Raw genomic sequence first — 52,826 nt, 5'->3', positions numbered from 1 at the left:
ATTTTCTGCCCCTATACTTCTAACATTCAAGGATGCTACCATCAAACTCATAATGAAAAAAAGAGATAACAAATCTCCATCTCTTATCCATCAGAATCATGTTTTCTTAACAAAACGACTTGTATCCTGAAATTTTTCCACAACCTGAGCTTCTAAATATATATTGACAGGCGGGCCAGGGGATCCCGTGTCCCCACTGCTTCCTGAAAAAAAGATATTCTCTGCAGATAAAACACCAAAAGGGTTAGGGTGTTCAAACCTACAGTACAGACCAAAAGTTTGGACACACCTTCTCATTTAAAGATTTTTCTGTATTTTCATGACTATGAAAATTGTACATTCCATCTACTACAGGCAGGATACCTGGCTGACTGAACAGCACTGAGAAGCTGACAGAGACCGCCATAAGCAACACTTTAAAAGAAATCCATAGACCAATCAACCAAACTTTTTTTGGTTATTTTTTATAGTCTGCAGGCATGAAATTAAAGAAGTCAGTGTTCCACCAGAGGGAGACAACATTTCAGAAAAGTCATTGTAGCAAGCCAAAAAAGTCGGCGAAGAAAAGCAAAGCCAAAAAATACGTTCCAAAAATGCGACAAACAAGCAAAATCAACAAAATGCATTGAATTCAATTCTTTCTGATTTTATAAACTGCATTAAAGAAGGAGTTTACCGTTCCTGGAAATACTGCAATACCAGGTCAATGCGTGGAGTGGACAGAGCAAGCTCTTTTTCCATCTCCCTTTTCTAAAAATCCATTTAATATATGGTCCCCAAATAGGGGACGTATCAGCTATTAAACTGAGAAGAACAGATTTTTTTCTTTTTTTAATTAAACACTCAGAACTTAAGTCTTTAAAATCTTAAATCGTATATCTCAAAAACTCAAGATTAGTTCCATCATCGTGCTTAAAATTCCTTTTCACTTTTTTTTTAAAATAAAAAAACAACAGTTAAACATATAACTAATACATAAACCACAAGTATGCCTCATTATTTTAAACAATATTATTCCAAGTCATTACAAACATTGAATTGGTTACTCCACTAATCCATACTCCATAGCAAAAATCAATAGGTAGTCTAAACTTCTAGGATTCATATTCTGTACATTTTCCACGGCATATACCATATCCTTTAACCATAACGGAATCTTATATGTCTCCATAAATCTATCCTTCTCCTTCAACAAATGTCTCCTAACCTTTTCCCTCAACAAAGCAATATTTTCCAATTTAACGATCTTCTCTAATTTACTCTGCATAGTAACTAAGGTAATTTCCACAGTTTTCGGCCTCTTCTCCACAACAACATTTTTTTTCACAGATGAAGACTCTGCACCTAAATCCATTGGTTCACAAGTCACCTTCTCCTTCATCTTACTTTCCACCTTCTTCTCCTCCTTCCTTTTCTCCTCCTTCTCCTCCTTCCTTTTCTCCTCCTTCTCCTCCTTCCTTTTCTCCTCCTTCTCCTCCTTCTTCTCCTCCTTCTTCTCCTCCTTCTTCTCCTCTTCCTCCACTCTCTTCTCTTCTACCTTCTTATGTCCTTTCCTCTTAGGGCACATTTTAAAAACATGCCCCAAACCACCACACAGGTTACACACCTTTTCCATGCTACAGTCCTTGTACTCATGTCCTTCCTGAAAACACTTAGAACAAAAAATCTTCGAGCACTCTTCTTTACTATGGCCATATTTTTTACAATTAAAACAAAAAACACCCATCCCAGCAAAAAACAGATCACCTGTAGCAGCTCCAATCTTGAAACGGGCTGGAGGTAGAATAAACTTGCCATCTTCATCTTTATCCAACTCACAACTCATCTTCCACTTACTAGTCCAAAACCCACATTGATTAAACACCTTACCTTTACTATCCACAGACTTGCAATATTTCTCCAGAAAACAGACAACATCTTCCTCAGTTACATACGGTGAATAAGACTTCACCATAAAAAGTTTCCGTCCAGGTTCGTAATGAGGTGTCACAGTAACTCCTGCAACACTTGGGTCTTTCCTCTTCCCATTCCACAAGTCCAAGAAATTTAACAAGGACTTTTCTCCACCAAAAGTGATGTCATAATATCCCCGATGAGGATAGTCCATCACAGTCAAAATGTCCTCTCTGCTCACCTTAAACAGGCCCAGCAAGAAGTCATTCATAAGGAACTCCAGTTCTCTCTCCTTCCTTGCATTCCCTTCAAAAGAAATCCGGACTGCATTACGAATCCTCATATATTCCGGGATACCATCCATTTCGCCAGCCAACGGTCACCCCAGTCGCAGGAAACCTTCAGTACCGGAGTACCAGGCTAGGTGATCGCTCCCCGTTGCCCAGGGACTAAGCCGACTCCCCAAAAGCAGCAGGAGGATGAAGTCACACAAATAAGTGCAACGATCCCCCCAGGCCAAGGAGCCGGGTACCCCAGGCACCTCTCAGCCAAGACCAAGGCAGCAACCACTAGATCACCACACTTGATCTTAGCCAAAAGGCCGAGAAGCGATAACCAGAATTGGTTGCGGCCTAGGGTGCCACCCTCGGATCCTGAAAAGTCCATTTGTGGAGATGGGCACCTGGACTCCCGTTAAGAAGACATGTTGTCAACCTCTAGATCCCTTACATGCCTGCACTTTTCGGCTTGCTGCTGCTGCAATCCACGCTTTTTAGATCTGCATAACTCCACCTATTTTAGCACACCACCCTCACCCCCTGCTGTTCCCACCCGCCTCAACACCGGAGGGAGGGAGGGAGGAGAACCAATTAAGGGGGGAAAAAAACGAGCAGTCGTCTATCCTTAGCAGGAGTGTTGCTGATTACTTACCTTACCTGCTGCTGCTGGCTGTCCAGCAGCAGACTGAAGGTGGCTGCTGCCGTGCGCAGGTATATAAAGGCTCAGAGCCTATTATGACACGCGCTATGCTCCATTGCCACATTCCATCTACTGCAGGCAGGATACCTGGCTGGCTGAATGTCACTGAGAATCTCACAGAGACCGCCATAAGCAACACTTTAAAAGAACGCCACAGACCAATCAACCAAACTTTTTTGGGTTATTTTTTATAGTCTGCAGGCATGAAATTAAAGAAGTCAGTGTTCCACCAGTGGGAGACAACTTTTCAGAAAAGTCATTGTAGTAAGCCAAAAAAGAAATTTTAAGTGCAGGGTAACCAGCGCAGCACATACCTGTTGGCTTAGTTGAGTTTAAACGGCTGCAGTTGATAACAAGGGCATTTGCTAAATAGATGGTGTGTGTGCAACAATATACTGAAAGGACAATTATATTGTGCAGCTTATCTCACCACCTGTAGTTAGATAGGTGAAAGCTCCAAAATGCTTGCCTAATATGGCTGTTTATCCAAAGGGAAGGAAAGGGGGAGAGCTAGATAGATAGCATTGCATTACAGTACAATGAAATGGAATGCACATTTGGTGAAGTTGAACGAAAACGAGTTTGTCATCTGGCTTCTGCAACTTTTAACATGAAAAGGGGACGTATCAGATATTAAACTGATAAGAACAGATTTTTTTTTTTTTTTTTAATACCATTCAGTAAAATTTTTCAAGCAACAATCAATAGTATAAAAACTCATACTACGTTGCCCAGTCTTACATCATAATGGTACTTTCTTTATTTCATATTTATAACTTTATACTAAAACAATTTTAATTCCTTTTGAATGGACAAAACTATAAAACATTCCATTATCATAAAATATGACAGATCACAGCACAAATTCAAGGACTTACTGGTACTTTACCAGTGACCTCCATTTTTTGACTTTCCATAAACCTTCTGAATCAGAGCCACCACCGCCACGTCTATCCCATAAATAAACTATGTATAACCTTGACAAAACCATCCTAACACAATTATTAACTGAGATTATTTTCCTTTTAAATAAACACAAATTCCTAACGTCCCACAGACTTTCTATTACACATGCCATTATCAACCACAACAATCTCTCTTTCACCAGGCTACTTGCACCCATCCCAAACATTACCACTCTCCAATTTATAAAATTCACGCCCGCTAGTTCCTTGCATAAACCACCCACTCCCTTCCAAACTCTCTGAGCATAATCACAATTCCAAACCAAATGCATAACAGTTTCACTCGCCCCACATCCATCCCTCGGACATACCTCTGTTCTAATCAGATCCCTCCTCTTCTGTATCTCTCTCACAGGCAAAATCTCATGCAAACTCATCCATACGATATCATGCTGCCTATTCGATATTCCTTTTATACTCAGGTTCCTCCATACACACAACGCTTTACTCGATCTCAAGCCCCTAATGTTACATTCAAACTCTCTAACACGCATCCTTCTCCTTACATTCCTTATCACTTTGAAATCACCCATAGGAACATCCAACAAATCATGCTTGACAACAAATTTTTCAACAAACTCATACCACACTGGACATTTAAACGAAACAGGCACTCTTGCATCCCTTCTCATCCATTTCAACCCAAACAACATCCATCCAGCCATATATTTAATCACAAAAGCCGTCTTGTTATCCCTACCTAACAGAACAACCACTGTTTTAATATAATTTAAACCAAGACAAATTTTAAATTTTGGGAAATCCATTCCCCCATGTTCACGTAACTTACACAAATATTCCCTTTTAAGTTTTTCCATCTTACCTCCCTAATAAAATGTAAAAATTAGCTTCTCAATCCACCTAAAACCCCTAAAAGGGGCTGGAAAAACCACTGACACAAAAAGTAACATAGGAAGAATCACTGACTTAATAATAAGGACTTTGCCTGACAGTGTCAAGTCCCGCAACCTCCAAAAATTTAACTTCTGTTCAATCCTCTTACCGCATTCATCCTAACTCTCATTCCCTTTCACATCTTTGTTAAACCACACCCCCAAAACCTTAATAGCATCTTCTTCACATATCACACCATCCATCCTAACACTCGAATCCCCAAAACACTTAAAGCTACACTTCCCCCAATTCACCCTAAAACCAGATGCACCACAAAAGAAATCTAAAGGCAACCTTGCTCGATTCATAGCAGCTATATTATCACTCACCACAACAACATTGTCCATATACCCCATTACCTTTACATTCTTTCCACCACTCCCTGTGATCAGAAGACCATTCATCACTTTCTCTTTCCGAATCATGCACAACAGGGGCTCAATCACACTTATAAACAGGACAGGGGACAACGGACACCCCTGCCTGACCCCTGATTTTATGCACACCTTCTCACTCAAACATCCATTCACTAACACTTCACTCACCACACCATCATACAAACACCTTATCGCATTCACAAAAACACTAGCAAAACCCATCCTATCTAACACCTCAAACATAAACGCATGCGACACTCTATCAAAAGCTTTCCCAAAATCCACACAAAAAACCATACATTTCCCCTTCCTGAACATACAATCTCCAATTACGTCCCTCAACAACAAGAGGTTATCAGTCATACACCTACCTGGCACCGCGCACACTTGATCATCACCAACCACACTTCCAATCACCCCACGCTTACGGTTAGCCAGAATTTTGCTAAAGACTTTATAGTCTGCATTGAGTAATGTAATCGGCCTCCAATTACGCAAATTCTTTTTCTCACCCTTCTTATATAGTAAAACAACTACTCCTTCTTTCATGGAATTACAAAGTGCACCATTCATCCAGATATATTGACATACCTCCACAAAATCAACACCAATCACATCCCATGCTTTCACATAAAACTCCACAGGCAACCCATCTTTTCCAGGTGTTTTATTCTTTTTCGCACCATCCACCGCCTTTTTAACCTCATCAAAAATAATATCCTCACTCAAACACTCACGTTCCCCTGATTCAAGCTGACTCTCTAACATACCTAACACATGTTCTTTCAAACCCCCATCCACCTATTTAGACTCAAATAAACTACTATAGAAACTATGTACCTCATCCAACACTTCCCTTCCAACCATAGTCATACCATTATCATTTACAACCTCATCCATCTCATCTTTTTTACTGCACAGTTTTTTAAAAAAGTACCTCGTACACTTCTCATCCATATCCAAATGCTCAACTCTCGTCCTAAAAATAATTTCCTTCCCACGCTTTTCCAAAACACGCTTCATCTCATAGTAACATAGTAACATAGTAACATAGTTTGTAAAGCCGAATAAAGACTTGCGTCCATCAAGTTCGACCTGTTAGTTCTGTAATTGCTAAAGTTGATCCAGAGGAGGGCAAAAACCCCAAATGATTTGGCCAATCTTCACCTGAGGAAAAATTCCCTCCCGACTCTGAAACCAGCAGTCAGAATAAATCCCTGTATCAACCTACTATTTTATTTTATTTTTAAGTATATGCTGAAATCTGCCTGGTATCTAGAAATGCATCCAGTCCCCGCTTGAACTGGTGTAGTGAATCCGACATTACCGTCTCCTCACTCAGTGAATTCCATATTCTCACTGCTCTTACCGTAAAGAACCCCTTCCTATGCTGGTGCTGAAACCTTTTCTCTTCCAGTCTTAGTGAGTGCCCTCTTGTTACCGTAATATCCCTCCTTTTGAACAAATCCCGGGCAAGATCTCTATACTGTCCCCTAACATATTTGTACACATTTATTATGTCCCCCCTCAACCTTCTCTTTTCCAGGCTGAATAGTTCTAGTTTTGCCAACCTCTCTGGGTATTGCAGTCCCTCCATTCCCTTTATTAATTCTGTTGCCCTCCTTTGTACCTTTTCAAGCTCATTTATATCCTTTCTTTATATTGGGGCCCATAACTGAGCACAGTATTCCAAGTGTGGTCTGACCAGTGCTTTGTACAGTGGAAGAACAATGTTCTCATCCTTTGCAGCTATACCTCTTCTGATACATCCCATTACCATGTTTGCCCTTACAGCAGCGGCCTGACTTTGGGCACTCCAATTTAGTTTGATATCAATCAAGATGCCCAAGTCCTTCTCCATCTCTGAATTCCCCAATGATTTCCCATTCAGTGAGTACTGGTGACTTCCATTTTTCCTTCCCATATGTATGACCTTACATTTCTCCTCGTTAAACCTCATTTGCCATTTAATGCTCCACCTACCCAGCTTATCCAAATCCCTCTGTAGGTCTGCACTGTCCTCTTTTGTATTAATTGTTTTACATAACTTTGTGTCATCTGCAAATATTGATATTTTACTATTTATCCCGTTGACTATGTCGTTAATAAAGATATTAAATAACATTGGGCCTAGTACAGACCCCTGTGGTACCCCACTAGTGACGCTTACCCAATCTGAGTATATTCCATTTATAACCACCCTCTGCCTTCTATCCTTTAGCCAGTTAGCTACCCACTTGCAGACATTTTCCCCCAGCCCCATCATTCTCATTTTGTATACCAACCTATTATGTGGCACGCTATCGAACGCTTTTGAGAAGTCGAGATACACGACATCCACTGGTTCCCCCTGATCTACTCGAGAGCTAACCTCCTCGTAGAAGTCAATCAGGTTTGTTTGGCAGGAGCGATTCCTCATGAATCCATGTTGGTTCGGGATTAAAAGATTATTAGCATCAAGATGCTCCGTAATTGCCTCTTTAATGAAGCTTTCAAAAATTTTGCCCACAACGGACGTCAGACTCACCAGCCGATAGTTTCCGGCGTCACTTTTCGCTCCCTTTTTGAATATTGGCACTACATTCGCCTGTCGCCAATCAAGTGGCACAGACCCAGTCTCAACAGAGTCCTTAAATATAAGATATAACGGTCTGTCTATCACATTACTTAGTTCCCTTAGTACCCGTGGGTGTATGCCATCAGGTCCTGGTGATTTGTTTATTTTAATGTTACTGAGGCGTTTCTGTACCCCAGCTTGGGTTAGATTTGTCATACTTAGTGGAGGATTAAGTTTGTCACTTCTCATTTCTCCTGTTAGTTCGATTTCCTTTGTGAAAGTTGTCGAAAAAAAATTATTTAATAGATTAGCTTTATTCTCATCTTTCTCTATGATTTTGCCTTCCTCACTTTTTATCGGTCCAATATTATCCGATTTAATGCTTTTACTATTTATATACGTAAAGAACAGTTTGGGATTTGATCTACTTTCCCTAGCAATACGTCTCTCTGTTTCCTCCTTCGCTATTTTTATTTGTTTTTTACAGGTTCTCGTTTTTTCCTTGTAACACATTAGTGCCTCCTTACTGTTTTCCTGTTTTAATCTCTTGAATGCCTCTTTTTTGCTATTTAACGCCCCTTTTACGTTCTTGTTCAACCATATTGGTTTCCTCTTATTTCTGGCCCTTTTATTCCCATACGGTATATACCTCTCGCACTGAGTATTCAGAATTCTTTTGAAGGTTTCCCATTTACTATTCATATTCCTTTGATTAAGAACTTTGTCCCAGTCAATAAGTTGAAGGCTTTCTTTCAGCTGATCAAACTTCGCCCTCCTAAAGTTTAATGTTTTTGTTGTTCCCTTATTGATAACCCTACTGAAGGGCATTTTGAAGTCGATAATATTATGGTCGCTATTACCTAGGTGCCCCCCTATCTGTACCTCAGTTATTCTATCAGGCCTACTAGTCAATATTAAGTCCAACACGGCCTTCCCTCTCGTTGGTTCCTGCACTAGTTGGGAGAGATAATTATCCTTAATATTTGTCAAGAACCTTTTTCCTTTCTGAGATCTTCAGGTTTCTGTTTCCCAGTCAATATTCGGGTAGTTGAAATCCCCCATTACAATCACTTCATCTGAGTTGATCACTAACATCATTTCCTTTCATACTCATTTTATGTAACCACTCAATCCTCATATTTAAATCTTTAAATCTGCCTCTTTCAATTGCTGCTTTTTTATATCCCCACCTCCTAAAAAATTTCTTAATTTCCACTTTCACCCAATCCCACCATACAGTCACATCCACAAAATTATTTTTCCTAGACCTCCACCATTCATACTTACCTTCGATGTCTCTCATAACCCTAACATCCTCTAACAACTTAACATTTAGCTTCCATACCCCAACACCATGCACTATTTTTTTATCACCTTCAAACATACCCCACAAACATTCCTGGTCTGTAAAAGAAAAAACATGCTGTTTAAAAAATGTACACACCAAACCTCTATTTGTATACAGCATGCGGTCAATCCTGGACACTATTCCACCCCTATCAGCTCTATATGTGGCCGGTGGTGGCTTACCCAAAAATTCCGCTGCATCTAAAAAAGAAAAATCAGATGTAATTTGATTAAGGACCTTACCCGTGACATCAATTTCCCCTTCAGAAACACAATTGAAATCACCAACTAATAATATTGGATTCCTTCCAGGCAAAAATAAACGTATTTTCTCTAATAGTGCTAACCTATCCCCTTTGTTAATTGGACAATACACATTAACAATTTTCACCCTCCACCCTCTCCCCTTAACCACTGCCATTATACAACAACCTGGCTCCACCACCATATAATTTTCAAAACTTAAATCCCTATTCCCCAACAAAATCCTCACACCATCATTTTTGTTTGTCATTGAACCTGACCAAATGCTCTTCCCATATACCCAGTCCTTTTCAGGAGGTGACTCTTCAATTCCGCACTCTTGCAGACAGTAGATATTTGCTCCAAGATTTTTTAGTTCTTCCAGTATAGCAAATCTTCTAGGCTTAGATTTCATAAGCCTTACATTTACTGACCGTACACTACAGCCCACTTTGGAGCCCATTTTTTAACCATATTCGGTAAAAAAGAACATACTCCCCACCGAAGAGTCAACCTTTCTTGTCTTGAAACTCGATTCCTGATAAGCACAGAATGCTGGCCCCCTCCTCCAAAAAAGACCTCCTATGAGAGGCACTGTATCTCTCGGGATAGCTCCTATCACTTAAGGGGCTGATGCTCCCAATACTGGCAGGTGAAATATCTGGCCCAAACTTCTTTGCAGAAGACACATCAGAGTCCTCATCAGGGGGCCTCACCACAGCCCCGGTGAATTCATCCTGGCCACCACCACCTTCTTGATTTGCCTCTGAGCTTTCCAAAGCCAACACCGGCGTTGTGGAGAGTGAACCGCTCACTTCTCCCTCACCACTCACATCAAGCAGAATTGACATATCTGCAGGCTCCATCTCAACAGCGCTTCCACCAACAGGATCGGGTGCTTCCTCCATCACTTCCATGAAGTCCCTTACTGCCTCGATCGCCTCACCAATAGTGGCGGCAGTACTAGAACGTGGGGACACGGCCTCTGCATATGTACTGGTACGGTGGAGACAGTCCTTAAAAGCGTGTCCCTCCTCCTCACACGCATTACAGACCATGGAGTTAGTACACTCCTTTCCCAGATGACCCTCCTTATTGCATTTCCCACAAAACCTCTCCACCGTGCAGTCCTCTTGGTAGTGTCCAAAGGATTTACACTTCCTGAAAAAACGCGGAGCACTGGGAAAATACATATACCCTCTATCCCTCTTGATGGCAAAACTGAGGGGAGGATAGTGGATACCCCCAGGTCCCTGGGGGTCCTCCTGGAACCGTACAAAAATCTTGTGTTTACCAGTCCACAAGCCCATCTCATTCCTCACCTTGTGTGAGTAGGACACATAGATGCAATGACGGTTCAGGAATCTAGTAATGTCCTCCACATCCACAAGGGGGTTGTGCATAAACACAACAACTGGCACTTCCCCCTTAGTATACAATACCGTGAAAGTAAGACCATCAAGAGCCGGATGATCCAAGGTTTGCTGATCCTTTAGAGTCTTGAAAAGATTCTGGCAAGCTGCCATACGATCAAAGACCAAAACGTACCAGCCATTCTTTGGGAACTCCTGTAGGCAAATGATGTCTTCATGACCAACATTCAAAATCTTGAAGATGACGACTTCCACCAAGAACCGCAGGTTAAAGAAATTCCTCTTCTCTTCCTCAATATCAATGCGAAAAGCGTTTTTGACCCGAATATCATCGGTCCCGGCATAGCGAATCTTAACGCCCATTATCACCTCTCGTTTCCTTTGGACCCCCCCAATAGCAGCATGCAGCTTAAGCCACCTAAGTGGCGATGCTGCAAGGCCGAGGGGGAGACACTATAGGATCCTTTTGACCAGATACAAGATTTTAGCCAAAAGGCCGAGAAGCGATAACCAGAATTGGTTTCGGCCTAGGGTGCCACCCTCGAATCCTGAAAAGTCCATTTGTGGGGATGGGCACCTGGACTCCCGTTAAGAAGACATGTTGTCAACCTCTAGATCCCTTACATGCCTGCACTTTTCGGCTTGCTGCTGCTGCAATCCACGCGTTTTAGATCTGCATAACTCCACCTATTTTAGCACACCACCCTCACCCCCTGCTGTTCCCACCCGCCTCAACACCGGAGGGAGGGAGAAGAACCAATTAAGGGGGAAATAAAACGAGCAGCCGTCTACCCTTAGCAGGAGTGTTGCTGATTACTTACCTTATCTGCTGCTGCTGACTGTCCAGCAGCAGACTGAAGGTGGCTGCTGCCGTGCGCAGGTATATAAAGGCTCAGAGCCTATTATGACACGTGCAGTGTTCTATTGCCACATTGCATCTACTGCAGGCAGGATACCTGGCTGACTGAACAGCACTGAGAAGCTCACAGAGACCGCCATAAGCAACACTTTAAAAGAACGCCACAGACCAATCAACCAAACTTTTTTGGGTTATTTTTTATAGTCTGCAGGCATGAAATTAAAGAAGTCAGTGTTCCACCAGAGGGAGACAACATTTCAGAAAAGTCATTGTAGCAAGCCAAAAAAGAAATTTTAAGCGCAGGGTAACCAGCGCACATACCTGTTGGCTCAGGTGAGTTTAAACGGCTGCAGTTGATAACAAGGGCATTTGCTAAATAGATGGTGTGTGTGCAACAATATACTGAAAGGACAATTATATTGTGCAGCTTATCTCACCACCTGTAGTTAGTTAGGTGAAAGCTCCAAAATGCTTGCCTAATATGGCTGTTTATCCAAAAGGAAGGAAAGGGGGAGAGCTAGATAGATAGCATTGCATTACAGTACAATGAAATTCAATGCACAGTTGGTGAAGTTGAACGAAAACGAGTTTGTCATCTGGCTTCTGCAACTTTTAACATGAAAAATCCAATGAGGCGAAGAAAAGCAAAGCCTAAAAAGTCGTTCCAAAAATGCGACAAACAAGCAAAATCAACAAAATGCATTGAATTCAATTCTTTCTGATTTTATAAACTGCATTAAAGAAGGAGTGCACCGGTCCTGGAAATACTGCAATACCAGGTCAATGCGTGGAGTGGAAAAAAGAGAGGGGTCGCTCACTGGTCTATTCGGGTGCTCTGAAGAAAAGAGTAATCTCAATTGCAAAAAGAACTTCGGCACTCCATACATGAAAATATAAGAAATATTGTATCTAGACTAATGTCACTTTGAAAAATGAAGTTTTTTTGCGCATAATTTGGCCAATTTATGTGTGCCCATCAACCACGACAAGGTCACCTTCGTATGATGGGAAACTACGCTACGCTACCACTGGATATGCCACTCTTGGGCTGTAAGCCTGTATGGGCTGGTAGAGCTAGTTAAAACCACCTGTGACTGAATGGGAGGGACACATGGTCTGAAAAAAGGCTGTCAAACTTCTAATAGTGTGAACACGTACCTGCTGCAATGCTCCAGGAGCGGGATCCCAAAAATGATTAATAGAAAAAAGAGAGGGGTCGCTCACTGGTCTATTCGGGTGCTCTGAAGAAAAGAGTAATCTCAATTGCAAAAAGAACTTCGGCACTCCATGCATGAAAATATAAGAAATATTGTATCTAGACTAATGTCACTTTGAAAAATGAAGGTTTTTTGCGCATAATTTGGCCAATTTATGTGTGCCCATCAACCACGACAAGGTCACCTTCGTATGATGGGAAACTACGCTACGCTACCACTGGATATGCCACTCTTGGGCTGTAAGCCTGTATGGACAATATGTCTATGCTTGGGCTTTTAACCTACAATGTATGGGCTGGTAGAGCTAGTTAAAACCACCTGTGACTGAATGGGAGGGACACATGGTCATAAAAAAGGCTGTCAAACTTCTAATAGGGTGAACACGTACCTGCTGCAATGCTAGTGGTTTTAACTAGCTCTACCAGCCCATACATTGTAGGTTAAAAGCCCAAGCATAGACATATTGTCCATACAGGCTTACAGTCCAAGAGTGGCATATCCAGTGGTAGCGTAGCGTAGTTTCCCATCATACGAAGGTGACCTTGTCGTGGTTGATGGGCACACATAAATTGGTCAAATTATGCTCAAAAAACCTTCATTTTTCAAAGTGACATTAGTCTAGATACAATATTTCTTATATTTTCATGTATGGAGTGCCGAAGTTCTTTTTGCAAATGCTTGGAGTGGACTGAGCAAGCTCTTTTTCCATCTCCCTGTTCTAAAAATCCATTTAATATATGGTCCCCAGATAGGGGACATACAGTATCAGATATTAAACTGATATGAAATTTTTTTTTTTTTTTTTAAACCATTCAGGTTAGTTTTATAGCATATCAGTAGGATATACCAAAACTGTTGCAAAAAACTTCTCATCATCATGGCCTTATTTATTAAGTGTGAAGTAACCTAATATATACAGAAAGAAGAACATCTTATTAATATAAACAAAAAGATCACTGAAATTTTACTATATTCGACTGGGCGGTAAATTTAACAGATTATAGTTTATTTAGAAGGGACCGGAAACAGGGGAAGGGCGGAGGAGTCTGCTTATATGTAAAGTCACGTCTAAAGCCCAGACTAAGGGAAGATATAGGAGAGGGAGAAGAGGGGGTCGAGTCCATGTGGGTAGAGATAGAGGGGGCAAAAAATAATAATAAAATATTACTGGGGGTCTGCTATAAGCCACCCAATATAACAGAGGAGAATGAGAAACTGCTATTAGGACAAATAGACAAAGTAGCAAAACATAATGAGGTGATTGTAATGGGGGACTTCAACTACCCGGATATTGACTGGGAAACAGAAACCTGTAGATCGCAGAAAGGAAAAAGGTTCTTGACAAATATCAAGGATAATTATCTCTCCCAACTAGTGCAGGAACCAACGAGAGGGAAGGCCGTGTTGGACTTAATATTGACTAATAGGCCTGATAGAATAACTGAGGTACAGATAGGGGGGCACCTAGGTAATAGCGATCATAATATTATCAATTTCAAAATGCCCTTCAGTAGGGTTATCAATAAGGGAACAACTAAAACATTAAACTTTAGGAGGGCGAAGTTTGATCAGCTGAAAGAAAACCTTCAACTTATAGACTGGGACAAAGTTCTTAATCAAGGAAATATGAATAGTAAATGGGAAACCTTCAAAAGAATTCTGAATACTCAGTGCGAGAGGTATATACCGTATGGGAATAAAAGGGCCAGAAATAAGAGGAAACCAATATGGTTGAATAAGAACGTAAAAGGGGCGTTAAATAGCAAAAAAGAGGCATTCAAGAGATTAAAACAGGAAAACAGCAAGGAGGCACTAATGTGTTACAAGGAAAAAACGAGAACCTGCAAAAAACAAATAAAAATAGCGAAGGAGGAAACAGAGAGACGTATTGCTAGGGAAAGTAGATCAAATCCCAAACTGTTCTTTACGTATATAAATAGTAAAAGGATTAAATCGGATAATATTGGACCGATAAAAAGTGATGAAGGCAAAATCATAGAGAAAGATGAGGATAAAGCTAATCTATTAAATAAATTTTTTTCGTCAACTTTCACAAAGGAAAAAGAACTAACAGGAGAAATGAGAAGTGACAAGCTTAATCCTCCACTAAGTATGACAAATCTAACCCAAGCTGGGGTACAGAAACGCCTCAGTAACATTAAAATAAACAAATCACCAGGACCTGATGGCATACACCCACGGGTACTAAGGGAACTAAGTAATGTGATAGACAGACCGTTATATCTTATATTTAAGGACTCTGTTGAGACTGGGTCTGTACCACTTGATTGGCGACAGGCGAATGTAGTGCCAATATTCAAAAAGGGAGCGAAAAGTGACGCCGGAAACTATCGGCCGGTGAGTCTGACGTCCGTTGTGGGCAAAATTTTTGAAGGCTTTATTAATGAGGCAATCATGGAGCATCTTGATGCTAATAATCTTTTAATCCCGAACCAACATGGATTCATGAGGAATCGCTCCTGCCAAACAAACCTGATTGACTTCTACGAGGAGGTTAGCTCTCGAGTAGATCAGGGGGAACCAGTGGATGTCGTGTATCTCGACTTCTCAAAAGCGTTCGATAGCGTGCCACATAATAGGTTGGTATACAAAATGAGAATGATGGGGCTGGGGGAAAATGTCTGCAAGTGGGTAGCTAACTGGCTAAAGGATAGAAGGCAGAGGGTGGTTATAAATGGAATATACTCAGATTGGGTAAGCGTCACTAGTGGGGTACCACAGGGGTCTGTACTAGGCCCAATGTTATTTAATATCTTTATTAACGACATAGTCAACAGGATAAATAGTAAAATATCAATATTTGCAGATGACACAAAGTTATGTAAAACAATTAATACAAAAGAGGACAGTGCAGACCTACAGAGGAATTTGGATAAGCTGGGTAGGTGGAGCATTAAATGGCAAATGAGGTTTAACGAGGAGAAATGTAAGGTCATACATATGGGAAGAAAAAATGGAAGTCACCAGTACTCACTGAATGGGAAATCATTGGGGAATTCAGAGATGGAGAAGGACTTGGGCATCTTGATTGATAGCAAACTAAATTGGAGTGCCCAAAGTCAGGCCGCTGCTGTAAGGGCAAACAGGGTAATGGGATGTATCAGAAGAGGTATAACTGCAAAGGATGAGAACATTGTTCTTCCACTGTACAAAGCACTGGTCAGACCACACTTGGAATACTGTGCTCAGTTATGGGCCCCAATATATAGAAAGGATATAAATGAGCTTGAAAAGGTACAAAGGAGGGCAACAAAATTAATAAGGGGAATGGAGGGACTGCAATACCCAGAGAGGTTGGCAAAACTAGGACTATTCAGCCTGGAAAAGAGAAGGTTGAGGGGGGACATAATAAATGTGTACAAATATGTTAGGGGACAGTATAGAGACCTTGCCCGGGATTTGTTCAAAAGGAGGGATATTACGGTAACAAGAGGGCATTCACTAAGACTGGAAGAGAAAAGGTTTCAGCACCAGCATAGGAAGGGGTTCTTTACGGTAAGAGCAGTGAGAATATGGAATTCACTGAGTGAGCAGACGGTAATGTCGGATTCACTACACCAGTTCAAGCGGGGACTGGATGCATTTCTAGATGCCAGGCAGATTTCTGCATATACTTAAAAATAGAATAAAATAGTAGGTTGATACAGGGATTTATTCTGACTGCTGGTTTCAGAGTCGGGAGGGAATTTTTCCTCAGGTGAAGATTGGCTAAATCATTTGGGGTTTTTGCCCTCCTCTGGATCAACTTTAGCAATTACAGAACTAACAGGTCGAACTTGATGGACGCAAGTCTTTATTCGGCTTTACTAACTATGTAACTATGTAACTATATGCCGCCACGTTTTAAATTTCCATATTCCCTTGGCATCTGTTCCACCACCGCTACTACTATCCATCTTGTAAATCCAAAATAGCCTACAAAGAACAATCCTAATACATTCATTTACTGTAATTGATTCCATATTCCCTCGGCATCTGTTCCACCACCGCTACTACTATCCATCTTGTAAATCCAAAATAGCCTAGAAAGAACAATCCTAATACATTCATTTATTGTAATTGATTTCCTTGCCCGCGACCAATCACCAATATTGCCGCCAAATTTAAGCACCGCTTTGCTGATTGGTCGCGGTTGCCGAACGCGACCAATCAGCGATTTTGGCGCAAAATTTAAACACCGCTCTGCTAATAGCGCCCCGTCTGCCGCATACCTATTCTAGAATACCCGATGCATTAGAATCAGGCCACCATCTAGTAATCATATAAAGACTTAACTTCATTCAGAAAAACCCTAGGGAAACCCATCCTCTCCAACACTTTAAACAGAAACACATGCGAAACTCTATCAAAAGCCTTTTCAAAATCAATTGCTAACACCATACACTTCTGCTTTCTAGTCTTACAATCCCCAAGCATATCCCTTAACAATAACAAATTATCACTTATACTCCGACCAGGCACGGCACACACTTGGTCATCCTCCACAACCCTACCAATCACCTCACGCATACGATTTGCTAACAATTTACTGTAGACCTTATAATCAGCGTTAAGCAATGATATGGGTCTCCAGTTCTCCAAACGCTTTTTTTCACCCTTCTTAAACACAAGAACCACTATACCCTCTTTCATACTGTCACACAAAACACCATTCATCCACATATACCTACAAACCTCAGTCAAGTCCTTACCCAAAAACTCCCAAGCTTTCACTTATAGCTCCACAGGCAACCCATCCTTCCCAGGCGTCTTATTCTTTTTAGCACTCATAACGACATTCCTCACCTCATCCAAAATAACATCCTCACACAAAACATCACATTCATCCGAACCAAGTCTCTTCTCCATACCACTCAATACATGCGACACAAGTCCAGAATCAATCCATTTCTCATCGTACAACTTACTATAGAAGCCATTCACCTCATTCAACACATTCTTCCCAACCACACTAGATCCATCTTCACCTACCACTTCACTCAAATCCAACTTCCTTCCATTCATTTTTTTAAAAAAGTACCTGGTGCACTTTTCATTTTTTTCCAAATGCTCTAGCTTGGTACGGTAAATGATCTCTTTACCTTTTTCATCCAGAAGACATTTTAACTCATTCTTAACAACCTCAAGCTGATCAGACATATCCATTCCTTTCCTAACACACCCACGCAACCAATCAATCCGTCTGCCTAAGTCATTAAATCTATTACGATATCTGGCAGCTTTTCTGTAGCCCCATTTTTTAAAGAAAGTTTTTAACTGTAATTTCACCCAATCCCACCATTCAAGCACACTACCAAAATCATGCTTACGCCACCTCCAACTTGCATACCTTATCTCCAACTCACTCATCACCTCCTCATCCTCCAACAACTTCGTATTCAATTTCCAAACCCCACCCCGAAATACCATGTCCCCATTCGCACTAAAAACTCCACGCAAACACTCATGATCAGAAAAAGGTACCTTATGTTGAACATAACTTGAACAAACCATATTTTTGGAAAATAACATCCTATCTATCCTCGATGAAATATTACCTCGGTCAGCATAATATGTTGGCGGTGGTGGAATGCCATACTCAAGTATTGCAGGGTCTAAGAAAGAAAAATCAGAAATAAGTTGAGATAACTTTTTTCCCGTAATGTCCACATTACCTTCTGTGACACAATTACAGTCACCAACAAAAACTGTAGGAATTTTTCCTGGGAGAATAAAACTCAATTTCTCAAGAAGAGCAAGCCGCTCCTCTTTTTTAGTAGAACAATATAAATTAATAATTCTAACCTTCCACCCCCTATAACTCAAAAAAACAATAATGCAGCGACCCACCTCCACAACCGTGTAACTATCAATAATAATATTCTTATTACCAACTAAAATCCCCACACCATCATTTTTGTTAAAACTGGACCCCGACCAAACATACTGGCCATAAGGCCAGTCCTTATCCCCTGGAGATTCAGTAATCCCACATTCTTGTAGACAATAGACATCTGCACTCAAACCCTTTAGATAATCCAGAACAGTTGCTCTTCAGGTAACAGATCTAATAACCTGAAAAAAAAAGAAAGAAAACATCAACTCAACCTTCATCAAGCAAAGCAAAGCTATTACCATCTGGCTGAATGCCAAATGTAACAATCTCAGGAGAAAATACATCTGACGGGTAAACTCGAGAGTCCACCGGGCTATCACACACGGCAGCAACGGATGAATACTCAGTCCTTGGCTTCTTCATGACCACATCAGGTTCCTCCTCATCAGAGAAACGGGCAGCAGACAAGTCCCCTTGGCCACCGCCCCCGATCTCCTCTGAAGCAGTATCGCACCACGATATGACAGGAGAATTGGACAAGTCCATTTCCCCCTCACCACGGACACCAAACTGGGGAGGGAAAGGTGACACCACCTCAGGAATCACCATGTCAAAGCCTCTAGAGGCAGGAGGCTGAACCTGGGCATCTTCGAATATGTCCTCAATCGGAGAGCCATCCTCTTCCTCTTGGGGAGCAATTGCCTCCCCAACATCCAGAAGGGGACCTTGTGGAACCTTAGTAGAAGTTGAAGGAACAGCAGGCCCCTCCGCAGCCACTTGAGCAAAAGACCTAGGAGTGGTTCTGGCTTGACACTGCCTAAGAACATGCCCCTCCTCACCATAAGTATCACAATTTACCTGGTTCTTGCAGTCTTTCACCATATGACCAGTCGTGTTACACCTCCTGCAGGATGGCGGATACCTGCAGGACTCCTGGACATGACCATACATGTTACATCTTCTGCAGAAAAATGGAGCATCAGGAAAGTACAAGAAACCAGTGTCTCTCCCAATAGAAAAACTCATAGGCGGATAATGTATGCCCCCTGGCCCCTCGGGGTCTGTAGCAAAACGAACAAAGTACTTGTATTTGCCAGTCCACAAGCCTTCTTCATTCAAGATCTTGTGGGAAAAATGCACATAAGTACAATGCCTCCTCAAGAATACAGTAATGTCCTCCTGGGGGATAAAGGGATTGTGCATAAACACAAGCACCGGAACATCCCCCTTTGAATAGAGGACAGTAAAAGTAAGTCCATCTAGAAGGGAGTTCTCAGTATGGCCTTTCAAGGTTCTATAAAGGTTTTGGCAAACAGCCGTAGTAGAAAGAAAGAGCACATACCTTCCATGACTTCTAAATTCCTGCAGGCAAAGAATGTCCGACTTCTTAATCTTCAAAGCGTCATAGAAGATGGCATTCACCAGGTAGGACATGGAAAAATGTCCCTTCTTCTCCTTGGAAATCTCGATACGAAATCCATTCTTGACCCGGGGGTCCCCGGTCCCAGCAAAATTCAGCTTGACTCCCATAGTCAGCCACGGAAATCGCCTTCTCGTTTCCGCCTCACTCTCCCCCTATAGCAGCATCCAGCTTAAGCCACCGAAGTGGCTATGCTGGAAAGCCGAGGGCTAGCACTCAAGGAACCTCCTGTCCAGACACTTGATCTGAGCCAAAAGGCGAGAAGCGATAATCAGAATTGGTTTCGGCCTAGGGTGCCACCCTCAGATCCTGAAAAGTCCATTTGTGGAGATGGGCACCTGGACTCCCGTTAAGAAGACATGTTGTCAACCTCTAGATCCCTTACATGCCTGCACTTTTCGGCTTGCTGCTGCTGCAATCCACGCATTTTAGATCTGCATAACTCCACCTATTTAAGCACACCACCCTCACCCCCTGCTGTTCCCACTCGCCTCAACACCAGAGGGAGGGAGGAGAACCAATTAAGGGGGGAAAAAAACGAGCAGCTGTCTACCCTTAGCAGGAGTGTTGCTGATTACTTACCTTACCTGCTGCTGCTGGCTGTCCAGCAGCAGACTGAAGGTGGCTGCTGCCGTGCGCAGATATATAAAGGCTCAGAGCCCATTATGAGACGCGCAGTGTTCCATTGCCACATTCCATCTACTGCAGGCAGGATACCTGGCTGACTGAATAGCACTGAGAAGCTCACAGAGACTGCCATAAGCAACACTTTAAAAGAACGCCACAGACCAAACAACCAAATTTTTTTGGGTTATTTTTTTATAGTCTGCAGGCATGAAATGAAAGAAGTCAGTGTTCCAGCAGAGGGAGACAACATTTCAGAAAAGTCATTGTAGCTGTTAGGAGGGCGGTTGCAGACAACTTTATTAAATGGAACGCAACCGACCCTGGGGTCCGCGATGCAGCCAAGAGGACTGCTGCCGAACACTTTCCGGGTGGAAAGTAAAGTAACCAACTTAAAGATAACCCTTCCGTGTTAACTACACACCGGACAGGGTATAGCGGTACGCTCTATCTCCGTTTACTGCACGGAGGAGAGAGCGACCGGCGACGCACCTAACAAATATCTTAGCCCTTCGTGTTAACGCACATGGAAGGGTAAAACGGTACGCACAATCTCCAAGAGCCGCAGGAAGACGTGCGTCCGTGGGAACAGCTGTAGCCCTGTCTTTGATACAGGCGCTACGCTATGGGGATTGGCGCTAAAGCGGTTCACACAATTTCCAAGAACTGCAGGGAGATGTGTGACCGGACTATGAGCAGTAGCCCTATCTTCGGTACAGGTGCTACGCTATAGGAGACGGCACTAGCGTGCGGGTGATTCCCGCCGGGTGTTCGAGCACTCAGCCGGCGTGCTACCGGACTGAGCAAACCCGCTCTATTTAACTCACAGGCGGCTCGAGGTGTAAGGGCGAACCCCCTGGTTAGAGCCAGTCAGCGAAGCGAAGCTACCTGCCTCTATGGAGCTAACCTGCCTAGCAGAAACTATGGCTCTTTGAGCCCGGAGTCAGCGTGCACACCACAAACAGCTAGCTCAAATGATCTGAGCGCGCCGCCATGTTTGTGGGCGGGCCTTTTAAAGATTAAGCCCTGCCCCACTGTCGCACCATTGGTGACGACACCCGTGACCAATCAGGCGGTGCCAGGTCACCGGGTCAGGTGGGTGCCAACCCACCAATCATGATCCGCCAAGTCACGGACATGCTCAGTGCGGAAAATCCTGGACTTAGATTCCGCAAGCCCTGTCTCCCTCTGTAACCCAGGCTTAACATTGCTAAGCACAACTACCTGGGAGAAAAACAGTGCTTGTGGACCAGCTAGGCTTTGGGGCTGATGGCGATGCTGAGCAGCATCAGCCCCAGCTGGACTGAAATGGGAGACCACAGAAGGTCCTGGGCCTATTTTGAATCCAGCACCAGACCGATGCCTAACAGTAGCAAGCCAAAAAAGAAATTTTAAGTGCAGCAGAGTAACCAGCGCACATACCTGTTAGCTCAGGTGAGTTTAAACGGCTGCTGTTGATAACAAGGGCATTTGCTAAATAGATGGTGTGTGTGCAACAATATACTGAAAGGACAATTATATTGTGCAGCTTATCTCACCCTCTGTAGTTAGTTAGGTGAAAGCTCCAAAATGCTTGCCTAATATGGCTGTTTATCCAAAAGGAAGGAAAGGGGGAGAGCTAGATAGATAGCATTGCATTACAGTACAATGAAATGCAATGCACAGTTGGTGAAGTTGAACGAAAACGAGTTTGTCATCTGGCTTCTGCAACTTTTAACATGAAAAATTCAATGAGGAGAAGAAAAGCAAAGCCAAAAAAGTCGTTCCAAAAATGCGACAAACAAGCAAAATCAACAAAATGCATTGAATTCAATTCTTTCTGATTTTATAAACTGCATTAAAGAAGGAGTGCACCGTTCCTGGAAATACTGCAATACCAGGTCAATGCGTGGAGTGGACAGAGCAAGCTCTTTTTCCATCTCCCTGTTCTAAAAATCCATTTAATATATGGTCCCCAGATAGGGGATGTATCAGATATTAAACTGATAAGAATAGATTTTTTTTTTTTTCCCACAGATGGGGAAATCCACGGTCTATAGTCACGACCAAAGGAACTTCCTTCCAAACAGCTGCATCAACTCCACGACACAAATGCTGCTCCCATCATCATCGGAAAATTTTTAATTATTTTTAAACATTACACAGGAAAGAAAATCAAGAAGTATTTACAAAATATCTCCACTTTTTAACTTTCCATATTCCCTCCGCATCCACTTCCCCTTTCCTCTTTTTGTCCCATAAGAAACACACATACATCTTCCCCAAAATTACCTTCACACTATCCTTTACAGCAATTTCCTTCCTTTTAAACACATACACATTCCTCACATCCCATAACACTTCCTTTATACACACAAGCATCAACGACAAGACTCTTTCCTTCGTCCCATCACATATTCCCAAACCAAACATAAACAACTCAAAAGACAACAAATTCACGCCACACAATTCTTTACCTAAAGGCCCCATTCTCCCAATCACATCTCTAGCATACTGACAATTCCAAAAAACATGCAACACACTTTCCCTTCCACCACAACCATTCCTTGGACACATTTCACTCCTCACTAAACCTCTATTCCTCTGAAACTCTGTCACTGGCCACACTCCGTGCAAAGACTGCCAGACAACCTCACTCTGCTTATTTGTCATACCACCCATCCACACCTTCTTGCATACTTTTTGCACATCACACCCTCTCACCAAATTTATTCCACTCTTCATTTCTCTACACTCAATCATCCTATACACAGCCTTCTTATTTCCAAACAACCTCACATCCTCATCACACAACTCATACTTCACCAAAAACTTATAAACCCACACATACCACACGGGCACCTCAAAAGCAACCGGACACCGCAAATCCCTCTCTCTCCACTTCAAACGAAAAGAATAAGCCCCAAATAAATATCCACACATACATGAAAACTTTCCATCCCCCATAATCACTTTCAGCACAAACACCACAATATTCACACCCAAAAAAACTTCTAAATTTGGAAAACCCAAACCACCTTTCTCCATACGCTTCACCAACACTTCCCTCCGTGCCCTCTCCATTTTTGAATTCCACAAAAAAACAAACAAAATCCTGTTCAATCCTCTCAAAACCATATAACTTGGTGGAAACACAACTGCAGCATATAAAAAATAGGCTACACCACGCTTTTAATAACTAAGATTTTTCCAAAAAAAAGTAAGGCTTCTCAACTTCCAAAAACATAACTTCTTTTCAACCTTCTCTTTCGTGTCATCCCAACTTTCTTTCCCATCCAGTCTTTCTGAAAACTTCACTCCCAAAACCTTAATAGGCCCATTTACTACATTGACACCTACATCTCTACTGAAAACACCACTTCCAAAAACCTTACACTCACTCTTTTCCCAATTCACTTTAAACGCAGACGAACCACAAAAGATAGACACTAACAACTTCACCCGCCTCACCGAACATTCAGAATCACATAATACACACACGTCATCCATATAACCACTCACCTTCCACTCTCTTCCTCCACCACCCGGCACTTGCACACCACGAATCACTTTATCTTTCCTCAGCATACACAACAAAGGTTCAATTGCACAAATAAAAGCCACAGGGGATAACAGACGCCCCTGCCTCACCCCTACTGGAAAACCATCCTTCCCCGGCGTCTTATTCAAAGCCATACTACACATAACCTTCCATACTTCATCACTTGTCACAGCACCCATCACTCTCTCTCTTTCCGCCTCATTCAATTCATTCTCTAACATACTCAAAACATCATTCTCCAAACATTCATCCCTCCACTTTACAGCATACAAATCCTCATAAAACTTTGCCACTTCCTCACACATATCCTCTCCATTCACCTCACTTCCATCTGCTCCATTCAACACACACATATTTTGCTTTTTCCCAAAAACCTTCTTGAAAAAAAAACATGAACATTTTTCATCATGCTTCAAATTATCAACTTTTGCTCTAAAGACAATACTCCTCCCTTTTTCCAACAAAAACTCATGAACCTCCTTTTTCACTAGTAAAATATCCTCCTCCACCTCCATCCCTCCCTCCCTCAATTTATACAAGAAACTTAAACGCGCATTTAAACTCACAAAATGTCTCCTCTTGACTGCTGCCATCCTATAACCCAAATTTTTGAAAAAAATTTTTGTCTGTTTTTTAACCCAATCCCACCACCCACAAACATTCCCAAAACCATTTTTACACTCACACCACTCCTCATACCGTCTTGCATATTCCTTTCTTACTTCCTCATGCTCCAATAACTTAACATTCAACTTCCACAAACCTTTCCCAAACACCCCATTCACATTCACATCCAACTCACACGACATGCACACATGATCTGAAAACAAAACATTCTCCTGCTTATAGTCAACAGGAATCATATTTTTTTAAATAAAACAATAATCCAATCTAGATTGTATACTTCCACTTTCGGAAAAGAAGGTATTTAACAAAGGCCTCACTTTACATACACTTTGCATATCATGCAAATCAAAATCACTAACCAAGTTTTCCCAGACACATCCACATTCACTCTCCCCACATCACAATTCATATCACCCACAATCACCACAGGCATTCTTCCCGGAACAAAAAGTTTAATTTTTTCAAATAATTTTTTCCGGTCATTTTTCTCCACCGGCGCATAAACATTAATAACACAAAATTTAAAATTTTTATACTCAAAATTTGCTAAAATACACCTCCCCACATCACCACATAATCACTCAAAACCACCTCCCTCCCTTTAACTAAAATCCCCACACCATCATTTTTATTACATGCACTCCCCGACCACACAGACACTCCATGAGACCATTCATCCCCTCTCACCCCATCCACCACCCCACACTCTTGCAAACAAAAAATTGATGCATTCTTCATAGCCAAAAAATCAAAAATTGCAGCCCTCCTGACCTTATTTTTAAAAACTCTCACATTTTGTGAAATTATAGTAAAACCCTTTTTTTTTTTTTAACCTCCTAAAACAAATACAGAAAAGTTACAAAACTGCTACAAAAACTCCACTCATAAGAAAAGCCTTTGACTTAAGTCAAAGCTCATAATAGGCATTATCACGCATATTGCAAGGCAACCTTAACCAGCACCCCCACTATCTTCTTCCACCATCTGAACCGAGCAACTCGTTTCCGAGCCGCTAGCAGCATCACCATCACCCCACCTTGCTTTCTTGGCACCCACTTTTCTCTGCGGTGCCTTGATATCTTCTTCATCATTTGCCCCACCACCCTCCCTGTGACACTTTCTACTCCCCCCACCCTCATCGGAGAAGTACTTCTCAATATTTTCAGGATCTGAAGGGTGTGAAGAACCTTCCCCAGTTTCCATACAATCTGCAGCATCTACAGCATCCTGAAAGTCCAACGTATCCGGACACATTCCTTCTCCCGCTGCTTTCATCTGCTCCTCAATTCTTTCACAAGCTCCTTTTCCATTTTAGGTGCCTCCTTCTTCTTCTTCTGGTAAGCAGGCCTCAGACTCACAGTTTCAGGGGCAGACCTTTCTCTCCGCCTCCTCTGCTCTCTCAACATTCTAGCAGTTTCTCTTTCTATCTGCTGCACACGCCTCCTTTCCTCCTCCTCCTCCTTCCTCTCCTTATCAGTTTTCCTGGGCACACCCTGCGGGCAATCTTTAAACATGTGCTCACCACTTCCGCACATGTCACAAGCCTTGCCACATGCCCCTCCTCTTTGCAGTTATGGCAACATTGCCCTTTCTTACATGCATCCTGCACATGTCCAAAGCAGAAACATTTCCTGCAATACATAATCTGCCCTACATAGTAAAGGAAGCCCCTATGTCCCGCCACAGAAAAATTTGCAGGAGGATGTCTAAAGCCTCCCACACTTCCAGGATTCTTCTTCAGTTTCACCCGAAACTTGTATTTGCAGTTGAAAATCCCTAGAGAATTAAACTGCTTTTCCCCTTTACGCACATAATCAGTACCGTGCAAGGAAGCCTTCAAGCAATGCTGGTTCAGTAAAAGGGTTATAAACTGTTACCCACACAATCTTTTCTTGAAGTCCAAACAAGGGTTCAAACCACACCCCTTCCAAGAAAGGATCATCAGTGTGACTCCTAAGCCACTCAAACACATCAAGGCAGGTATTTTCTTCTACAAAAGTCACGTCATATGTACCTGATTTAAGACACTCGTTGACACTCGCCTCGTTTTGCTCCAGCTTTACCTTCCAAAAGTTTTTCCACGATGAAGGACACATTATTCCTCTTGGAAACTGATGGATCCACTCCAATTCGGATAGTGTTCTTCACGAAATTCATTTTCAAAACCTGTCGGTATAATACCACAGAAAATCGCCAAATCCTTTCGCAAAAAAGGCCTGGATTCCTCCAGAGAGCTCGCACCTATCAGGCTTCAACCAAATGATCGCAGCCAAAAGGCCGAGAAGCGATAACCAGAATTGGTTTCGGCCTAGGGTGCCACCCTCGGATCCTGAAAAGTCCATTTGTGGAGATGGGCACCTGGACTCCCGTTAAGAAGACATGTTGTCAACCTCTAGATCCCTTACATGCCTGCACTTTTCGGCTTGCTGCTGCTGCAATCCACGCGTTTTAGATCTGCATGACTCCACCTGTTTTAGCACACCACCCTCGCCCCCTACTGTTCCCACCCGCCTCAACACTGAAGGGAGGGAGGAGAACCAATTAAGGGGGAAGAAAAATGAGCAGCCGTCTACCCTTAGCAGGAGTGTTGCTGATTACTTACCTTACCTGCTGCTGCCTGTCCAGCAGCAGACTGAAGGTGGCTGCTGCCGTGCGCAGGTATATAAAGGCTCAGGGCCTATTATGACACGCGCAGTGTTCTATTGCCACATTCGATCTACTGCAGGCAGGATACCTGGCTGACTGAACAGCACTGAAAATCTCACCGAGACCGCCATAAGCAACACTTTAAAAGAACGCCACAGACCAATCAGCCAAACTTTTTTGGGTTATTTTTTATAGTCTGCAGGCATGAAATTAAAGAAGTCAGTGTTCCACCAGAGGGAGACAACATTTCAGAAAAGTCATTGTAGCAAGCCAAAAAAGAAATTTAATTGCAGGGTAACCAGCGCAGCACATACCTGTTGGCTCAAGTGAGTTTAAACGGCTGCAGTTGATAACAAGGGCATTTGCTAAATAGATGGTGTTAGGCACCAGGCGCTTACTGGATCAGAAATGGGTTCTGAATCATCAGTGGTTTTTGTGGTCTCCCATTCTGGTTCAGCCAGGGCTGATGCTGCACAGCATCACTGTCTGTCCCAATGCCTAGCCAATGCACGAGAGGTACAAGTGGTATCTCATGTATTTGTGCCTAGCAACTTGAAGCACAGGTAGCGGAGAGAGACTAGGCCACTGCAGCCTAAGTCTAAAATGCATCGCACTGAGCATGCCCATGACATGGCGCACCGTGATTGGTGGTTCAGGAACCAGCTGACCCGGTGACCTGGCACCGCCTGAATGGTGGTTCAGGAACCAGCTGACCAAGTGACCTGGCACCGCCTGATTGGTCACAGGCGACGTCACCAATGGTGCAGCAGTGGGGCAGGGCTTAGTTTTTAAAAGGCCCGCCCACAAACATGGTGGCGCGCTCATATCATTTGAGCTAGCTGTTTGTGGTGTGCATGCTTACTCTGGGCTCCTCAAGGAGCCATAGCTTTAGCTAGGCAGGTAGAAAAAATAGGCAGGTAGCTTCGCCTCGCTGACTGGCTCTAACCAGGGGGTTCGCCTTACACCCCGAGCCGCCTGTGAGCTAAATAGAGAGGGTTTTCTCAGTCCGGTAGCATGCCGGGTGAGTGCTCGAATACCCGGCGGGAATCTCACCCGCACTTTAGCGCCGTCTCCTATAGCGTAGTGCCTGTACCGAAGACAGGGCTACTGCTCATAGTCTGGTCACACGTCTCCCTGCGGTTCTTGGAGATTGTGTGAACCGCTTTAGCGCCAATCCCCATAGCGTAGCGCTTGTATCAAAGACAGGGCTACTGCTGTTCCCACGGTCACACGTCTCCTTGCGGTTCTTGGAGATTGTGCGAACCGTCTTACCCTACCGTGTGCGTTAACACGAAGGGCTAAGATAATTGTTAGGTGCGTCGCCGGTTGCTCTCTCCTCCGTGCAGTAAACGGAGAAAGAGCGTACCGCTATACCCTGTCCAGTGTGAAATTAACATGGAAGGGTTTATCATTTGGTTGTCGTTTGCCTTTCCACCCGGAAAGTGTTCGGCAGCAGTCCTCTAGGCTGCATCGTGGACGCTGGGGTTGTCTGCGTTCCTATTTAATAAAGTGTTTGCAACCGTCCCCCTAACAGATGGTGTGTGTGCAACAATATACTGAAAGGACAATTATATTGTGCAGCTTATCTCACCACCTGTAGTTAGTTAGGTGAAAGCTCCAAAATGCTTGCCTAATATGGCTGCTTATCCAAAAGGAAGGAAAGGGGGAGAGCTAGATAGATAGCATTGCATTACAGTACAATGAAATGCAATGCACAGTTGGTGAAGTTGAACGAAAACGAGTTTGTCATCTGGCTTCTGCAACTTTTAACATGAAAAATCCAATGAGGCGAAGAAAAGCAAAGCCAAAAAAGTCGTTCCAAAAATGCGACAAACAAGCAAAATCAACAAAATGCATTGAATTCAATTCTTTCTGATTTTATAAACTGCATTAAAGAAGGAGTGCACCGTTCCCGGAAATACTGCAATACCAGGTCAATGCGTGGAGTGGACAGAGCAAGCTCTTTTTCCATCTCCCTGTTCTAAAAATCCATTTAATATATGGTCCCCAGATAGGGGACGTATCAGATATTAAACTGATAAGAACAGATTTTTTTTTATTTATTTTTTTTTATTTTTTAAAACCAAATCAGATAGGCCAGAGCATAAGCTCAATCAAATCGACTTACAAAAGCCTTTCATTGATACTTAGCCTTTCATACGTGACAGAATCAATCTCAAACACTCATTAACTGACATTTTCTTCCTTTTAAAAACTAACAAATTCCTCGCATCCCACAAACTTTCAATTACACACACCACCAACAACCATAAAATCCTATTCTTAATTCGGCTACATGCACCCATTCCAAACATAGCAAGTTTCCAATTAACATACTTCACACCCACCAATTCCTAACAAAGTCCCCCTATACCCTTCCATACATCATATTCAATGTCACAATCCCATACCATATGTCTAACATGCTCTCTCAAACCACATCCATCCCTCGGAAATACCTCAGATTTAACTAAATCCCTCTTCTTTTGCACATCTCTAACAGGCAAAATGTCATGCAACATCATCCAAGCGATATCTCTCTGTCTATTAGTCACACCATCTATACTTAATTTTCTCCACATCTCGGTTACTTCATCCCCTCTCAATCTATTGATATTACATACCACCTCACGCTCACGCACCATCCTAATGACTTTCTTCTTTTGCCTAAAATCACTCATATTAACGGACAACAAATCATACTTCCTTACAAATTTCTCAACACAACCATACCATACAGGACACTTAAAAGCAACAGGCACTCTAGCATCCCTTTTGACCCACTTTAAGCCATAAAGCATCCATCCAGCCGAATACTTCATCATATGAGCACACTTATTGCTTTTCCCTAAAACCACCACCACCATTTTCACGTAACTAATCCCTAAAAAGAAATCAACATTTTGAAAATCCAAACCACCATTTGCACATAACTTATAGACATATTCCCGTTTCAATTTCTCCATGCGACATCCCCAAAGAAAATTAAAGATGAATTTCTCAGTTTTCCTAATTTTCTTAAAAGCAGCAGGATACACATTCGCAACAAACAACAAAATAGGCAAAATAACCGCCTCAATAATTAGAACTTTCCCAGTTAGAGTTAATTCTCTCATTCGCCAAAAATTCAACTTCCGCACCACTCTCACCCCACAATCTTCCCAACTCTCATTTCCTTTCAAATCATCATTAAACTTAATCCCAAGCACCTTTATTGCACCATCCTCACACCTCACACTATCCATCCGTACATTGCTCTCACCAAAACATTTAAAGGAACTCTTAGTCCAATTGACCTTAAAAGCTGAGACACTACAAAACAAACTTAATATCAACCTTGCCCTACTCATTGCAGCCATATTCCCACTCACAATCACCACATCATCCATGTAACCTAGAATTCTCACATCCTTTCCATTACTCCCAGGAATCATCACACCTCTCATAACCTTATCCTTCCTAACCATACACATCAACACTTCAATCACACTAATAAACAAAAAAGGGGACATAGGGCACCCCTGACGCACTCCTGATTTAATTCTCACTTTCTCACTCAACCACCCATTCACGAAAAATTCACTTGAAACATTACAATACAAACTCCTAACACAGTTTACAAAATTCCTGGAATAACCCATCTTAGACAAAACCTTAAACATAAAGCTATGTGACACACGGTCAAAAGCTTTTTCAAAATCAACCGAAAACAACAAACATTTCTGCTTACGACTCATACAATCCCCAATCACATCACGCAACAACACCAAATTTTAAGTCATACTTCTCCCAGGCACCGCACACACCTGATCTTCAACCACCACACCGCCAATCACTTCCCGCATCCGGCTAGCCAACAATTTACTAAACACCTTATAGTCTGCATTCAAAAGGGTGATTGGCCTCCAATTCCCCAAATCCTTTTTATCACATTTCTTATGAACTAAAACCACCTCCCCATCTCTCATAGATTCACTGAACATATTCTCCATGAACTTATACTGGCACACCTCCAATAAGTCATTTCCCATCGTGTCCCATTCCTTAACATATAACTCCACAGGCAGTCCATCCTTCCCAGGTGTTTTATTCTTACTCGCAGACATCACCACTTTTTTAACTTCATCCAACACAATTACATCATCCAATATTTCACGTTCATCCTCACCCAAACAACCTTCTAAACACCCCAAAGCATCAGTCAACATCCTATCATCAACCCATTTTTCCCCATACAACTCCTTATAAAACAACACCACCTCCTGCATCACATCGTTCCCACTCACACACACTCCATCACCATTCACCACCTCATCCATATCCACTTTCTTCCCAAAAACTTTTTTGAAAAAAAAACCTTGTACATTTCTCATTTTTCTCCAAGTGTTCAATCTTAGAACGGTACATAATTTCTTTCCCTTTGCCCTCAATATATTTCTTAATCTGTTCTTTCACTTGGCACATCAAAACATCCACATCCACTCCCATCATCCTTAACTTCCTCAGCCACTCCAGTCTAGAGCTTAAATCATTAAATTTTGCTCTATTCATTGCTGCTTTCCTCCTGCCCCTTTTTCTAAAGAAAAAACCAATCTCACTCTTCATCCAGTCCCACCACTCAAGCAAATTCCTGAAATCACTTTTTTTTATCCCTCCACCTAACATATATTCGTCTAAAATCTCGCATGATCCTATTATCTTCCAGCAAACGCACATTAAGTTTCCACACACCACCACCATATACAAAGGAAATCTTACCTTCTAGACGAGCCCTTAAACACACATGGTCAGAGAAAAGAACATCTTCCTGCTGGAAATTCCTACAAATAACATTTTGTGAAGAAAAGAAAATACGGTCTATTCTAGACTCTATACCTCCCGTGTCGGCCTTATAGGTCGCAGGAGGCTGATTAACTAAAAAAACTTCCGCAGCATCCTGTAAGGAAAAATCCGCCACAAGACTCTTGAGTCTTTTACCTGTAACATCCATCTTATCCCCCTCCGTTACACAATTGAAATCTCCAACAAAAATTCTTGGCATTTTGCCAGATCAAAAAAAACATAATTTCTCAAAAATTTCCAGCCTCTCCCCTTTATCTATTGGTGCATACATATTTACCACCCTAACCCTCCACCCCCTACAATTTAACTCACTTATTACACACCTCCCCGCCTCCACCACCATGTAAATTTCTATCTTAACACTATAACCCTTCACCAAAACACCTACCCCACAATTTTTATTACATACAGAACCAGACCACACACTTTGACCTAAAGGCCATGCATTTTCACTCCTGGATACAGTATACGTCCGCATCCAAGTAGCTCAAGTAGTCCAAAATTGCCACTCTTCTCAACTCAGATTTAATCAGCCGAATATTTAGCGACAAGATGCTGAGAGCAACTTGGGCACCCATCTATTGATTTGACGTGGCAGGTCACGAGAACATGCCCACCTGTACATCATCCGAACCCTTCTGGGGGTAGGATGCTGAACGTGCAGATATCGTAGTTTGTGCCTTCCCCCAAAAAAGACACATCTTGGGGATCGGATGCAGTAGGGTACACCCGGGCTGGACTCACACTGCAGTCACTTAAAGGGGAAAAAGATGGTTCAGTTTTCTTCTTTTTCTTCACTGAAGCGCTTCCATCTTCATCTGAACTATAATCCCGCCGCTGGGGGTCAAAGTCCCCCTGACCTCTCTCCTCCTCAAGGTCAGAAACAACATCGCTCCAGGCCACATGCAGTTTTCTGGTCAGATCAGACTCCTCTTCCCCTTGCAATGTAACCATCATGTCTGGAATTTCAGCCTCCAGATCCTTCACCAGGGCCACTTCCATGCGTATACGATCATCAGTTATCTTATCAGACTCACTGACATCCGAAGCAACAGACGCGGCCCTCTGAACCGGTGGTTCAGGTGCCAGCTCCATATTTCCTCTTACATTCACACGAACCAGTTCTGGAAAAGCAATCCGAGCCTCCTCCTCATCCAGGAAAGCCAGAGTAGATATCGGAGCAGTCGGAGTTGGAGCAGTCAGAGTTGTAGCTGTGGGTGCAGGAGATTCATTTCTTCTCCTTCCCCTTCCCGCTGCCCCCGCATATGAACCAGGATGCAATGCACAGTCTCTGAAGGCATGCCCCTTCTCTCTGCAGGGGTTACAGACTATTTCATTTTTGCAATCATTGGAAGGATGACCCACCTCATTGCACTTCCTGCAAATAATCTGTCTGATGTCACATGCTTCCCGAGTATGGCCATACCTCCTACAATGACGACAAAACCTGGGCGCATTGGGGAAGAACACGTAACCCCGCTCACTCCCAATGGAAAAATTTGATGGAGGATAATGTATACCCCCTGGTTCATCAGGACTTTCCCGGAACTTGACCATGAAACGATATTTCCCGGTCCATAGTTTCTCCTCGTTCATGACTTTTACTGCCATCTTGCTAATACTGCAGTGCCTATTTAGAAAGGCATAAATCAAAGCCAAGTCTACATGTGGGTTGTACATGAAAACAGTCAGAGGTACCTCTTTGGAGGAATACAAGATGACAAAAGTCAGCCCATCCAAATATTGATTGTCCAGGTTCTTTTTCAAACAATCATAGAAATTGTTGCAAACAGCCATAGAAGTGAAAACAAGATTATACTTGCTTTTGAATTGCTAGAGGCACAAGATTTCTTCCTTCTTCACTTCAAGGAGACCCAAAAAAATCTCCTTCACAACGCAGCTGAGGGTAAAGATTCCTTCTTTGCCTTCTTCCACATCAATCTGGATTCCAAACTTCACTCGAGCCTCACCGGGCCCAGCGTATCGAATGCGTCCCTTTATCGCTGGTCGTGTCTACTGGCCAACTCCTTATAGCAGCAACTTGCTTAAGCCATAAAATGGCGATGCCACAGGGCCAAGAGTTAACGCACAGACAGCCAAATGACTAGACCCATTACAGATCTTAGCCAAAAGGCCGAGAAGCGATAACCAGGATTGGTTTTGGCCTAGGGTGCCACCCTCGGATCCTGAAAAGTCCATTTGTGGAGATGGGCACCTGGACTCCCGTTAAGAAGACATGTTGTCAACCTCTAGATCCCTTACATGCCTGCACTTTTCGGCTTGCTGCTGCTGCAATCCACGCGTTTTAGATCTGCATAACTCCACCTATTTTAACACACCACCCTCACCCCCTTCTGTTCCCACCCACCTCAACACCGGAGGGAGGGTGGAGAACCAATTAAGGGGGAAAAAAACGAGCAGCCGTTTACCCTTAGCAGGAGTGTTGCTGATTACTTACCTTACCTGCTGTTGCTGCCTGTCCAGCAGCAGACTGAAGGTGGCTGCTGCCGTGCGCAGGTATATAAAGGCTCAGAGCCTATTATGACACGCTCAGTGTTCCATTGCCACATTCCATCTACTGCAGGCAGGATAGCTGGCTGCATGAACAGCACTGAGAAGCTCACAGAGACCGCCATAAGCAACACTTTAAAAGAACGCCACAGACCAATCAACCAAACTTTTTTGGGTTATTTTTTATAGTCTGCAGGCATGAAATTAAAGAAGTCAGCGTTCCACCAGAGGGAGACAACATTTCAGAAAAGTCATTGTAGCAAGCCAAAAAAGAAATTTTAAGTGCATGGTAACCAGCGCAGCACATACCTGTTGGCTCAGGTGAGTTTAAATGGCTGCAGTTGATAACAAGGGCATTTTCTAAATAGATGGTGTGTGTGCAACAATATACTGAAAGGACAATTATATTGTGCAGCTTATCTCACCACCTATAGTTAGGTGAAAACTCCAAAATGCTTGCCTAATATGGCTGTTTATGCAAAAGGAAGGAAAGGGGGAGAGCTAGATAGATAGCATTGCATTACAGTACAATGAAATGCAATGCACAGTTGGTGAAGTTGATCGAAAACGAGTTTGTCATCTGGCTGCTGCAACTTTTAACATGAAAAATCCAATGAGGCGAAGAAAAGCAAAGCCAAAAAAGTCATTCCAAAAATGCGACAAACAAGCAAAATCAACAAAATGCATTGAATTCAATTCTTTCTGATTTTATAAACTGCATTAAAGAAGGAGTGCACCGTTCCGGGAAGTACTGCAATACCAGGTCAATGCGTGGAGTGGACAGAGCAAGCTCTTTTTCCATCTCCCTCTTCTAAAAATCCATTTAATATATGGTCCCCAGATAGGGGACGTATCAGATATTAAACTGATAAGAACAGATTTTTTTTTAGTTGAATGTGTCAGAAGACGCGACATTAAAGTAAAATCTAATTCCATGGACAAATAAATGTCACCGTCGCCTTCATCATCCTCAATTCAACATTCTTTTTAATAAAACATACAAAAAAATAATTCTCTTCCAGAAGAAAAAATCTTTTAACACAATAACAAAAGAAAACACTTAAATACTTCATCCCATTTTAAACCCAGCTTTACTAGCTGAGAAGAAAAGGATGTCCCATCAATCTTCATGGAGCCTTCCACTTTCCCCATATAACTCCAATACTTTTATCGTAATATCCACCGGAATCTTGTACTTTTCGCAAAATTTCTTCGGGTGAGACTTAAAGCTTTTCTTAATGCTTAACCTCATCAACTTCAACTTTCCTGGCTCTAAGGACTTCCTCACTTTGTTTATCACTTCAGACCAATCTTCTTTAGTGGTTTTGGGTGCCTTAGCACCAGACTCCTTCTTTTCACTTGAACTCTTTTCCTTCTTTTTACTTTTTCCCTTCTTTTCTTCCCTCCTGTATCTTTCTGGACAATCTTTAAAACTATGATCTCTATCCCAGCATAAATTAAACAATTTCTGTTTCGTACAGTCTTTGGCCAAATGTCCTTCACCTTTACATTCTCTGCAGATTATTTTCTCACAATCTGTTGCAAGATGACCTTTGTCAGTACACTTTCTACAAAGGTTTTCAACACCATCATAAAAAACTGTACCCCACACACCTCCAATTCTGATGCTCATATCCAAAAGACCCATTGAGCCTACTCCAGTTTCCTTGAAAGTCACTAAAAACTTCCATTTTCCGGACCAAAATCCATACTCATTATTTATCTTCCCTTGAATTTCTGCAACTTCACATTGTAACAAAAGCCTGGTTCTAATATCTTCCACTTCTACTTTAGGTGACGCCATCCGCACAATCACCGTCTTAATCCTCCTAGGAAAATGAGGAGTCATGACCACCCCCTCATATTCCTCTGCATTCCTCAAAAAACACCATGTTCTTTCAACATTGTCGCATTCACTTTTAGCTTCAAAACATACATCGTATATTCCTTTTTTGGGGTAATCCAGAATGGCGAGGACATTACTCCTCTCCACTTTCAGGGGCCCCAACAGTACTCTCACCAGCCATCCGAGTCCTTTTTCTCTCCTGTGTTGTTCTGTGACGAAGAAACGCAGAGCATCATGAATCCTCTCTACTTTCGGGATTCCTCCCTGTGGACTGCCTCTTGGAGCCGACATCCGCATCTCTGGATCCATCTTCTCCACGTCAGAAGGTCACCTCCACAAAGCACAAGGGAATTGCAAGGTATTGATCTCTCCTCATTGTCTGGGGACTAATCCGCCTGCCCACAGCAGCAAGGGAGTGAAGTTCTCTGTTACAAGGACAATCCCCCAAGGCCAACAGGACGGGTAACCCCGACACCTCAGGTCAGACCAGATGCAGCAACTGGTAGATCACTACACCTGATCTTAGCCAAAAGACCAAGAAGCGATAACCAGAATTTGTTTCGGCCTACGGTGCCCCCTCGGATCCTGAAAAGTCCATTTGTGGAGATGGGCACCAGGACTCCCGTTAAGAAGACATGTTGTCAACCTCTAGATCCCTTACATGCCTGCACTTTTCGGCTTGCTGCTGCTGCAGTCCACGCGTTTTAGATCTGCATAACTCCACCTATTTTAGCACAGCACCCTCACCCCCTGCTGTTCCCACCTGCCTCAACACCGGAGGGAGGGAGGAGAACCAATTAAGGGGGAAAAAAAACGAGCAGCCATCTACCCTTAGCAGGAGTGTTGCTGATTACTTACCTTACCTGCTGCTGCTGGCTGTCCGGCAGCAGACTGAAGGTGGCTGCTGGCGTGTGCAGGTATATAAAGGCTCAGAGCCTATTATGACACGCGCAGCAGTGTTCCATTGCCACATTCCATCTACTGCAGGCAGGATACCTGGCTGACTGAACAGCACTGAGAAGCTCACAGAGACCGCCATAAGCAACACTTTAAAAGAACGCCACAGACCAATCAACCAAATTTTTTTTGGGTTATTTTTTATAGTCTGCAGGCATGAAATTAAAGAAGTCAATGTTCTACCAGAGGGAGACAACATTTCAGAAAAGTCATTGTAGCAAGCCAAAAAAGAAATTATAAGCGCAGGGTAACCAGCGCAGCACATACCTGTTGGCTCATGTGAGTTTAAATGGCTGCAGTTGATAACAAGGGCATTTGCTAAATAGATGGTGTGTGTGCAACAATATACTGAAAGGACAATTATATTGTGCAGCTTATCTCACCACCTGTAGTTTGTTAGGTGAAAGCTCCAAAATGCTTGCCAAATATGGCTGTTTATCCAAAATGAAGGAAAGGGGGAGAGCTAGATAGATAGCATTGCATTACAGTACAATGAAATGCAATGCACAGTTGGTGAAGTTGAACGAAAACGAGTTTGTCATCTGGCTTCTGCAACTTTTAACATGAAAAATCCAATGAGGCGAAGAAAAGCAAAGCCAAAAATGTTGTTCCAAAAATGCGACAAACAAGCAAAATCAACAAAATGCATTGAATTCAATTCTTTCTGATTTTATAAACTGCATTAAAGAAGGGGTGCACCGTTTCTGGAAAAACTGCAATACCAGGTCAATGCGTGGAGTGGACAGAGCAAGCTCTTTTTCCATCTCCCTGTTCTAAAAATCCATTTAATATATAGTCCCCAGATAGGGGACGTATCAGATATTAAACTGATAAGAACAGATTTTTTTTTTTATTGAATATATCTTTTATTAGCACAAAAAATAAGTTAACAGACAGTGTACAGTGCCGCAGCCCAGTACATACAGAATTCTACAACATATTTACATAGCATGAGGATATGACGCACTAACTAGACACATCACACCCCTATGCTACACAAAACACTCAATCTGAAAGAAAAAGCATGTCAATCAGTACAGTACGATGAATCTTGATAGGCGATGGGGAGTGGGAAAAAGGGGATGGGGAGGGGAAAATCACAGGCCGAAGCTTTATTGAAAGACAAGATGCATAAGGGGAGAGGGGGGGAGGGGTGTAGTCCTCATCCTCGTCCTCCGGACCGTCCACGATGGAATAGTCTCTGAGCAGGCTGTGGATCAGCCTGCGGCAGTCCTGGATGGACATCCTCTCCCTCCTTAAGTTGAGCCAGTTCCTGGCAACCCAAGCGGCATCCTTGAAGCAGTTCATAAGGTGCCAAGCCTCCTGGATGGCTCAGACAGTATGAACCCCAGAGAAGAGTCCATAAAACACAGAATGGTGCGATAGGCTCGCCCTGGGGACAGAGTTTCTCAGGTCGTCCTCAAGGGCAGTCAACAGGCGCTGTGCAAATCGGCAGTCCCAAAAAGTGTGCAAAGATGTTTCCTCCACGAAGGGGCTCCTTGGGCAGTACCGGGTCTTGCACAGGTACCGGGCATGCATGAATGACCGGACGGGCAGTCCGCCCTGAATCGCCATCCACGACAAGTCCTTGTTCCCGTTGGTCAGCCTGTCAGACGACACATTTGTCCACACAGTCTCCAGCGTCAACTGGTGAAGTCCTGTGATGTTCTCCACGTCATCCTTGGCTTTGATGAGCTTGTGGATAGTTTTGGGCTTCCACAAGTCGGGCTTGGTCCCTCCAGTTGATGTTCCCACACAAATCGAACGAAGTCTCCGTAGAACCATGGCGTCGTCCAGTTGTAGGGGAAGGAGCTGTCCCACTTGTCCCAGCCGAGTCGCCTCCAAAGAGGAAGCAGGAAGAAGCGAGACATGGACTTGCCCGCGGAGCCATTCTTGACTTGCAAAGTCCGGCGGACACAATCACACACAAAAGAGGACCGCAGGAGGGTAGGGATATCTGGAACACCCTTCCCACCCTTGCGAGGCTCCTTGTACATGACGGCCCGCCTGACTCTGTCCATCTTGGATCCCCAGACAAAGTGAAACACCGTCCTGGTAATGGCCCTGCACACAGTGACGTGTGGGGGCCAGGCCTGCGCCGTGTACTGCAAGACGGGCAGGACCTCGTTACGCAGGACGAGTGCCTTACCCTCACAAGTGAGGTGTCTGAGGCTCCAGAGTCCGATCCGTTGTTTCACCTTGGCCAAGCTTTCTTGCCAGGACTTGAGGGCCGCTCCTTCCTTACCGAACCAGACTCCCAGCACCTTGAGGAAATCCGGTTGAATGTTGAAGGGTAAGGTGGCGGAGGAGGCTGGCTGCCAGTCCCCGAAGAGCATGGCTTCCGACTTCCCGCAGTTGACTTTGGCCTCTGAAGCCCGGCCGAACCTCTCACACGTCTGGACGAGGGCGTCGACTGAACCACGATCAGCGCAGAAGATGGTGACGTCGTCCATGTAGAGCGAGCACTTGACTTCGTGTCGTCCCGGACCCGGTGCGGTGATCCCTCTGATCTCTCCATTCTGCCGGATAGCCTCTGCGAAGAGTTCTATAACACAAACAAAAAGAAGAGGTGATAGAGGGCAGCCTTGTCTGAACCCAGAGAGGACAGGGAAGGGGTCAGTCTTCCAGCCGTTCACCAACACCGAGCTGTGGATATCAAAATACATCAGACGGACATACAAACAAAACATGTTACCCAAACCTAACCGGTGCAGAGCTCGGCCCATGAACTCGTGGGAAACCCGGTCGAAGGCCTTCTCCTGATCCAAGGAGACTAGGGCCACGTGTGTACGGCGGACCTTGATGTACTCGACCGTGTCCCGCACGACAGCGAGGCTGTCTGCGATGCGACGTCCAGGGATGCCACAGGTCTGGTCCGGGTGGATGATCCGTCCGATGACCGTCTTTAGTCGTGTCGCCATCGTCTTGGCCAGGATCTTGTAGTCCACAGTGAGCAGAGTGATGGGATGCCAATTCCTCAGGCCGCACCTCTCTCCCTTACGCTTGTACAGGATAGTGACCATTCCTTCCCTCAATGACGGAGGCATTCTACCCTCCACCACCATCTCCTCATACAGGTCCAACAGGTCCGGACAGATGAGGTCTCCCAGCGCTACATAGAGCTCCGCTGGAAGACCATCACTGCCCGGGGTCCTGCCGGCCCTAAAGGATTTAGCTTCAGAGAGCAATTCGCCCACCGTCAGAGGTTTGTCCAAAGCTGCCGTGCCTGCAGGATCAAGATGGTTAGTGATACCTGACAGGAACTTATCAGCAGCATCGGGGTCGGTAGTCTTGTGGGAGTAGAGTTCGCTGTAGAAGTCGCTGACGACCCTCATCACGTCCTCCTTCCCACGTCGCATGTTTCCGCTCTAGTGTCACAGCTCGTTCAGGGGCGTGTGACCGGCATGAAGTTTTCTGAAAAAGAATGAGTTCCATTTCTCACCCTTCTCCAGATTCTCCACCTTGGAACGGAAGACGATTCGCCTAGACTCCTCCTCAAAGTGCCTTTTCAGGCTCTTCTTGGTCTCCTCCAGCTCCTCCCTCACGTCCCAGCCGCAGTGAAGAAGGTCCTGCAGCGACCGCAGCTCGCGCTGCAGCCCTCTGAAGTCCCTCCTCTTCTCACACACCTGTTGTCGACCCTTGGCCTGAAAGAAACAGCGAAACTCAAGTTTAACATACTCCCACCAATCAGAGACTGTTTGGAAGCTACCCTTGTAGGACCGCCACATTGCGTAGGCTGTTCTCAGCTCCTCCACGACTTCATCCTGAGCCAGCAGAGCGCAATTCAGCTTCCAGATACCGGGACCAAATGGAAAACCGTCGCCGAGGACACCTTGTAAGTGAATGGCTCTGTGGTCGGAGAAGAAGCAGGGGACCATCGAGTGCCTACTCTGCTTGACTGCCCGAGAGGTGAACACAAAGTCATTCCTGGAGCGGAGTGAGCCTTCGGGTCGGCTCCACGAATAGTTTGTGGAGCCTCTCCCCATGGAGCCTACCACGTCCTGAAGAGAGGCCTCGGTTACCATCTCGATGAGCTGCTTGGACGTGATGTCCAACTTGGCAGATGTGCCGGAACTACGACCGTCCTCCTCGATGGGGCAGTTGAAATCCCCAGCCATCACTAAGGTCCTGGTGGTGGCAAGCTGAAGCCGCAGGGTCTGGAAAAGCTCCAAACGCTCATTCTTCAGTGGGGACGCATACACGTTGATGAACCTGCCAGGTTCTCCCGTCCAGTTGCCATCTACGACAAGAGCCCTGCCGCAGATGAGCTCCTGGACGGACTCAAGCGTGATTGCGCCCCCCCTGATCAGAATTGCGACCCCTGCAGACTTGCAGTCACCCCCACCGGACCAGTAGGATTGACCATGGGACCACTCCCTGGCCAGATGTTTGAAGGACCTAGAGGAGGGAAGGGAACATTCCTGCACCATATAAATAGTCTGACGTCTGAACTTGTCCTTGATGCTCCTGACATTAATGGAAAATAAGTTAATATTAGCCATCATGTAGGGAAAAAAGAAAAAGTTAGCGCAGGCAATACACCTTAGTTACCACTCCGGTTGGGTGGTCCCTCGTCGGTGTTGACTGCTGGTGACGGGATCACCAGCTGGCCCTCTTCCTCCATCTGGTCAAGCAGCGCGGCCTCGATCTCGGATACCAATAGTTCCTCCTCTTCTGGCTCGGCCACCATGGTCTCGACCATGTGTTCCATCTCTTCTGGCTCAGGGAGGGTGTCCTCCTTTTCACCTACGAAATCCAGAATCTTCTTTTTGGAGGATTCAGTAGCAGGGCTGTCCTCCACCTTCCTCTTTCCCCGGGTTGGAACTGGGGAGACAAGAAGGGGAAAATCCTCCTCGGAATAGATAGCGGCAGGTGGAGGAAAGGTTAATTCCACCGCTACCATGGTCTGGGGAGGGAGAGTGGCTGCCGGGGCAGGGGAAAGGACACCTGCTGAGGAGTAGGGGAAGGAGGAAGAGGAAGTGGAATCCTCAGCAGGGGTGGCCGGGGTGGGGTGTATTGGACAGGGGTGGCAGGGGGAGGGATCAGGAGAGGGGTGACAGAACTATTACCCTCCTTTGACTTTTTCTTCTGCTTTGGAGCTGCTGGGACCGTCGCTGGGCTTTGGCCACGACTCCTTGCCTGCTTTGGCCTCGGTCGTCTCGGCCTTGGCCGCTGGGGCCTTGGTCGTCGCGTCCTTGACCTTCACAGGCCTGGTCGTCGGGGTCTTGTCCTCCAGAGCTGGGGTCATCGCAACCACCGATGCCCAGGATCTCTCACGCTTGGGGCAATCCTTGTACAGATGAGCCGCCAGCCCACACAGGTTGTAGGACGTCTTCTTCGGGCAGTCCTTCGAGCTGTGACCCGTCACTCGACAAATCCTGCAGGCATCCTCCTTGCAGTCCTTCATCTCGTGGCCGTTCCTGCCGCATCTCCTGCAGTTCCACGGCATGTCCGGGTAATAGATGAGGCCGTAGGAGTTGCCCAGGGAGAATGTCGGGGCAGGTGCCGAAGTCCGTCTGAGTACGCCAGGTCCCTGTGAAGTCTAACGGTCACCGACCACTTACCTGTCCAGAAGCCGAGTCCATTCAGGATGTGAGAGGGTTCCCTCACAACCAAACAGAAGCGTCTCAGGAAGCTACAGATGTCTTGGCCTGGGGTGTGCGGGTTGCGCATGGAGACCGTGATCCTCCTTTCATCCCTCTGGATAGGGCAGTTACCTGTAAAGGCAGAGAAAGAATTATCCGGTCCTTTTGCGCTTACCATTTCCCAGAACCTCCTGCAGGTGTTCACCGTGGCGAAGGTGACGAAGAAGATCCCCGTCAAGAAGTTCTGGATGCTGAGGATGTCCGACCTGGAGAAGCCTCGATCCAGCAGCATCTTCTGGCAGAACACGTCTGAGGACATGTCCGGCACCCTCCCATCCACTTCATTCAGCTTCAGGGACACCGTCTGCCGCATCCAGGGCTCCAGGGCTGGAGCTTCGTGGCGGGGCTTCTGTGGTCCCTTCTGCTGGCAAGTTGTGGAGGCAGAGTCCTTGGGGGCAGAATTGGCTCCTGGCTGGGCCCTCCTGGCTGTCCCCTGCTCCAGGCTCTTCTTTTCGGCCTTCCTCGCAGCGCTTGCCATGGCTTTCCTCCTGCAGATACTTCTTGGAGCTGGATCTGGAACTCTTCCCGGAAGGGGTGGAGCAATGCAGATTCTTCTCCCGTCGTGTTCTGGACAAATTCCCCAAAAGGTCTTTGTCTCGCTGATTTTCTTTCTTGAAGATGCCTCAGGACAGCCCGAGTCTTCGTCTTCTTCTGGATTCCTTAGAGCTTCTTCCTCCCACCGATATCCGCCTTCCTTCTCCGATGTCAGCTGGGCTCCGAAGCTCTTCTCCTTCCGAGTTTGATCGCTCTCGTCAAGTGTAGATCGTAGCTCTTGTGTTCTTAAAAGAACAGATTTTTTTTTTTTGAAAGCCCGAATTCGTGTACTAAACCCGAGTGCTCTTAAAAAAGTGACAAGTGCCACAAAAAAAGTGCACTAGGATGCTGGTCATCTTGAAACCCTCTCCAAAAGGAGAAAGGTCCCCCAAAACATTCCCCGTCCCTCCGAGCCAGAAGGCCACAGCGAGGAACAGGGACAAATAGCCACCTCCAGCCGAAGTCAGAGGCGACCCAATCTTACCCCCAGCACCTGCCCGAGTTCTCACCCGAGCAAGGCACTGGGAGCCAATGACTGTGCTCCCCTCCCGGAAGAGGGGAGCCAACAACGCTTTCCTCCTGAAAGAGGAGAGCCAGGGGTTTCAGGGGGGAGCGGAACCTGATGTCCACATACTCCCCCCTAAGACCTGCCAAGAGAGGAACCCGTAAAGGAACCGCATCCCGACAAAATCCAAGTGACATGTGGACACACGTGAATAGGTGACACACAGTGACAAAAATATAATAAATAAAATAAATAGTGAAGGTTTTTCAGTGTAATACTGACCGGACCTCCGACCGGAAATTTCAAAAATTCCCCATCCTAAGGCCAGAAGGCCCGGAGAAGGGTGTGTGCTAGAAGAGTGAAAAGAAGTGCTTGTGCAAATGTACCATAAACTCAAGTGGGGTTCCCAATCCCAGTGAGTTAAGGCACCCCCAGGGTCACCACTCCTGGGGCACTTCACTCTTCAGGCATTCAATCTTCCCCGGCCCAATGACGTCGATCCTGGGGGGCCATGCTTTCCACCAGATGACTATATAAGCCACCTGGTGTACTAGCAAGCGCCCAAACCCCAGTGTGCATATTGTATCTATCTACTAGGGCGGCCGATGGCCTAAGCCGCCTTTTCGAAAGATTTTTTTTTTAATTTGGCTATCCCCTGCAGAGGGATAAAACCGTTTATTAAAACTTTAACAAATTACAAGCATAATTAAACAAATACCAAACGTTAAAAGACAAATGAAATTTACACAACAAAAAAATACAAAGATTTTAAATAATTAGGTTCCATTGGTCAACAAGCCATTTTTTGGAAATATGTACATTCTTCTTTTTGTCAATTAAATAATAAGTATACATTTCACATAAACATAAACTTAAAACATCATTCACTGATAAAACATCTTGTTTAAAAATAGCAATATTGCGCGCTTTCCAGAGAGATGACTTGGCGCAGTTCACTGTCTTCCAAGCCATTGTGTACTGGTCCATTGTGGGGCATTCCATAAGTCCGTATAGCACAGTTTTATATGTAAAGTCCTTGAGGTCTGCCACCCTTTCCAGTAGGGGAGCAGTCTTCTCCAGAAATCCTTTGCAAAATTACATGTCCATAATAGATGTTCCACCGTTTCCTCTTCTTGGCATCCGGCTCTTGGGCAGATGGCAGACCTCACAAATCCTCTTCTGTATTGGAATGCCCGGCAAGGAAGACAGCGGTGCATGCAACTCCAAGCCAGATCTCTCTGTTCATTAAAAAGATAAAAAACGTTAATCATTTTCCAGATAGACATAGATTTGTCATCATCATATCTGTCAACATTACATATTTCCTCACTTTTACGTATTTCTTTAATTAGTTTCTTACTATTTCTTAATTCCTCTATTTTCTTAGTCCCTAAATTAAAATCGGACACTATTTTCCTTAAAATCTCATAATGCGTCGACAAATTAAAAGCATGGGGCACAGATATATTAACTTCATACCATCCAAACTTTCTCATAAAAAATCCTGTATTAAAACGCATAAAAAAGGACCAATAGTGATTCTTAAAAAGGGCATTAAAACAGTAAACAAACAGATGGATTAAAAGAAACCTATTAAAATCTGGAAAATCTTTACCACCTTTTACTTTTGATTTCATCACGATTTCTCTTTTCAGCTTTTCCATTTTTGAGTTCCAAAAGAAGGTAAAACAGGTTTTGGTTATCTTTTTTAAAACATTAACAGGCGGGGGGAAAACCATGCTAAGATACAATAAAAGAGGTAAAATCACCATCTTTAAAACCAATACTTTACCCTCCATTGTAAGTCTCCTCATGTTCCACATACATATTTTCGTATTTACTTTCTGTGTAACTGTTTCCCAACTATTATAACCATCATTATTTTCAGTGAATGATATACCTAAAATGGAAATGGATTCGGAGACATTAATTGGTACATCACGTAAAATCATCCCCCCAACACTTAAAATGTTACACTTATTAAAATTGATTTTAAAACCAGAAGCTAGACAAAAGGATTGCACTTGATGGAGAGTGGCCGTAAGTGATGGTGCATCTGTACACAAGACCGCCACGTCATCCATGTAGCCTACAACCTTGGCCTCCAAACCACCGCTTCCAGGCAGAGGGACACCGCATATCTGTTTATTTTGGCGTATTGCACATAACATTGGTTCCAGTGCACAGATAAACAGTAGGGGGGACAGAGGGCATCCCTGTTTCACCCCTGACCGTAAAAATACCTCTTGTGTCTTAAAACCATTCACTAAAATCTTACTTGTACAATCCTTGTAAAATGCTTTAAGCGATAGTAAAAACCCTTCTGGTATGCCCATTTTCTCTAAAACTTTAAAAAGATAAAAGTGTGAGACACGGTCAAATGCTTTTTCAAAATCAATAGATAAAATCGCCATTTTCCCCTTTCTGTCTTTCACATCCTCAATACAGTCTTTCACTAAATTCAGATTGTCCCATATACTGCGCCCCGGCACCCCACACACTTGATTAGAATGAATAACTTTGCTGGTGACTTCTTTTAGACGATTTGCACAAATTTTAGCCATTATTTTATAGTCACAATTTAAAAGTGTTATTGGTCTCCAGTTTTCTAATTTTGATTTATCACCTTTTTTGTATAGGAGGGAGACTTCACCTTTCTTCCAGGAATTTAATAAAACCTTATTATTAAAAACCTCAGTAAACAAAACAAATCATCTTTTAAAATATCATAAAAACATACATAAAATTCTATTGGGATGCCATCAGGACCAGGGACCTTTCCAGTTTTAAAACTTTTAATAGTTTTTAACACTTCTTGTTCCGTTAAAACTTGGGATAAAAACTCTTGGGATGCGGGATCTAAAACAGCCGTTAGTCCTTGCAGCGAATCATCCATTAATTTATTATCTATATTTTTTCCATTAAAAAGATTAGAAAAAAAACCTCAACTTTACCCAGCATATTTTTTATATTATTCTCACCATCTATATGGTCAATTATCACTTTTTCTTTTTTCTTTTTCCTAAAAAAATATCTGGAACACTTTTCATTTTCTTCTATATGTTGTACTCTAGAACGAAAAATTATCTCTTTTCCTTTTTGTTCTAGCCATTTTGAAATCTCTTCTTTTAAGTTTGAAATATCAAGTTGTACATCTATCCCATTGTCTCTGAGCTTAAATAATGTTTGTAGGTGGGTATTTAAAATTCTATATTCTTCATATTTTTCTTTGGCTCTACATATACTCTTTTTAATAAAAAAGTCTTTTATTTTTACTTTCATTCTATCCCACCATACACTCATAGTCTCATTTGTTTTTTTCCCTTTTCTACATTTCCTATAAAACTCAATAAAATCTGATAAAATCTGCGTGTCGGTTAAAAGGGATACGTTCATTTTCCAGCTTTTCTTATCACATTTTTTGTTGTCATTTACTTTTATGGTAAAGGATAAAAGTTTATGGTCTGAAAATATATTAGTTAAAACTTCACATTTGGCAGGTATTGTTTTGTCTGAACCAAAAATAAAATCAATCCTAGAGCTACAATTAGCATTGTTCCAAGTGAAACCGGCGTCCTCTGGGCTGTCACTATGACACTCTTTATATATGTCTATCAATTTAGCATCTTTGACTATATCATGCAGCATACCTGAGGTTTTATCGTAGTTCCTGCTTACAGAGCTGGAGCGCCGGTTTTCACCTTTTAAAACACAATTAAAATCCCCTGCTAAGATAAAAGGTTCAGAGTTATTAATAAATAATGGTAAAAGATCAAGCATTTCGGCTCTTTCATTTTTCTCTGGGGATCCATAAAAATTTAAAAACTGCCATCTAATACCATCAATAAAAGCTTTCACTAATAAAATACGACCTGGTAAAATTTCCTGAATAAAATCAATTAAAACGTTCCCTTTAAAAAGTATGGCTACACCCGCTGATCCTGCAGCATTCGATCCGGACCAGACAGATGGCCCACACTTCCACTCATCTTTATATTTTTGATATGACATTTCATGTGGGATATTACATTCTTGCAGAAAAAATACAGATGCAGTAAAACACGTAAAAAAATTAAAAAGAGCAGTTCTTCTCGTGTTAGATTTTATGCCTCACACGTTGAGGGAAATACCTTTGAGTTCAGCCATCATTAGAAAATGTAGAAATTTTACTTAGGTAACTAAGAGCAACGGAATTACCTGTCCGATGAACCTGATCAGACCACTGGGCTTGCGCCTCCCTCCTCATCTGATAGTATCGTCACGAGAGTCTCCGTGGAGGAGGAAAGATTACCACATTTATATAAACCCGACGCTACACTGGCATAGCTCGGAGGGCTGGCTGGCAGAACCCGCTGGGTCTCCATTGGCTGGCCATGCAGTTCCTCATCAGGTGGGTCCCCGAGGGGTTCCGCCGCCCCTGTTTGACCTGTAGAAGGTCGTCCTATAGGAGGAGGTTGCGCACAAGGCAGAGCCTCTGACTCTTCAGAGGCAGCAAGATCCCGGTCCCCACCTGTAGCAGCGGAGACCGAAACCCCTGAGGGTCCAGCGTCCAAGTCCCCTTCTGAAGAAGTGTCCATCTGTTCACCTCCTGCTGCCTCCTCCGAACCACCCTTTTTCTTTTTCTTAGGACCCACCTTTATCCACTCAGCGCCCTCAGCCCTAGGAGACCCAGACTGGGCATGGGCTTCTGTGTCGGCCTTTTGCCGGTCCCTTTTGACCTTACCAGTAGTGCCCTTCTGCTCCTTCTCAGCCCTCCTTTTGGACTCTCGCAGGTCCTGCAGCCAGGTTTTGGGATTTGGTATTTTACCTGTCATAGACTCTGGAGACATTTCACTATTTGGTACGCCCTTATTGTCTCCAGAGGCTCCAGGTTGTTGTTCCTCCTCCTGAGGGGTGGTCTGATCTTTTGGTCCTTGGTCGGACATCTTGGACTTTCCCTTTTGCTCATCTTCCCGAAATCTGTGAGGGCAAGAAAAATAAAAGTGACCTGGAGTCTGGCAAAAACTACATTTCTTTTCCTTAGGGCATTCTTTTGTCTCATGTTCTTCACTAGCACAATTTCTACATGATACATTACAGTTTTCTTTTGAATGACCATAGCGCCCACAATTTCTGCAATATACTGGCATCCCAGAAAAGAAGAAATCCCCATTTGTTTGTCCAATTTTAAAACGGGCAGGGGGAAGCCGTATACCACCTGGTGTATTTGGATCTCTTATACACTTCACAAGAAATTTCCACTTAGATGTCCATATGTTATATTCATTAAGTATCTTCCCAATACATTTAACACTTTTAAAATAAATTGCTAAAAATGACATAATTTCTGGAGCAGAAACAAAAGGCGAAAATACTTTTACGACAACAAGTCTTACCTCATCCAGGACGTGCTCAACAATTTGTATCCCTTTCAGAACAGGGCTATTTTCAACTTTTTTTAACTTTTCTAGAACATCTCTGAAAATACCTTCTCCGGTGAATGTGATGTCATAGTCACCTCTTCTAGGATAATCCTGGATGGACAGAATTTCATTCCTCTGCACGCCAAGAAGGTTCCTGAGCACGTCCTGGACTACATACCATAATTTCCTCATATCCGAGCCACCCGCCGTGAAGTGAACTCGGATAGAGTTTTTTAGCCTCGCATAAAGAGGCACGAGGTTAGGGTCAGCCTCCATGGAAACAGCAACAAGGTTGCAAATTGCAGCCGCTTGCAATCTGCGCTCCCAGTGTTCTTGCAGCGAAAGACACCTGGAAGCTGGGGGATCGCAACACGTTACCCTGGGACTAAGCCCTCTCCCTAATAGCAGCAAGCAGGTTAAGTCCACCAAAGTGGACGATCCTGCCAGGCCAAGGAGAGGGGTACCCGAGTACCCTTCAACTACAATCTCCTGCAATAAAGCACTTGATCGTAGCCAAAAGGCCGAGAAGCGATAACCAGAATTGGTTTCGGACTACGGTGCCACCCAAGGATCCTGAAAAGTCCATTTGTGGAGATGGGCACCTGGACTCCCGTTAAGAAGACATGTTGTCAACCTCTAGATCCCTTACATGCCTGCACTTTTCGGCTTGCTGCTGCTGCAATCCACACGTTTTAGATCTGCATAACTCCACCTCTTTAAACACAGCACCCTCACCCCCTGCTGTTCCCACCCGCCTCAACACCGTTGGAAGGGAGGAGAACCAATTAAGGCGGGGGGGGAACGAGCAGCTGTCTACCCTTAGCAGGAGGGCTGCTGATTACTTACCTTTCCTGCTGCTGCTGCTGGCTGTCCAGCAGCAGACTGAAGGTGGCTGCTGCTGTGCGCAGGTATATAAAGGCTCAGAGCCTATTATGACACGCGCAGCCAGCGTTCCATTGCCACATTCCATCTACTGCAGGCAGGATACCTGGCTGGCTGAATGTCACTGAGAAGCTCACAGAGACCGCCATAAGCAACAGTTTAAAAGAATGCCACAGACTAATCAACCAAACTTTTTGGGTTGGGTTCTCTTTTATAGTCTGCAGGCATTAAATGAAAGAAGTCAGTGTTCCAGCAGAGGGAGACAATGTTTCAGAAAAGGCATTGTAGCAAACCAAAAAAGAAATTTTAAGCGCAGCAGAGTAACCAGCACACATACCTGTTAGCTCAGGTGAGTTTAAAAGGCTGCTGTTGATAACATGGGCATTTGCTAAATAGATGGTGTGTGTGCAACAATATACTGAAAGGTCAATTATATTGTGCAGCTTATCTCACCACCTGTAGTTATTTAGGTGAAAGCTCCAAAATGCTTGCCTAATATGTCTGTTTATCCAAAAGGAAGTAAAGAGGGAGAGCTAGATAGATAGCATTGCATTACAGTACATGGCAATGCAATGCACAGTTGCTGAAGTTGAACCAAAATGAACTTGTCATCTGGCTTCTGCAACTTTTAACATGAAAAATCCAATGAGGAGAAGAAAAGCAAAGCCAAAGAGTCCATCCAAAAATCCGACAAACAAGCAAAATGAACAAAAAGCATTGAATTCAATTCTTTCTGATTTTAGAAACTGCATTAAAGAAGGGGTGCACCGGTCCTGGAGATACTGCAATACCAGGTCAATGCGTGGAGTGGACAGAGCAAGCTCTTTTTCCATCTCCCTGTTCTAAAAATCCATTTAATATATGGTCCCTAGATAGGGGACGTATCAGATATTAAACTGATAAGAACAGATTTTTTTTTTGACTTGGAATGTACTCAAACATAGGTACACCCGTTTATTGGATAAAACTTAATTACAATACATTAGATATGAACATAAAATCATTACATTTTAAAATGCATTCGTACATAAATTGATTTCAGTTCAATAAGGCAGTAAAATTACATTAAAATACAGACAATGTGTTTAGATTGCTGTGTTCCATTCTTTTACCAGCCATTGTTTTGATAAAATTACATTTCTCTTTTTATCCAATAAATAATACATATACATTTCACTAAAAGCCAATTCTAAAACATCTTTCACAGATAAAACATCGTGTTTAAAAAGAAGGATGTTCCTGGCCTTCCATAGAGCTTCTTTGATGGTACTGATTGTCTTCCATGCGATGATCCTCTTGCTGGCGTTGGGGCACTCCACACGACCAAATAAGACAGTTTCAAAAGTAAGATCCTTAATGCTTGTCATTTTTTGAAGCAAAGGAAATATTGTAGTCCATGTTTGTCGTGCAAAGTGACAAGTCCATAAAACATGTAAAACAGTCTCATCTCCGAGGCATCTTTGTCTTGGACATCTGGCAGTTCTCACGAGTCCTCTTCGGTGTTGGAATGCCCGACATGGAAGACAATCATGCACACAGCTCCAGGCCAGGTCCTTCTGGGAATTAAAAAGATAGGGTTCATTAATAACTTTCCATATATCAGTACATTTATTATCATTAAAATTCCCAATCTGTACAATTGATTCCTTTTGTTTGAAACCATTTAAAATCATCTTGCTATCTCTTAAGTCTTCTGCACTTTTCCCTTTTAAGTCTTCTGCACTTTTCCCTTTTAAGTCATACGTGTTTACAGTAGTTCCTAAAATCTTATAGCTTTCTGGTGTATTAAGAGCATATGGGGAACTTAAAACTGTTTCAAACCATCCATGACGTTTCATAAAATAACCTGTGTTAAAACGGATAAAATATGACCAATAACTATTTTTCGACAGTGCATTAAAACATAAAACAAAAAATCTTATTAAAACAAAAGCTCTAAAATCGGGGAAATCTTTACCGCCTTTCTCTTTAGGCTTGACCACTAACTCTCTTCTCAATTTCTCCATCTTGGAGCTCCAGAAAAAAGTGAAACAAGCTTTGATTATTTTCGTAAAGGTATGTGTGTGGGGGGGGAACACCAAACTTAAGTACAATAACAAAGGCATAATTACCATTTTTATAACTAGTACCTTCCCTTCCATTGTTAATTTCCTCAACCTCCACATACATAGTTTTTGATTTACCTTTTGTGCCACAAGATCCCAGCTTTCTTTACCTTTGTTTGTTTCGTTAAAAATCACACCTAGAATCTTTACAGAGTCACATTCAGGAACCGGTACATCATTAAAAATCATATTTCCCACAT

The 52,826-nt window shown here is 43.5% G+C and overlaps 5 non-coding genes and 1 pseudogene across 5 annotated transcripts; all 6 read right to left on the bottom strand.

Moving 5' to 3' along the window:
- Window positions 1-665: 665 nt before the first annotated feature.
- LOC141150827 (U2 spliceosomal RNA) lies at window positions 666-854 on the bottom strand. The gene has a single exon (XR_012246928.1). It is a non-coding gene; the product is annotated as a U2 spliceosomal RNA (small nuclear RNA).
- A 21,572-nt stretch (window positions 855-22,426) lies between these two features.
- LOC141150745 (U2 spliceosomal RNA) lies at window positions 22,427-22,616 on the bottom strand. The gene has a single exon (XR_012246868.1). It is a non-coding gene; the product is annotated as a U2 spliceosomal RNA (small nuclear RNA).
- Window positions 22,617-29,293: 6,677 nt separating this feature from the next.
- LOC141150616 (U2 spliceosomal RNA) lies at window positions 29,294-29,485 on the bottom strand. The gene has a single exon (XR_012246767.1). It is a non-coding gene; the product is annotated as a U2 spliceosomal RNA (small nuclear RNA).
- Window positions 29,486-35,476: 5,991 nt separating this feature from the next.
- On the bottom strand, window positions 35,477-35,665 carry LOC141150694 (U2 spliceosomal RNA). The gene has a single exon (XR_012246827.1). It is a non-coding gene; the product is annotated as a U2 spliceosomal RNA (small nuclear RNA).
- A 2,576-nt stretch (window positions 35,666-38,241) lies between these two features.
- On the bottom strand, window positions 38,242-38,438 carry LOC141150568 (U2 spliceosomal RNA). The gene has a single exon (XR_012246733.1). It is a non-coding gene; the product is annotated as a U2 spliceosomal RNA (small nuclear RNA).
- A 12,840-nt stretch (window positions 38,439-51,278) lies between these two features.
- On the bottom strand, window positions 51,279-51,451 carry LOC141150600 (U2 spliceosomal RNA; annotated as a pseudogene).
- Between the last annotated feature and the right edge of the window lie 1,375 nt (window positions 51,452-52,826).

This window comes from Phyllobates terribilis, unplaced genomic scaffold (assembly GCF_046119375.1).
Source record: "Phyllobates terribilis strain yellow unplaced genomic scaffold, ASM4611937v1 Scaffold_5__5_contigs__length_657084704, whole genome shotgun sequence".
Classification (NCBI taxonomy): domain Eukaryota; kingdom Metazoa; phylum Chordata; class Amphibia; order Anura; family Dendrobatidae; genus Phyllobates; species Phyllobates terribilis.
The sequence above is the reverse complement of the archived record's forward strand: the minus strand, read 5'-3'. Positions and strand labels throughout refer to the sequence as shown.